General features: G+C 38.1%; 1 protein-coding gene, 2 long non-coding RNA genes and 1 pseudogene across 3 annotated transcripts; 1 reads left to right on the forward strand and 3 right to left on the reverse strand.

The window, feature by feature from the left end:
- Nucleotides 1–33,250: 33,250 nt before the first annotated feature.
- LOC148691876 (uncharacterized) lies at nt 33,251–34,747 on the reverse strand (annotated as a pseudogene).
- Nucleotides 34,748–39,278: 4,531 nt separating this feature from the next.
- Nucleotides 39,279–39,976, reverse strand: LOC148691877 (uncharacterized). The gene is made up of 2 exons (XR_015955335.1): nt 39,772–39,976; nt 39,279–39,627 (listed from the first exon to the last, which is right to left on the reverse strand). It is a non-coding gene; the product is annotated as an uncharacterized LOC148691877 (long non-coding RNA).
- Nucleotides 39,977–45,578: 5,602 nt separating this feature from the next.
- LOC137737990 (auxin-induced protein 22B) lies at nt 45,579–47,088 on the forward strand. Its single transcript, XM_068477583.2, has 3 exons — nt 45,579–45,938; nt 46,060–46,368; nt 46,447–47,088. The coding sequence occupies exons 1-3, from the start codon at nt 45,751–45,753 to the stop codon at nt 46,520–46,522; spliced, it is 573 nt and encodes a 190-aa protein (XP_068333684.2). The 5' UTR covers nt 45,579–45,750; the 3' UTR covers nt 46,523–47,088.
- A 6,276-nt stretch (nt 47,089–53,364) lies between these two features.
- Nucleotides 53,365–55,329, reverse strand: LOC148691878 (uncharacterized). The gene is made up of 4 exons (XR_015954798.1): nt 55,239–55,329; nt 55,034–55,144; nt 54,436–54,502; nt 53,365–53,553 (listed from the first exon to the last, which is right to left on the reverse strand). It is a non-coding gene; the product is annotated as an uncharacterized LOC148691878 (long non-coding RNA).
- Nucleotides 55,330–60,948: the final 5,619 nt, after the last annotated feature.

The following is a 60,948-nucleotide window of genomic DNA, read 5'->3' on the forward strand; positions in this document are numbered from 1 at the left end:
CATCTACACGGGGGCCTACTTTTCAATATAATATTCCTTCAATTTCTTAAGCACATAAACAATTGCCTAAGCAAATATATTCTACAAGGCCCTGCAATTGCACTCCATAAAGCAGCATGGCTCTTGATGCTGCAGTCCACATGGCATAGCAAGGTGCACGACACAACAAGATTATACACACGGTGCAACCTGACTTATTATTGCAAAAGTCGCAGAAATATGTTAGTCAGTAAGCACAACGGCAAAAACAATGGTGTACCGGTTCTAGGGTTACGGCAAACCTAGCTCGAATGCCAAATAGAATTTTACGGGGTAACTTTTCTGTATTCCACAATTCTGAATAAAAGGTACATACAATCCATGTTACAAAAGGAAACAAAAATAAAGGACACAATATCCTTCCTAAAACATGACTCTAATAATTACAAAATATTTACATTCCTTTTTTCCTAAATATTGACTTATTCCAATACATAATGCTGAAACAGTTAATTAACATACTAACCCCCAAAGTTTAACTCAATAGTATAATATGTAATAGGTTTTCCGAAAACCCTAGCATGCCATAAAACTTCTCATGAAACATATATTGTAAAATGTGCTAATTAGTGGTATCATGTAACAGTATCTCACGGCCAAAGCCACCAACCTACATTTGGCAAAAGCCAATATAAATGTCTCTTAGCCAAAGCGACCAACCTACGCCCGTCTGAAGCCAATATATGAGTATCATCGCCCTTAGGAACCAACATACGCCCGGCTGAAGCCAATATATGTATCATTGTCCGTAGGCAAAACAATGACCACTAGATACGCACAAGAACATTGAATATATATTCTTTCCAACATAAGTATATATATCTCAAAGACATCTTCATAGCATATAGTCATCCATCATATATACTATAAAGAAGTGTAAAAACATGTTCAAAAGTAGTATATAGTCATCCATCATATATCCTACAAAGAACATAAGTTTGATAAAATATGGTATTCCAAAATATTCTCCGTAAGCATGATAAACATCAAGTGTAAATCTAATTTACTCATAGAACGTTTCATAAAACGTAACCATTAAATCATGCTTTTCATGTATGCATTTCTACTATTAAAACCTACATTTTAGAAGGGGTCCACTCACAGATTCTTCGCCGCCAAAGAGCCATTCAAACTAGCGAAGATGGAAACGCCACAAACAATTGTCCCTAAGCACATAAAGGGTCAATTAATAAAACTATACTCAAATGATTGAATTTTGGAAAACGGATGTCAAAAATAGATCCAAGACGTCGAAATTAGCCTAGGAGGGTTCCCGAACAAAACCCAAAAAAAGTCAACAAAAGTCAACGTTGATCGGTTAAAGTCAAAGTCAATAGTCAGACCGGGTCAACTGGTTCAGGTCAAGTCAACTACGTCAGGTCAGGTCAACCGAGTCGAGGCAAGTCAACCTGGTCTGGGGTTGGGTTGGATCCGAGTTGGGCCTGAGCTTTAGGCTTGGGTCCAACGGGCCGGGTTTTAAGGCTCAAAGACCTTGGTTCCAAGGAACCGGGCAGCAAGGTTCACTGGGTCGAAGCCCATTTCACAAGGCCCGAAGGCCTAGTTTGGGTTTGGGGTTCTAATGGACCTGGGCCTAAGGTTTTGAGTTAGTAAATTGGGCCGATGGCAAGGCCCCAAAGGCCTGAGGTCCAATAGGGTGTTGGGTTGGGGTTTCAATGGGTTTGGGCTCAGATGCAATGTCTCGAAAGCCCAATTCTACACAGCCCCAAGGGCTTGTGTCCAAAAGAATTTAGGTTTAGAGTTTAGCGGGCCAAATGCCCGATGCTGGTCATGGCCCGAAGGGCCTAGGTTTGGTGGGTTTGAGTCGTTGACTTGTTTTTCATCGAGGAAGAAGGCCGAAGCCTCCTAAGCTCAAATCGACATCGATTTGTAGCCCTATACGATCTACCCCAACAAAATGAAGATAGAGACAATGGGAAAGGATTCGTACCTGTCTCGAGCCGTGAGGTGGCTAGAAAACCACACAAAGGTCGCCGGGTTTCTTCTCGAAATCTGGAAACTCGAAGAACATACATATGCATGAATCGATAGACCAAATCTCAACCCCAACTCAACACAGAGGCCAAAAACACTTCAACATTTGAAGATTAAACTAGGAATCTCACCTGGGATTCGAATTCGAAGCTCGAAGCTCTCGGCTTCCATGGCAAGTCACTGCCAGAGTTCCAATGGCCCAAGCAAAGGTGTCATCGTGATCCACAAGTCACTAGGATGTATAGAATGGTAGTTTGGAGGTAGATTTCTTATAAGGGAAAAATGTGATTATGGGTATGTATCGTTGGGGAGAGGAGAGCACTGAGCGAGCTTCGAGGGAGAGAGTGAGAGCTGAGAGAGGAAGTGAGCTACGAGAGAGAGAGAGAGAGAGAGAGAAGAATGAGAAACTGCCATGTGGCAGTGCAAGAAAGAGAGCTGGGGGAACCACAAACAGGGGTGGGCCCATTGGGCACACCAATTTAGGGTATAAAACAATAATTCAAAGAATTATCCCCCAACCAAAATGAAAGTACAACCTTGTCCCCTTAGCTCCGTAAAAACCAGGACAGGTTGTCACATATGCACTACAAGATTATGTATTATCTTTATCATCCTCCTTCAAACTCATGCTTGGTCATGAACCAAGCATGAGATTACTGCAGTGAGTTCAAAATAGAGGAGCACTGAGACCTTTGGTCAAAATATCAATCTTTGATGCATTTTGTTTCAGGATTCAGGACAAGGCCGCAGGGAGAATTATGTACAAGAGAGTTTGGAGGAAAGGACTCTACCCTATTCATTCACTCTCCATTAGTTCTATCATACACCAATTTTCTCAACCTTCATCTGCTGCTTATCTTAGACAGCTTGTTGGTTATAGCTTATGGCATAATAGGTTAGGACATCCATCCAACCATATAGCTTCCTTACTACTTAAACAAGCAAATATTACATGTAATAAAGACACAACTTCAACTATGTGTCAAAGTTGTCTCAAGGGAAAATTTACAAAGTTACCATTTTCTTCCTCTCATACCAAGTCTGTTATACCCTTTAAAGTTGTACATAGTGACATTTTGGGTCTTGCACCATGAACATCGATTGAAGGTTATAAATACTATGTTACCCTCATTCATGAATGCACTTGGTTTTGTTGGTTGTTTCTCTTATCTAACAAATTAGAATTTTATGATGTGTTCCAAGCCCTTGGGGCTTGCTTTAAACCATACAAAGACTTATGTAACTTACAAACCAAATAATGGTGCTTAGGGTATTCAAATCCAAGTGGTTGGGCCATGTAAACTTCTTCCTACATGATGTCATGCATAAATGCATTTTTAACATCAAGCTGCCTTAAAGACCAGTTAAATTGAGCAGATAATGCCAAAACTAATCTTATTGTAGCAGGTTTCACTACTGGACCAAATTTCTCTCCATAGTTCAATCCTTCTTCTTGACTGAAACCCTTTGCAACTAATTGAGCTTTGTGCCTTGCAACATACCCATCATAATTCTTTTTTTATTTTAAAAATCCATTTACACCCTACTAAGTTCTTCTGAGATGGAAGGGTTACAAGAGACCAGGTACCTTGAGAGTGAAGGGCATCAATTTCTTCCCTCATAGCATTCATCCACACAGATGATTTCATAGCATTTCTATATGTAGCTAGTTCAATAAGAGACATATCAACTTCAACAGATGTTTCTAAAGTACTTAAGAAAACTTTATGTTTGACAATACCACTCTTATTTCTGGTCTGCATGGGATGCATATTTAATGGTGCAATAGGTAACACCACTTGCAAACAGTCTGGACTAAATTCAGGATCCACAGGGAATTGAATAGTATTAGGTGTTGTTGTAGTAGTAATGGACTAAGAAGTAGGAGATGGTAAAAGTGAAGATGAAACAACAGGTTCTGGGACATGAACACCAGGACTAGAAATAGGCACACTGGAATTTAAGGGTTGAATATCAAGAGTGGGAGATGAGGAATGAGGATGAGACACATGTAATACCAATATATTGTTAGCATTAGGAACTGTTGTAAGACATGGTTGTGATGAAATAAAGCACGATTGTTGTCGTAAGACAAATGAACTACTAATTTGTTTGGACAATTTAAGTAAACTGAGATAAGGAAACTTAGTTTCATTAAAAACAACATGTCTAAAGATAAAGAATTTCCCTTTTTGCACTTCATAACAGATGTAACGCTTATATTTAGATACATACCCAAGAAAAACACGCTTGGTTGCCTTAACTTGAAGTTTGGTGAAGTTTTATGGCCTAAGTAAAGGATAACAAGAACAACCAAATACCTTGAGATGAGTAATGACAGGATAATGCCCATATAAGACTTGGAAGGGTGATTGATGTTGTAATACTGGTGTTGGCATCCTATTAATTAAGTATATGGCTGCTTGACAAGCAAAGGTCTGAAATTGAGAAGGAATGTTAGCATATTGTAACAATGTGACAGTGGTTTCAATGATATGTCTATGTTTCCTCTTAGCGAACCCATTTTGTTAAGGTGTATAGGGACAAGATTTGTGATGTACAATACCTTTGGATAGCAGAAAGGTATGAAGTTTATGACTAATGTATTCACCCCTTCCATCACTTTGTAAGATTTTCATAGAGGTAGAGAATTAAGTTGAAATAAAGGCACAAAATGTAACAAACACATCATAAAATTTTGATTTGTTAGATAAGGGAAACAACCAACAAAACCGAGGGCATTCATCAATGAGGGTAACATAATATTTATAACCATCAATCGAAGTATATGGGGCAGGACCCCAAAGGTCACTGTATACAACTTCAAAGGGTATGATAGACTTGTTATGAGAGGACGAAAATGGTAACTTTGTAAATTTTCCCTCGAGACAACTTTGACACATAGCTGAAGCTGTGTCCTTCTTACATGTAATATTTGCTTGTTTAAGTAGTAAGGAGACTATATGGTTGGATGAATGTCTTAACCTATTATGCCATAAGCTAAAACCAACAAGATGTCCAAAATAAGCAACATATGGAGGTTGAGAAGACTGGTGTATGATTGAACTAGTAGATAGTGAATGAATAAGGTAAAGTCCATTACTACAAAGTCCTTTGTACAGAATTCTCTCTGTGGCCTTGTCTTGAATCCAGAAACAAAATGCATCAAAGATTAGCCAGCAAATGTTATCCAAACAAATCCTATGAACTGACCATAAGTTGTGTGTCAATTTAGGAACATAAAGAACGGAATTCAACTTGATAGGATTGACAGAAGTTGTAAGAATAGAACTGCCAATGTGAGAAAATCTCAAACCTTCACCATTAGCAGTTTGAACAACTTCATTATTAGGATATGGTGAAGCTAAAGAGAGATAGTTAAGATCAGCTGTCATGTGATTAGTGGCTCTTGAATATGTTAACTACACTTGTGGTGACTAAGAAGTAGAAGTTGTAGATCCCAATTGTAAGTTTTGAGAGGTTGGAGAGAAGCCCGTGTTCATTGCTTGCATTGAAGAGGGCTGAGAACTAGACAACACATTAGGAACATGATAAAAGTATCCTTGTATTGAAGCACTTGCCCTTGAAGTAACTTGAGGTCCCATGGAAGAAGGCCCATTTTCATTGTAAAAGCAATACCAGGTGGTATGATTGAATTTACCACAGATTTGACATTTTTGTCTGTCAGAATATTTATTAAAACAATAAAGGGCAGTGTGACCATTAGCATTGCATAGTTGGCAAGTCTGCAATGGAGGTACTGAGGGACCCCTAAACTGATTTGGAGATGGGCCAAGGACACCAGGATTAGGTGTAGGTAAGACATGGGTTTGTGTTGGATTCATTGGCCTAGGATTGTAGTATCTCTGTGCTCCATTAAATCTACCTTTGCCTTTGTTTTTGTTGTTAAAGGACCCGAATCCTCCAGACACAACATATGGCTGACCTCCATTATGATGATATAATGGACCACCACTAGAGGTATAAGACTGATGAGGCATGTTAAACCCTTTGTTCATGACTGCAGAATTATTGGCAACCATGGCACAGAGAAAGGAAACATTAGTGTGACTGTCTACAATTGCTTCTTTAGCAAGCAAATGAGACCTAAACTCTTTGATTGTCATGACATTTTCTTTGCCTCTAACAACAGTGCGAAATGTATTATACTCTCGAGGTAGTCCATTAAAGGCCAATATAACAATATCTTCATCATCAAGAAATACATCAACAGCTGACAAATAGTCTCGGGCCTCTTTAATTTTCTGCAAATACTATGTCACAGAGCCGGAACCTTTCTTAATTGTTTGAAGATTAGACTTCATCTGAAAGATACTAGTTTTTGAAACAGTGGAACATTTTGTTCCTTAAGTCTGGTCCACATATCCTTAGAACTAGAGCTACTAATGGCACAAGACATTGCAATCAGACACAATATGGCAGTATATTTGTAACGACCCAAATTTTTTAATTCATTTTCTAAGCAAATTTCACTAAAAGATTAATCTCAGGTATTTTATTATGGCTGCATCTAACCTTTTCGTTAGACTGCCTACGTACCCTACTAAGGGATCAAGCCATTCGTAGTTCAAATTATGCTTCTAGAACAACATACTAAAATTTCATTTTGATCTAACAGTCAAATCCCCACCAATCACAACATTCGAGTGGCGGTCGACGTTTTAATTTACTAACTTGCAAATCTAATACGGAAAGATTCGTACGTCAAATTCCCAATCCGTAAGTTCCTAAGGTCCTAAAATATTATGTACTATTATTTCTCAAAGTTTGGTGACGATCCAACGGTTGAATGGTCATCAATTACGAAAAATCGTATGGCAGTACAATTATTCAAAAATTTTGAATATTCGAATCATCGTATCAAATTTCAATGAACGGACATTGGATATGGGCTCAGGACATCAAGAAAGTCCCATTGTCCAAAATCCATGAAAACAGATTCTCCACCACGCGCCGCCACATGTGCCGCCGCACGTGGTGGTTTTCGGCGACCAAAACCCCACTTTTTTGTCTATCTCCAAAGTCTACCAAAATTTACAAGAAAATAGAGCTCAACAAGATTAACAAGTTTGATACTTTCCACGAAGTCCAAAAGTGGACGGAAGAGGGTCAATTCCGCTGATAAAGTTAGTGGGTGCCTAAAGCTTCCCGGTGTCAATTCATCGCTTACAGTGGTCCTATGGGATCAAAGCTGGTTGGGATTTACTCCAGGGATGATGGGCTACAAAACCTAAGTGGTGGCATTGGGCATCACTTTGCCGATTCACCGAAAAAATGAAAAGGGTGGCCGGAACACCATTGGTTTTCATCGGTTTTTATAGCCTCACATCGCCACATACGGTGGTTAATCAAGGTGGTACTTGGTTGGATTTTGTAGAGAGGAGTGAGAGCTTCAAGATGGTGGTGGTGGCGGCGTCGAAAAATTCCACCGAAGTTGGCTGGAATCGACCTCGGAAAATGGGAGGTCGTGGAAGGTCAAATGGGGTTTTTTCTGGGCTCCCTGGGCCTCCGAACCCGGTTTCTATATATGGAAACCTGCCAATTGAGGCAGATAGACATTGGAAACCTACTACTAATAGTAAGTCCACATGTGTAAAAGGTCTCACTACTTCCGATGCTTATAACTTCTTCGTTCTAACTCGGAATTAAGAACGGTTTTCGCCTACACGCTCGTAAGGTCGTCCTCTATTCAAATATGCCAAGAAATATGATAAAATATATGAGGATATAATACATCTCGTATAATTATGTTAAATCAACGAGGGACATTTTCATCATTTCACTTTCCCATAAAAAAAATTTCCACATAATCATATATTTTAAAATTTTTAGGGTATTACAATATTCATCAGTTTCTATAACAGTTGATGAATTACCAGAATTTACACTAGAGTCACCAGAATTCGATTCAAATCGTATAGGACAAGGGGTTGATCCATCAACAAATCTCATCCCATAATACCATTACTCTCCAATAATAATTGCATTTGAAAGTGTCAATTGAGACAATTCGAATCATCAAGTTTAACATTGATAGACGTTGAAATTGTAGAAATTAAAGCAGTTATAGGTGACTAAACAAGCTGAAGTTGAGGAGCAGTTACCATTTTTGTAAAAATCAAACCAAAAACCGTGATGAGAAGAGAAGATAGCAAGACGAACAACCTTCGTGAAACCCTAGAATTCTTGAAGAAGAAACCGATCGGAGCTCGCCAGAAGTGATCGAAGCTCACCAGAATACAATTGGAGAAGAAGAAGTCAAAGACGAAGAGCAAAGAGGGAAGAGCGGAAGCCAAGTCAAGGATGGAGAGATGCAGCAACAACAATGGCGATTGATACCATGTTAACCAAGAAGAAAAAGCTTGAATGCAGAAAATCTAGAGAGAGAAGTCGAGAGAAAACTGAAGAGAGAGAGAGAGAAACTAATTCTTGTTATTTCTTTACTTAAGGACTAAGCTATTACACTACGAGGGTATTTATACAACAACCTTCCACAACTACACATTACAAGAACGATAACTAACTTTCCTAATCTCATTAGAAGTGTCACAATCCTATGCACTACAAGATTATGTATTATCTCTATCAGTATTATTATATCAATGAATAATTTATTAGTTTTATAAATAAATGAATAATTATTAATTTATAAAGAATTGTATCTTTGTTCAATTTTGTGTGTGTGTGTGTGTGATGAAGATACATGTATTTTATATAAAAACAATGATACATATATCTTCTAGGGTTTTAAACTTGCAAGATAATTTAAGAACAAGTATATCAATTGTTTTAAAAAATTAATCTCCTAGAAAATAAAGTATTTCAAGATGTTTTATGTACGTAGAACATAATCTCTTTATACGTAAGTAATCTTTTAGACTCTTAATCATTACAATTTTTTTTTTTTTTTTTGCATAAATGAATATTATCCACACTAAGGGAGAGGAGGTGACCTTAGCCTCATAATGGACTAGCAATAATGTGGTTCAAATTCATCATTCGCGAGAATCGAACCTAAGATCTTTCATCTACCAGTGAAGAGGAATACCATTAGACCGTAGTACTAAATGGTTAATCATTACAATTATCATATCTTATTCCTGCATATCGTCTCATTTGAAATGAATAAAACAACAAAATCAAACCAAATCTTCTTGGTTCGGTTTCGGTTTTAGAGGTTTAGAAACCGGAACCAAATCGAAGTGAATACAAAACACACTTAAAACAACGCTTCCTGGTCATGTGATGCTCCTGAGCATTCTTTCCTTCTTGTGGTTTTTGAAAGCTATGCTTTGGCTTTGTAGATATCGAAATCTCCACATGTCGAATGTATGTCTACCATTTTCTCCTCTTGAATATAGTTATTAGAATTTTACCACGGAACACTTATCAAATGGAAAGAAGATAATTTAAATTCAAGTTTCAACTGTTCTCTCCTTTCTGTCACTTCTTGACAATAGAAACTTCTTGTCCAAAACAAAACGATGAGTAGGATTTTGTTATTTGTCTATTTACATTTGAAAGGGTGATTGTTGCTTCTTGCATGACTCTGTTCGGTGTTATTGACTGAAGAGGCAAGAACATTTCTTCATTCGATTCCACCCCCAGTACTTCGAGATTTTCATTTTAGTAATTAGTATTCATTTTTCAAACGTTTGCTTGATGAGAAAAAGATCAGTAGTCATACAATTGATTATTGAATAATCTAACCATACCACAATTGAATTTGAATAACCGAAATCTTATTTTGTGTACTCTGGAGTTCAAAATGATTAGGTTCTCCAATATCGGTCTGGAGTTCAAATGGTTAGGTTATTGAATATTCAAACAAGGCATTATAACTGTTCAACCATACGATCGATTAATAATCAAATTATAATCGTAGTTGGAATTGTTAAACTTTGAATTGTTTTTAAATATTGAAAATTTGAAATGTTCATATAAAAAAATTAAAAATAAAAATTAACGAAAAATCCTCACAAAGTTTAGTTTTAATCAAAAGAATATAATAAAGGTGTAAGTGAATAGTATCAGAAATGACATTTCAAGGTAAAAATGTCCTTAACTTTAAAAGTAAATAATACCACAAGTGTTTCATTAAGATTTAAAAAAAAAAAAAAAAAAAAAAAAAAAACCAAACCGAATAAAACCCAACCAAAAAAAAAAAAAAGCAACTGAAAAAATCGAACCGAACCAAACCAAATAGTGATTTAGACTCTCTTTTCGGTTTCGGCCGTAAAAATTCGCGGCAGGCCTTTTGGCCACTTTATGGGGGCGTTTGTTGCGCCGGACTATCTCGGACTGGATTAGCTTCAAGGACTAAGCTGGACTGGCTTAGACTAGACTAAACTGGACTAACTTAGTGAAGCGTTTGGTGCAGTATTGGACTAAGAAGCTGGATAATAACAAATTCTAATATTATTTTATTTAATATATAAATTATTAATATTTTATTATGATCTTATCTTTTTCTCCATCTTTTCCTACCATTTCCGTCCCACTCTTTTCCTCTTCTCTCATCGTCCCACCCTCTCCCTTTTTTTTTTCCTCTCAAACCTCTCAATTCATGTCTCTTTCTCATTCCTGATCAAACTCCTTATTGATTCCAGTCTTTATTTCTCTGTCCTCCCTCCCTCTCTAGCTATGCGTTGTTCAAACGGAACCTCACGGCTCCAATTTTCCCAACAAGTTGCAGGTTTCCTGATGTGTTTTTTGGCCAACCCTCATTAAATTGGATGAAGTTAGCACCGCCAAAAAATTCATCACCATCCCTGGACCGAGATCTTAGCTTTGCATGCTCGAATTTGTCATGGATTTGAAGAAGCCCAAATAGGCCAAGACTTCCAGGCCATTTTTCGGCCACATTCGACCACCTTTTGGCCTCGATTCAAGTAAAATCGTAATCTTGTTACTCCCAGCTTCAATTTGGTATATTTTATATGAAAGTTGGTTGTGAAATGGATCTGAAAGAGAGTCGGGAAGTTAATGATTGATTTAGGTGACCGGCGATGACGAGGAGTCTGTCGGAAGTGGTCGTTGAGCATGACAAGGACGAGAAATAGAGGATAGTCTTAGCTAGTCCCATGGTTATTGGGGGGTCTCACTAAGACCTCTTAGTGAAGGGTTTTGTCCATGCTAGTCCCCTTTAGTCTCATTAATGTTAGTCTCAGCATGGAACAAACACAGTATTGGACTAATAGTTAGTCCAGTCCAGTCCAGTCCGAGTTAGTGAGGGCAAACAAACGCCCCCTATACCTTCTCGGGTCCTACGACAGGGGGACCCCATCTCCCGTATCTATTCTTAATTGTAGCTGAAGGATTTTCAGCTCCTCTCCAGAAAGCGAAATTGGATTGCAAGATTCATGGTAAGCTATTGCTCCTGAGGCTCCGCCAATAAACCATTTATTTTCTGCGAGTGAGAGTTTATTGTTTTAATGCTTCTTCTTCTGAAGTTACTAAAATAACAGTTATTTGCTTTATACAAATCGGCGTCAGGCCAGAAAATAAATGTGGAGAAGTCTGCCATGCCTTGTCCCTCAACAACGGAAGATATCCAGGCTACCTTACAGACACAATTATCAATGCCAGTTGTTTAGTGTCATGAATGGTACCTTGGTCTGCCTACTATGTCAGATGTTCTGTGCACTAAAAGATTGTTGGGAGCCAAGGTAAAGAGTTGGGAGGGACTTGGAAGGGTAAGCTTCTTTCTATAAGAGGAAAAGAAGTGCTCATTAAAGCTGTCCGACTGGCCGGCTCAGGCCCGGTCATGAGATTTTGGGAGCCCAGGTCGAGCTGCTAAAAAGAGATCCTTGTGTTCTTAGGCACTATAATACGTTGCACATTCACATTGGTTTTTTTTTTGGTAAATAATTACTAATTTGTTATTATATAATGCCTAAGATAATTCAAGAATGTGACAATGAAAAGAAAAACTAAACAAACATTTAACATAAATTTGATAACTATATCACAACGTCACTGAAATATTATTCATCTTGTTTTCTTAGCCGCAAAAATCCTAATTAAGTTACATAATCAAGGTTATTTGCTAACTCTTTTCAATTGATAATGTACATAATCCTTGGGGGAACACCTAATTGTTATTGGAAACTGAAAAGGCAAGAATTTAAAAAAATTCAAGGTTATTTGCTAACTCTTTTAAATTGATAATGTAGATAATCCTTGGGGGAACACTTAATTGTTATTGGAAATGCAAAAATTGACCTCCCCTATATACTTGGATAGGCTGATTCGGGTTCAAGTTGGACCTTTTATTTTGTATGACAAATTTAAAAATAAAATTATAGTAAAGCAAAACCATTAGGTTTCGAACTTCACACACCAAGAAACATTTTAACTCTTTAGTTCTCTTTGGAATTATATCTAATTCAGGGGAAGTATTCCGAAATATACTCACTTGATCTTAATGTACTTTTTTCCTACGATTAGGAGCATTTTTCTCTTTGAGTTTTGCTACCTGACAAGTCTTTGATGAGGCACCCATCCTGGGTTGGTCATATCTCTAATGTATATCCCGTAGATGTTTAATTTGACTTTGTACTTCCTCACAAACTTTCCTTAGACTATGAGTTTTTGTCCGGCCTTGGGTTTTATCATAGTCATTAGGTTTTTGTGAGATTTAGGTTCATATGCAAGTTCCTTTTGTCTAAGACTAGCGTGTTCCTAGAATCAGTGCCGAAGAGTCGACTTCCTCAACTCTACTAGATGTCGAATCTACTTGAGTATTTACACATTCAAGGAGGAGTATATTATGAATATAATATATTAAAATGTGATTGTGTAAATCCTAGATAAATTTGGTTGCTAGTGTTCTTTCTCTAATAGGATTCTATTTCCTTGATGGACAAAGATTCTTCTCCTCTTTACTACTATAAACAAAAGCAGTCTGTAGGGGGAAACACAACTCATACACCCTCATAACATCTCATATTTTCTCCACTCTCTCTCTATGCCACGACCCTCTCTCTCTCCTTGTTAGATAAATTGGCCACAACATAATTAAAGATTATATATCATTTTCGGTTGGCAATACTCAGTTGTTTGTTAATATAAGGTTGGCAGGAAAGTGATTTCTACAATTTCTTTTTCACTCTGCATACCTCTCTTAATTCTAGCTCTTCAATATATTTAGTTAAACAAAAGACGGATCAATATTAATTAAAAAATAAATAGAAAAATGTGTAGAAATCATCTTCAAAATAAGATTATGTGACATACACGTGTACTGGCTTTCAGCTAGGGCCCCATCCAGTTCAATATTTAGCTTTTTTTTCCTCATTCCGTTCATTTCCTTGACATAATAAAAGTATAGATAATATTGTTTAAAAAATAAAAAAAAATAAAAAAAATAATAATAAATAAAAAACTCAGGAAAAGGCCAAATCCAAGTCGATCTGTTTTGATACTTTTGCAAATTAAGCAGATATTTGTATTAAAATAACTAATGCTGCATTAGGTAATTAACTAATATTAGTGAAGGTCAAAGTGCTCGAACTGGTGTAGTTTATTAAGATGGTCCCGCCTCCTACGAAACTAAATATATGAGAATCTTCTCTGCAATAATATTATTCCAGATGTTGGCAGAACTTGGGACAGATGATACCAGTAGACCACAGTGGGGGCTGATTACGACACTCTTTGCTAAGACTTTTAGTTAAAAATATGGCCTGGCCAGTTCACCAGGCTGCCTCCAGATTCATCATTATCATCATTCTTCTTACGTGGTTTGTGTGAATAATTATAATCAAATTCAACTTTCATAAATAATAATAATTAATTATGAAATCGAACTTTTGAAAGAAAAAATAATTGTTAAAATCAAAAGAAAATTAAGCATGTGGTGTTGGAGGGTTCAGATCATTCCATGCTAATTTTGTCTACTGAAGGGAACTCTCTGAAAGGGCCACGGCATTTCATTTATGATTCTAGATGGGGGAAGATGCCGGAATGTCAAGAGATTATCACGGATACTTGAAGGAAATCGGTGGAGGGTTCATTAGTTAAGGTATGTGAAAAGCTTAAGGGGACACGGCACCTTTTGGGAGAGTGGAAGAGGATCTCGAAACCGAATTCCCAACGCCGTATTGTGGAGCTTCGTGCACAGATTAGGAAGGGGGTGGTGGATGGGGGTGTGCAGCAAGACTATATCAGGGGGAATGAGAAAGATTTGAAGGTGGCTATTAAGGATGAAGAATTATATTGGAAAGTGAAATCTCGGAATATGTGGCTCCGAGAAGGGGACAAAAATATTAAGTTTTTTCATGCTCAAACGACTCAACGGAGAAGAAGAAATCGGATCTTGGGTTTGGAGGATAGCAATGGACTATGGCAAAAGGAAACAGTATGTGTACAATAGATTGTGGTTAATTATTTTACCTCATTATTTCGGTCTGGTTGTGCTCGGCCGGAAGGGGAGGTGGCGGGTTGTGTGGGAAAAAAAGGTTGATGAGAGGCAGAATGCAGAACTTATTACGCCATTTTCTGTGGATGAAATTAGAGATGTTGTGTACCAGATTCCAGCTACTAAATCTGTGAGGTCCTGACGGTTTTACAGTTGGTTTTTTTCAGGATCATTGGGAGGTGGTGGGGGAGGATATTATCCAGATGGTGTAGGCTTTTCACCACTCAAGGAGGTTGTTACAGAAGGTTAATCATACCCATATTGTCTTGATACCGAAGGTGAAGACTCCGCGAAGGATGACAGAACTTAGGCCGATCCCATTATGTAATGTTGTGTATAAGATAATTGCTAAAGTTCTGACAAAAAGATTGAAGAATGTGATGGACCGGGTTATTAGTGGCAATCAATTGGCATTTGTACTGGGGAGGCAGATTCATGATAACATTTTGGTTGTTCATGAAATATTGCATTCTTTAAAGCAGGGTGTGGAGGGCGATAAGGGTCGAATGGCGGTCAAATTAGATATGGCAAAAGCATATGATCGAGTGGAATGGAGTTTTCTGATTGAGGTTATGAGAAACTTGGGTTTTCATCCACTATTTTGTACATGGATACGTGAATGCATCTCTACGGTGTCATATAGTGTTATGGTGAATGGTGTTCCATCGAGGTACTTCCGATCGGAGAGGGGGTTAAGGTAGGGTGACCCGTTATCACCTTTTCTTTTTCTCATATGTGCAGAAGCTCTATCAGCTTATATACGAAAAAATGAAATGGAAGGACAAATTAGTAGGGTGCGGGTGGCGCTTGGAGCAAATACCATATCTCATTTGTTTTTTTGCGGATGATTCGGTGGTGTTTTGCAAAGTAGATGAGACGGAGGCAGGGAATGCAATAAGGATATTGGAGAAGTATGGTCAGGAATCTGGTCAAATCATTAACTTGGAGAAAAGTTCTATTTTCTTTGGGAAGGGTTGTTTGATGAAGAATAAAAAGCGTATTGTGTTGAGAATGAATATTCAAGCAAGAGATGGCTTTGGAAAATATTTGGGGATCCAGCGGATTTTGGACATTAGAAAAAGGTGATTTTTGAATCTATTTGTCGTTGCTTTGAAAGTCGCATAGATGGGTGGGCGGAGCAATTTTTGTCGCAGGCGGGGAAAGAAATATTGATTAAATCGATGGCAATGGCGATGTTGAATCATGCTATGGTGTGTTTTAAGTTGCTAGTGATCAGGTGTAAAGAGATGGAGCAAGTCATTGCTCAGTTTTGGTGGAGAAGTCAAGCGAAAACCAGGGGATGTCATTGGGTGGCATGGGATAAAATGACCGAGAGTAAGAAGGTTGGAGGTTTGGGCTTTCGAGACCTTATTGGGTTTAATTTGGCTATGCATGATAAAATTAGTTGGAGGGTGTTGTGGAAGCCGGATTTGATGCTTAGTATGGTGCTTCGGGACAAATATTTTCCTAATTCATCTTTTTTTCTGGAGGTAAGTCAGCAAAAGAAATCATCGTGGGGGTGGAAAGGTATTCTTCTGGGGAGACAAATTTTGCACCATGAGGTTAGATGGAGGGTGGGCAATGGAGAGATGGTTCGGGTGGCTGAGCTATGAGTGCTTAAGCCCCATTTGTTTAAACCGGTGTTGAGGAATATGGATCCTAATGCAAGGGTGTGTGAGTTGATGACGGCGGATAGGCAGGGGTGGAATTTGGAAGCGCTTGCGATGGTGTTGAAAAATGGTAAGTTTGGAAGGACAGGGAGTGGGATTGCGAGTTCTTTGGGCTTATTGGGAGGGACATGGAAGAAGATTTGGACTCTCGATGTTCCGCAGAAACTCTGGTTCTTTATTTGGAAGGCTGGTAGGAAAGCTTTAGCGGTTAGGCATAATTTGGAACATAAGAGGATCCAAATAGTGAATAGATATGAATTATGTGGAGCAAGTGATGAAACTAAGGCTCATATTTTCTTTGATTGTGAGTTTAGTCGTATTTTTTGGTTTGGGACGTCACTGCAAATAAATATGGCAGCTATGGGGGTGAATGAATTTTTGGAGGGATGGCAACAAATTGTAAAGTGTTTGGAGAACGAAGTGGATGCTGATTTGATCTTGCAACAGGTGGTCTTTGGCTTCTAGCGAATTTGGAAGTGTAGGAATGAAATGGTTTTTAAGGGGGTACGGAAATTACCACAGGTGGCGGTGGAGCTATGGCAGTGGCATATGGAGGAATATAGGAATGCTATAGATGTTACGGTGAGGGAGGGTGGAGCAGATGAAAGTGGTATGAGGGATGGGATCAGGTTGGGTTTTGGGGAAGACATCGGGGAGGGTACAGGTGAGGGGGTGGAGTATGAGGAAAGGTTGAGAGGTGGGGAAGGAGTAGTTAAGTGGCAGAAGCCGACTTATGGGGAATTAAAAATGAACTGTGATGCAGCATGTAGGAAGGACACGGGGGAGGGAGGGGTGTGGTGGGTACTTAGGGACTATACGGGTATCCCAAAGCTCGTAGGAGGGGTAGGAGGTGGCCGGTTTGCGGATGCCACCATGGTAGAGGCGGAGGCGATTCGACAGGGACTGGAGATGATGGTGGGGAGGGAGGATGGGGAGGTTAGTACTAGACTAGTGGTGGAATCGGATTCCAAAGGCTTGATTAAGATGCTAAATAAGAAGACCCCAGTTAATGTGAATCTCGAGATTTATATCCAAGACATTTGGAGAATGACTAGTTTATTTCAATTGGTAAGGTTTTGCTTTACCCCTCGTCAATGCAATCGTGCAGCCCATTCGATAGCGGTGTATGTCGTCAAGCATAGTGGGAGATTTGGCTGGGATGAATTAGGTCCTGAGTTTCTTTTTAATATTTTAGTAGAAGATGCAAATGTAATTGTTCGTATTTAATTTCTAATAAATTTCTATCTTTTGAAAAAAAAAATTAATGAAAAAGGCTTGAAAACTTTGAGTTTTAATGATAAAGACAAAATAAAAGGAAAACTAATGAAAATAGCTTGAAAACTTTGAGTTTTAACAATAAAGACAAAATAAAGGGTAAAGTGAATAGTATTGTTGACCCTAAAAATTACAAAGCCTACGCGGCGCGCTGGCCGAGTAACTAATGACCTAACTACGTCGTTCATTTGATGCAGGGCGTGCCAACTCGTTGGCCAAGCTTGGCCGAGGAGTACAATTTGTTGATGTTGCGTTGAGCGCGTTGCTGACTTCTTGATCTTGCAATTGCGGCCAAGGAAAGAACAAGTCTTGGCCTTTGGGTTCTCGAGCCTGAAGACAAGGCTACTAGTTCTGCAAAGTTCACGAATCGTCGGCGCCGGATTCGGTCACAGTGATTATATTCGGAAGAATATAAGCATGTCGAATCGACACTAGACTATATGAACACAAGTACTCAAAGGAGATGTATGTCTTGATGGTAAATGTGGTTCTGCCGTCAGAATGCCGAACTCTGAAACTCACTTATGAGTATCCAATCATAAAACCACTCGGCGTTCAATGTGCCGAATGTCGTAACTCGTAATACCTTACTTTTTCGAGAAGGCTAATAAGATGACCTCTACCAATAAGGATTCGGAAACCCTTCTCAACCGAGACTTGGATAGGTAATCAGTCGACCTCGGCGCAATGCTGTTTATCCAAACTGAATGTGCTCCTTGGTCGGCTGATTCTACGGCATCAGTGTTGTTTATCCAAATTGAAGATGTTCGCCGGTTGCCTTCACAGTGCTATTTATCCAAACTGAAGATGTGTCGGTGGAAAAAGAAAATAAAAATCTCAAGATGTTTGAGAGGTTTGCGAATGGCAGCTATGTGTTGAATTAGATGGGTCCTCTTCTGATACAGAGTGACCTGTACTTATAGCTTTCAGTTCTCGCTTGGCACGTCTTGATAACTTTGTAGAAATTGATTGGAATTTTACCACCTCCTCCACCTAACATGCGTCATCAAAACCCCACATCCCAAATGGAAGCCATGTGCATTATTAGAGGACTCATCTTTTGCATGCCTCCTTAAACTAGGTTTCCTAGTCCAACTACTCCTTTATTACCACATGACTTTTCTTTCATCTCATCACTGAATTAATAATTATATAGGAAATAATCTTTCACACGGCATGCTTGTGATTCCATCATCAACTCATCTGACCACATCCATCACTATGCAAAAAAGACCTACCCTACCTAGGTTTTTGTCTCACCATTATCCAAGACCAACAAATCCCATGCTATGCCCAAGCTGAGTTGCTCTAATCCACACGGCACATTGCTAACAAATCCAAATTAAATCGGACTGTTCTACCTGCTTCTATGTTGGGACTATGATTTTTATCCCATTTATTTTGTATAAGAAAATTGAGATAATTTATTAAAAGATAATTATTATGATTAAAAACCATAACATTATCTCAAAACAAAATTATCTTAATTTTCTTATCCGACGGTCTAGAATTATGCTTACTCAACGGCCTCGATTGCACAGGCTGATGGTGTAAATTTGTGTCCGAACAAGTACCAAGATTGATTTTTTAGTGTAAAAATGTGGTTTTTCGTTAAAGTGAACAATATCGGGAGCTTTTCGTTAAAGTTCCCTAAAGGGTAAAATGAATAGTACCAAGATTGATTTTTTAGTGTAAAAATGTGGTTTTTCGTTAAAGTGAACAGTACCGGTAGATTTTCATTAAAGTTATCTAAAATCAAACTCTTATTTATTTGGTTTTTTCGGTTAGGTTAAAATAAAACTCTGTTGATTATCGATTCCATAGTATACGCAGGGCTTACAAACTACTTGCAAAAGTTTAAATATCAATGAAGATACTCAAATTTGTTAGTGGGTGACAAAAGAAGATCACCAATCTTCTTTAGAAGAAAGTTGGTTGATAAATACTTTAGTTCAGGTCGTTATCTTTCTTATTCCACATTGGTCCTTTAAGTTAAGCGTTAGCACATAAATACCCCCCGACCAGAGAATTGAATGGATTCAGTAGCTCAGGTCCAAGTACGTAACTTCAAGTGTTTTCGGAGAAATGTTTTTGGGTTTTAAAAAAATTTGAATTGCTTCAAGAATCACATAAAGCACTTCAAGTGCTTTTCTAGGATTGACTTATATTTTTGCTAAGAGTAAACTGTAGCAATGGTCTCTCAACTTTAACTCAATTGGAGCAATGGTCCCTCAATTAAAAATCCATTAGCCATGATCCCTCAACTCATCAAAACGTGCAGCTATAGTCCCTCAATTAAAAATCTATTACCAATGATTCCTCAACTTTAATCTAACTGGAGAAATGGTCCCTCAACTTTATCCCAATTGGAGAAATGATCCCTCAACTTTAACCCAATTGTAGCAATGGTCCTTCCAACATAACTCATTTTAACAAAATTTTGATGAAGTTGACGAAAAGGGCCATAACTACACGTGTTGATGAGTTAAGGGACAAATAGTAATGGATTTTTAATTGAGAGATCATTGCTCAAATTTAATTAAAGTTGAGGGACCATTGCTACAATTTACTCTTTTGCTAAAGATTGCTTACAAAAATATTTTGACCAAAAGCACTTTCAGTCATTTAAAAGCACTTCCAAACCAACTCAAAGTTTGTGAGAATTTTGATACATTTTTAATTAGCACTCCACATAATGTTCAATATTACATTTTCATATTAAATGACTTGTATACCCTTATATGCAATGACAATTTTGATCTTAACGTTTAAAAAATAAACTTTAAATACACCACAAATTAGTTTAAACGCGTATATCCCAAGCTACAAAACCCTAACCAATGAATAGAGAAGGACGCCTCAAACCCAAAATCCAAATTTATTACAGAAATTTTTTTACGAAGAGAAGAAAAATCTCACTAATCAATCTGCTATGATAAAGAAAAAAGGGCGAAACTATAACCAAAAAAAATAAAAATAAAAAACCCTTATCTTCCAAAACTTTCTCTTCGATGTTTTGATAGAAGACTGCTGTTAAACTAGACACCTCTGCTGCTAAGGATATAATCACGGACTAGGATTCTCTCCCCTTCTCTTTCCATCCCCTTCCACCCTCTTCTCTTACATTCTCTTATTTTATCTTTCTCTTACTATAAAAAATTAATATAAGATGCTAACATGGCTTAACCGTGACCGTTCAAATAGGAAGGGAATGAAGGGAAGGGAAAAAAAAGGGAGAGAATCCTACTCCTATGATTACTGGCTAAGCTGTGCACGTTATATAACCAAAAAAAGAAGAAGAAAAAACTCATTCAAAGTATCTCGATTTTCAATCCAATGATTCATAGAGGCCTTATATCCAATTTTCTACATACGAAATCACATTCTTCTTCAACCCAATTTCATTGTTTTGTGATTACATATCAATAAGAAATAAAAATAAAAACATAAAATATGTATTTGCACCTAAGGTTTAAAGTGTGGAGTGTATGTAGAAAATGTAGGATGTATGTAGAAAATGTGGGTTATGCAGAGTGAGGCTATTATAGAAAAGTATGTGAGGTATATTAAGATAGATTTTAATTAAAAAAGAAAATGTAGAACGTAATAAGTATATGAGGTGTATTCAACAATATGTGAAGTGTTTATAAAACAAGTTATTTCTAAATTATTCTTATTTTATTCTTCTCTATAATAAGGAATATACAGAATTAGATGATGCGGTATACAAGCTAATAATAGGAAACCTAAAACCAAAGTACAATTGTAAATTAATAACCCAAGCCCAATAGGCACAATAGGAGGCGAGTATAATATGTGAAAAATGCTGAACATTCATTTACAAAAAGTTACATGAATTTAATGATATTTAGTTTATTTTAGTGTGACAAATAATACATGCAACCATCATTTTATGAGATATACTCATTCATTGTCATAGAGTTTGACATTATGTTTTGTCTCTAACCCTATAAAATACATGACGTGTAAATGAAATTTAGGAATTGAGCAATTCAGTAAACAGCAAACCGGAAGGAGTTAAAAACGTTGAATTCATGTAGCTTTTATGATCTAAACAAGTGTGTTCTTACAAATGGATGGTCAAATTCTAGTTTGATGGTCTTCAAATGAAATGTTTAGTACTATATGTTTCCGCATTTAGATAACCGATGATGGTTTGATCTTGCAAATGAATGTTCAACATTTTTTTTTATTAGTCAACCACTATTGTTCTTGAACTTTCAATTCAAAATCTCTTTCAAGAAATGGATAATGATCATGTCAATGTTGAGGGGCTAGATAGTGTGGATGTTGACTTGAAATTAGGCGTATTTCTAGGATAGATATGTATACAAAAATGGTCCAACGTTATTAATTTATTTTTGAGTAATGCTAGGTAAACTAAATTTACAAACTAAATGATGTGTCATCAATAAAAACAATCACGCTAATCAACATTTAATTAATAATTAATTTAATTATCAACTTCTATGTTATTTAGGTTACAAGATTGTGTCTACAAATTTAGTCTCCTTAGACCATCTTCAATTTTGTCATTACCCTTTATCTTTAGATCAATCACGCTTGTCATATCATTACTTAACGGTCAATTTAACCGATTAACTAACATGTGTATGATATTCAAATGAAATAATAATTAAATGAATGAGATGAAAATATTTTAATATGTATGAGGTTGTAATTGAACACAAAATGTAATTTACCTTTTGTAATTGAGAAGGCAAAATGTAATTTACCTTTTGTATGATATTCAAATGAAATTTACCTTTTGTAATTGACTTAAGGAGGCAAAATGTAATTTACTTTTTGTTTAAAGGTACAAGTTAGGATGGTTAGCTTGTAAATATTTTAAGGCCCGTAATCCAAATATTAATTTCGATTTTAATTGGGGAAAATCCAGCAACCATTATCAGCCTTCTTCAGATTCTCCGAGTCTCAACCTAAGAACTATATACATGTGCAAGCCCATCTATTCTTCAGTAGGCTTGGCTCGAATCAGAACCTTGATAGAAGTCATTTTTCTCTATCATTTGGTTTCCCCTTTTACTTTTCAGTTTTGTGTTTAATCTTAACCAAAAATTAAAAGAAAAATATAAAAAACCCGGTATGAGTAATGGGCTACAAACTCGGGATCTCACATTTGCCACTACAAAAACTAAACGAGACTAGTCACACCCAAATATTTAAGTTCTTGCAAATACAACGACAACCGCACCATGACCATGCAGAAAAATAATCTGGCTGGTCATAAAAACTATATTCTCGTGATGGGCTACTCACAACTACGAATCAAAGTTGTTAAAAATATATACATAATATCTACAATAGCACAACCATTAACATGCAGAAACCCAAGATTTGCATGGTAAAAAAATCCTAGGGTAAGATCGTGTGGTGTAAATTTTACCAGGACAAGACTAGAGAGAACCAAATTGGGTCCAATGATGAATGATGGTGTTTCATTTTCTCAGGTTGGTTGGGGTCCACCCTCTGCAGCTATAATGACAACCATGAATGGTCCATAGAAACAGAAGACTTTCCTTTCATTCAATGTAATGTATAATTACAACAGAGTTTGTTATATATAGTATTGGGTATTCTAGCAGATTACACTTATACCCTTAACCAAACTAACCATTTACAAAACAGCATAACAAACTATAAGCAATTCTTATCAACACTTTGATGACTCAATTTTAGCTTCTTTACACACCCTCAAGCTGAACTTGGAAGCATTAAAAGGACCAAGAGAGAGCTTGGATTGAAGATATAAGAATATGTGCCGAGATAGGGACTTTGTATGAATGTCTGCCAATTAATCTTGACTACAAACATATTGAACCTTGATAAGTTGAGCAAGAACAAGTTCACGAATGTAATGATAGTCAATTTCAACGTGTTTAGTTCGGGCATGGAAAACAGGGTTAGAAGCTAAACAGATTGCAGAAATATTATCACACCAGAGATGAGGAATCTGAGGTAGGAGAAGTCCAATATCTCAAAAAACTTTACAAATCCATGTTATTTCTACAGAGGTATGAGCTAATGACCGGTACTCTGCTTCAGTAGAGGATCGTGCAACCGTGGACTGTTTCTTGGCACTCCAACTAATGAAATTAGAACCAAGGAAGACACAATAACCACTGGTGGACCTTCTGTCAAAGGTACACCCTGCCCAATTGGCATCAGAATAAGCAGTAAGAGTCAGAGTTCCTGGTTTGAACCATAAGCCATGTGTGAGAGTACCTTTTAAAAATTTGAGGATACGTTTAGCAGCTTGAAGATGGGAGTCCCGTGGAGCATGCATAAATTGACATACTTGATTAACGGCAAAAGATATGTCTGGCCGTGTCCAGGTAAGATATTGTAAGGCACCAACTAAGGATCAATACTCTGTAGGGTTGGACAAAAGAGAACCTGTATGATCAAGCTTTGTCGTGCCTAAAGGAGTGGAAGATGGTTTAGCACCATCCATCTTAGTTTTCTGAAGAAGATCAAGTAAATATTTTCCTTGATGTAAAAAGATACCTTCAAATGACCTGCGCACCTCAAGTCCCCAAAAATAGTGCAAAGAACCCAAATCTTTGACTGGAAATACATTGCTCAATTTGTTGATGAAATGTTGACAGAAAGTAGCATTAGGTCCTGTGACTAGAATATCATCAACATATACAAGGATAATAACCAAGGTTAAAGCACGTAAGACAAAAAGAGAAGCATCTGAAGATGATTGCTGAAAGCCAAAAGATCGCAACACTTGAAATAATTTGTCAAACCAAGTCTGTGGAGCCTGTTTAAGGCCATAGAGAGACTTTTTAAGCTTGCAAACATGATTAGGAAAAGAAGGATCACTGAACCTAGGAGGCTGCTGCATAAAAACATCTTTTTGTAAATCCCCATGCAAGAATGCATTACTAATATCTAACTGGTTTAAAAACCAGTGAAACTGCGCAACAAGAGATAAGAGAATGCGAATTGTAACAGGCTTGGCAACAGGGCTGAAAGTTTCCTTATAGTCGATGCCCTCTTATTGATGAAACCCTTTGGCAACAAGCCGAGCCTTATATTGATCTATAAAACCATCAGGATGTTTCTTAATCTGAAACACCCATTTACAACTAACAACATTGTGATGAGGAGATGAGGATACAAGAACCCAAGTCCCTGAAGATTACAGAGCATTAAACTTTTCCTACATGGCTGTTCTCTAGTAAGCATGCTTGGAAGCCTGCAAATAAGTAGAGGGGACAAAGTCGATAGAAGAGGGAAGAGGATGCTTAGTTGCAGAGAAGGCTTTTTGTTTGAATATCCCTTCTTTTGATCGTGTAGTCATAGGATGAATATTGTGCACAGTAGAAGAGACAGTAACAAGGGCAGCATAGGTATCAACAGAAGAAGCATATGGGTCAACAGGGGCAGCATGGGTATCAACAATCTCAGCACGTGAAGAAGTATTGATAATACATTAGATAGGAGACAGTGATAACAAGTCAACATTGATATCAGTAGATGAGACAGGTGCGACATTAGTAGAAGACTGGAAGAGTGGGGAACAGTAAACTGCAAATCGACTGAAGATATGACAATAAACCGATAAGCACTCGAGGATAATGGCTGAGAGTGATGAAATGGAAAGGTAGATCCATCAAAAACAACATGACGAGATATATATACCCTATGTGTCAATGGATCTAAGCACCTATATTCCTTATGTTAAAGACTGTAACCCAAGAACACATAGTACTTACTTTTGTAGCCATGGAAAACAACTACAACCAAATACTTTCAGTTGACTATAATCGGGTTGAGTGTGAAACAATAATTCCCAAGGTGACTGCATTAGGCCAGAGATTGGAAGACGATTAATCAAGTATATAGCAATGGAAAAAGCCTCTACCCAGAAAACATGAGGCATATTAAAAGCAACCAAGAAGGTTCGAGCAGTCTCAACAAGATGATGACGTTTCCTTTCTGCACAACCATTCTGTTCAGGTGTGTGCAGACAACTAAATTGGTGTATAATACCATAAGTTTTGAGAAAATTCTGTAATGCAGAGCTAGTAAATTCACCCCCTGAATCAGAACGAATGACTTTTATTTTATTGCCAAGAAGATTTTCTACATAACTCTTGAACTCAACAAATACATAATACACTTCAGATTTTGTCTGTAAAGGAAAGAACCAACTATATTTACTATAGTCATCCACAAGCAACAGATAGTCCCTATAACCATTCACAGACATAACAGGAGCTGGACCCCAAAGATCACAATGTACAAGAAGAAGTAGTAGAACTAATAGGACTAAACGATTGTTTGTGACTTTTTGCAAGAGCACAGTTAGAACAAAAGAAATCCACTGAAGTTCGTCCTTGAAGAGCAAGCTTATTCATTGAAAGAACACGCTTGAAAATTGATGAAGAGGGATGGCCAAGTTAACTGTGCCAAACTGGAACAGGTGTTGTGACACTTATTAAGGCAGTGGTTGAAGCAGTAGAGCTTGTAGGTGACTAGGATAAACATTGGAAGGGATAAAAACCATCCTTAACAGGTCCCCGCAAAACCGACTTCCCCGTAGAACGATCCTTTACAAAGGATCCATCAAATTAAGTGTCAAAGAACAGTAAGTATCCTTGAGAAATTGATATGGAGAGAGTAAATTGTGCTTCATTTGTGGAACATGAAGAACATTTTGCAATTTAAATGTAGCAGAGGAAGTATGTAAAAAGGAAGAACCAATGTTGCTAATTGTCAAACATTTACCATGACCAATGTAGACCTTGTCTTCACCATGATAAGGAGTATGAGATGAAATGCTAGAAATATCATTTGTAATATGTGAAGTAGCACCCGAATCAATGAGCCAAGAAGGATAGGGCTTAGATGAAAAATGTGCACATAGCAGTGAGTTTGGCTGGAGGAACTTTGCCAAAAATATCGGGATTCATTCGATCAAAACAGTCAATAGCCTCATGACTGGTTGATCCACAGATTTGACAATTAAGACCACGAGAGCCTTAAGGGTTGCCACGAAAGCCTTGAGAATTGCCACGGAAATTATGACCTTTGTAATTACCACGATGACCACGAGTAGTTGCTCTATAATTTCCATTATGATTGCTTCGGTAATGTCCACGAGGAGGTTGGGGTTGAATAGCGAATGCTTGGTGTGGTGGTGGTGTAGGCAAGAAAGGAGGCTATGATTGAGAAACAAAGGCATGAAAAGGCTCTGTGGTGCTCGAGGAGACAACTTTCTTCCTTTGAGACATGGACAGTTCTTTGGTGAGCAATAAGCCATGTAATTCATCCAGAGTTGTTGTGGAGAGATGAAAAAGAAATGAGTCAGTAAAGGATTTGAACTCATCAGGTAAACCAGCCAGTGTAGCCGCAATTAGGTCACGATCGGTTACAAAAGCACTAGCCGCCATTAAAGCATCAGAAATTTCCTTGATTTGTTGAAGATAATCATAAATTGACTGTGAACCTTTCTGAATTGATTGGAGACGAGAGCGTAACTGATGAATGTGAGCATCAAAGACTCATCCAAAGCACTGCTCAAGTTTGAGCCATAAGTCCCGAGATGATGAGACACCGACGATGAAAGGAATCACTTCTTCAGACAGAGTAGAATTCAACCAGATGAGAAGATTCTGATCTTTCTCATACCAAATCTCAAAAGCAGGATTAAGAGAGTGATCAGGAAGAAGAGGTGGTGGACAGACTTCAATACCATCAATGATGCCAATAAGCTTATACCTGCGCAGAATTGGGGCAAATAATGCACGCCAGGGGAGGTAGTTTGATCGTTTGAGTTTGATTGGTACCATACTGCTGATGTTTTGGGTCATAAAAGAAGCATACGAATTCGAAGACATCACAGAATTAGAGAAATTATGGTTTAGAGCTTGCACCAACTTAATAGGAGAAAACGAATCGAACGGTGACGCCATGACGAAATGCAAAGAAATACACCAGGCAACTACACAGAAGTTACAATCGAAGAAGAACATAGAAGAATCACAACAGAAATTGGGAAGAAAGATCAGAAATTGAGAGCAGAAGCACAGAAGATCAAGAGGATCGAGAGAGAAGAAGCCGTGAGGCAAGAAGGGCGTGATACCATATAGAAACAAAAGACTTTCCTTTCATTCAATGTAATGTATAATTACAGCAGAGTTTGTTATATATAGTATTGGGTATTCTAACATATTACACTTATACCCTTAACCAAACTAACCATTTATAAAATAGCATAACAAACTATAAGCAATTCTTATCAACACTTTGATGACTCAATTTTAGCTTCTTTATGGTCATGGGTGCGTAGACGTGGCTCAATTCAATAACCAGTTAGAGTATTGCGGATTGATTCAAATTATTTGTTGTCTATCAGTCTCAATTTGCCTCAAATCGGCCACTAAAAGCCAGGCAAACGAAAAGACCCCTCTGTTCCTAGATATCATGGCTCGGTCCCCATCCTAACCTCTCCTCTTGTGTGGTTTGCAGGTCTCACCAAGGATATACGTAACAATCATTCATTTGGTATAATAAACACATACCTTCATCTTTTTTGTTTCTCTTTCCCTTTCATTTTTTCTCCTCTGCATTCATTTCTTTTCAGAGTAATATAAGAGAGACCAAATTTCTAAACCAAATAATATGGATGTTGATGATTGGATTATTGCTTAAGTGTTGACTAACGTGTTTATTTACTATTTGTGATACATCATTTTATTTGCAAATTTTGGTTTAAAAATTTGGTTTCCCTATCATGATCCTTTTCCCATATCTTGTCTATATATTCCAAAACTAAATGTTATGACTTGTTATAAAGGCTATACATTCCTGATATGTAATTGCAGAATTGCAATTCTTTATATGGCTAAGAGAAAGAATTATAGCTGAATTCAAAATGATCATGACAACAGATGGATAAACTTTAGAAATTAATATATTGGGATATCATCGTATCAAGGTTACACATTGCCCATATAAAAAATACTCGAAACATTTGTAAACTAGGTTCCATGTTTCAGAAAATACGTAGAATAAACATGCAAAAATAATTAATTATATATTGTCCTTACTGCTTATAACAATATATATCATACAAGAATATTCCCTGGCTTTTTCACAATATTAGGTAAATTAGATGAAACAGAAACAAAACTGTAGTGGAGTGGGTGGGTAGGGTAGGATTTAGATTTAGGTTTTTCCAAGTAACACATATGGTTTGAATTATACAATGCAAGATATTCGAATGGAGGAGCCCAATGTGTGGTCCAAAGCATGAAATGATAGTACAGTCTGACACACACACACACACACACACACAGACATATATATATATATATATATATATAGAGAGAGAGAGAGAGAGAGAGAGAGAGAGAGAGAGTTAATTATACGTTGCCCACGGATTTAAGTCACAAAGATGACCGGTGAGTGACCCTCCGCGCACCCGCCCCTCAAAGTTGCGAATATATTGTGATGCCCAAAATTTGTCTAGTGCTCCTAAACTCCGACGCCTCTGGGAGGGACCACTACCCCAAAACTTGCTTGTCCGTTGTCGTTTTGTCTAGGCCCCATGGGGTACCATACAGCAATGCAACAGACAGTCTTAAACCTCTCTACTCGGTTTGGACGGGGTATATACCCTAAAGATTATAGGACTAATATACTGACCCAGATGTCTTTTGGTATAATATCAACAGGATCCACAGGCATGCACTCCACGCCATAATCAGAGGTGTCATGTTTTGAACAAAAGAAAGAGAACAAGAAAAGAGTTGCCAAGTTTACATATGATAAACGTACTTTTGCGTTTCTTTTTAAGGGCACTAATCAGAGTTGAACGCATTATATAAGTGTGTTTCTATTTGTTATATATTCACGGCTTATTTGTTTAGGTTAAAATCCAACTTTTCAATACGCATTTTTAATACTTTCTAATTGTTAAGAGTATGAATTTATATTGGGGGGAGAATGAACCGTGTATGTGCTCGTAATTCTTAACTATTATGCAGAAATCTAGAAGAACAGGCAAGAAGAAAACAGAGAAAAGGGAAGATAAGAGAGAGGAATAATACAGAAAAAGCTGAACTTTTGTTATTATCTCAACTGAATTGAATGCAATAGTCACAGCTTTATATATTGAAATGAAAAAGAAACTAACTTGCTTAATCTTTAAGCTATCTAACCGACTCTCTAACAAAACATAACTAGGCAGCCTTGGCACCTCATTACTGACTTATCCGTCAACATCCCCTCAATCTCAACTAGGGCAACCTAGTTTGAGATTGAAACAATATCTTACAAATGCTGGACTGTGAGGTCCTTTTGTCAACAAATCAGCAGTTTGATCATCATTATATAGATATTTAACATGAAGATCTCATTGGAGATCCCTTTCTCTCACAAAGTGGCGATCAATATCAAAATGTTTAATTCTTGAATGGTAAACTTGATTGGAACTTAGGGTAATAGCTAACATGTTATCACAGTCAATGATGGGAGGACTTGAAAAAATTAAAAAAAAAATAAAAAGAATGCTTTGAATGTCTTAATTGTATTCTTCTCATTCTGAGGTATATATAATCATGTACAATCCTACTACAATAAGGAAAGAATAATTACAAGCAATCTATCACGTAAACTAGGAAACACAAGATTATAGGAATCCCATTATTAAAGGAAATATTATACAAGTCAACACTCGCCCTCAAGTTGGTGTATATATGTCACACATGCCCAACTTGTCCAAAAAACTTGAAAACTTGTCACTAGAACCGCCTTTGTAAGTATATCTGCCAATTGATCCTCAATCCTAATCAGGGAAATTCAATTACCTTTCCTTCCAATTTCTCTTTAATGAAGAACCTATCAACCTCCACATGCTCATCCTATCATATTGTACCGGATTATGAGCGATATCCTTTGCAGCCTTGTTGTCACAGAATAACCTCATCGGCCGACTATGGTTGACCCCCAAATCCTGTAATAGAAACTTAAGCCACAAGAGTTCATAAATACCAAGAGTCATACTTCTATATTCTACTTCTGCATTCAACTAAGCTACTACATTCTGCTTTTTACTTCTCCATGTTACTAGATTACCTCCAACAAAAGTGAAAGTCGATCGTCAGTCATCTATTGAACCCGCCCAATCGGCGTCGCTATATCCTTCAATCCTGAAATGCTCATTTTTCTTAAACAAGATTCCTTTTCCTAGACTCCCCTTCAAATAACACAATATTCTCATAACCGCACTCATATGTTGTTCTCCCGAATCATGCATATACTAACTGACCACACTCAAGGCATAAGCAAGATCAAGTCTTATATAGGCCAAATACATCAATCTCCCAACTAACCTCTAATATCTTCCTTTATCTACCGGTACTTGATTCTGGTCAATACTCAACTTCGTTCCTTCAACCAACGGAGTTGCTACAGGTTTACATGCTGACATCCATGTCTCCTTTAACAAATCAATAATATACTTTCTTTGGGACAAAAATATTCTAGACTTGCTTCTTGATACCTAAATTCCAAGAAAGTATTTTAGAGATCCAATATCTTTCATTTCAAACTCTGTGGACAAATACTTCTTTAGCGCCGATTGTTCAACTGGGTCATTCCCTGTAACCACCATGTCATCCACATATACAATAAGTGTTGTAATCTTCTTATTTTTTGTTTCAAGAACAAAGTGTGATGCCAATTGCTTTGTCTATACCCGAATGCCTTCATTGATTTGGTGAACCTGCCGAACCATGATCTTGGTGACTGCTTTAATCCATATAGTGACTTCTTTAGCTTACACATACCTTACCCTTGTTCATGTCCGTTTCGGTACATCCCGATAGAAGCTCCATATAAATTTCTTCAGTTAAATATCCATGTAGGAATGCATTTTTGACATCGAACTATTGAAATGGCCAGTTTAGGTTTGCTGCCAGGGATAATAGAACTTAAACGGTATTGATCTTGGCTATGGGCATGAAGGTGTCCATGTAATCTATGCCATATTTCTGAGTGTACCCATTTGCCACTAGTCTTGCTTTAAAACAATCAACTGTTCCACCTACTTTAGATTTCACTATATAGACCTATTTACATCCCACATGTTTCTTCTCTGCTGGTATGTCCGATAGTTCCCAGGTAGCATTCTTTTTCAGCGATCTTAGTTCCTCATTCATCGCTTCTTTGCATCTAGGATCGGCTAAGGCTTCCTGCACACTATTAGGAATATATACAGTAGACAATTAATTTACAAATGACTTATTTGATTCAAACAGGTGACATGTAGACACATAATTGTTTAATAGGTACCTCATTCTCGAGTTATGGGTCGGTTCGCTCACTAAATATTTAGTTTTACACTTAGGGTCTGCCTCATAAATGGATTTAGGAATACCTCAATTAATCTTTTCTGGGAGACTACGGAGATGTGGTCCATCTAACGTAGAAGACGATTGGTTATGAGAATCACTGAGAGACGAGTTGGTATGTATTGTTTCTTCTATAATCGTGGGGTCCAACTGCAAGAGGATCGTGTTAACTGCCATCTCAGGCTCAGCAAGAAGCTGTTGTGTAGCAACAACCTGCTCGAAACTAGGCTGATATGCAATTGGTGTCTACCCGACGGTAAGCTGATGTGATGTGGCTTGCTACTCAGCGACAAGTTGATGTGCAGTCAACATCGATTTGGCGGCAAGCTACTGTGCAGTGGCCTGTTGTTCGGTGATGGGTGGCTGCACAGCAGCTTGATGCTCGGTTCCGTAATCGAACAAATGAACTTCATCACCTTGAAAGTCCCTTTGAAGTGAGGACTTAGAGGAACCAAAACACACCTTCGTTTCATGAAAAGTGACATCGGCAGTGATAGACATTTTCTTGGTTGGAGGGTGATAGCAACGATAGCCCTTCTAAGTAGTAGTATACCCCATAAACACACATCGAATAGCTTGAGGTTCGAGTTTGTTTTGCCATTGGGGAGAGTGCACGTGGACAAAAACCATGCATCCAAGGACTCGAGAGGGAATGTTGGGAACCGGTGGGCAACTGAGCAGGGACATAAAGGTCTGAAATGGTGTCTGAAACTCGAGAGTACGAGAGGGAAGCTGGTTAATAAGGTAGGCAGCAGACGTGAATGCCTCTCCCCTAATAATGCAAGGGAAGACGTGCCTCAAGAAAATAAGCACAAACCTTCTAACAAATGTCAATTATTCCATTCAGCCACTTCATTCTGCTGAGAAGTATATGGACATATGGTGTGATAAACAATACCGTGCATATCAAAGAAAGAGCGGAGCTTGGTATTAACATACTTGCCTTCATTATCACTTCAAACCACCTGAATGTTCATATTATATTATACCGAAACCATTTTATGAAATTTTTGAAAAGCCATACTAACATCCCTTTTTTATTTTAATAAGGTAACCTAAGTCAATCTCGTACAATCATCAATAAAAGTGACAAACCAATGAGCTCTACCAATTGAAGGGCCCCAAACATCTGAGTGCACAATCATAAAGGAACAGAACTCTTATTTAAACTTGGAGGAAAAGAAGTTTGATGGCTTTTTTCACACACATCACACTTAAACTGAGAAACATCGTTTTTCACAAACAAACTAGGAAATAACTTATGCAAATAACCAAACAAAGCATGACCAAGATGATGGTGCCACATCCATACATCTGGCACTTTATTATTCTCTGCTGAAGTCTCATTCACTGACAGTGCTTAAGTAAGCAATCTCGAGCTACTGGAATTCAACTCGAGGAAATACAGCTTACATCGTCTAATACCATAACCAATCGTCTTCCCTGTTCGGATGTCCGTAAATACACAAAAATAAGGCCAAAAAACCACCAAACAGTGTAAGGTATGGGTTATTTAGGCAACCGAAAATAAATTATAATTTAAGAAGGGAACCACAAGGACATTATCAAGTCTTATGGTATCAGAAAGGAAAACAGTGCCTTCCCTAAGAGGGCGGCATCACCATTAGCAACATTAACCTTGGCATGGGTGGAATTTTTTAGTGAGGAAACCTGTCTAGAATCACAAGTCATATGTTCAGTAGCTCCATAATCAATTATCCATGTATTATTCATAATAGAAGTGGAAACATTAAGTGCCTTACCATCGGTACATGTTGCGGCAATTAGAGGTGATGTTTTGCTTGCTACATCTTCCAAATCATCATTGGTTTCTGAAACAGAAGCTTGAGGTTTGTTGAAGTGAGGGTCATATGTCTTATCCCAATTATCGGGATACCCAATCAACTCGAAATACCAGCTCTTGAAGTGTCCCGTCATACCATAGTGTGGACATTTACCTTGAGGGCGATCACGACTTGTTTGGCCGGTTTGTGGCTGCCCAGACTTACTCTCAAATCCACCTCGGTCGGTTCGGTTGGTGGAAGCTCGAGCCTTGGCTGCCATTGCAACCGGTTCTGAGCTTTGGACCTCCATCTTCATGACTTCCTTGCAATCCGCCTCATAATGAACGTACACATAAGTAGTTTGGAGTCCAAGCGGTGGGTCTTTACGTAATATTCCTCTATGAACCTGATCAAACACATAATCAAGTCCACTAAGAAACAAATCCAACCGTTGTCGCTCAGTTGTCTTATGAAATATCAAGACATCTTTTTCACACACCATGGCCACTTTGTTAAAGTGATCCAATTTTTGAAAAATCTTTGTCAATTCTCCAAAGTAGCTAGCGAACGACCACCCATTCTGTCTGAGACGTGAAGCTTTCTGGTTCAATGAATAAATCCTAGCCTCATCATTCTCATCAAAATAGGCAGTATTAAGAGCATCCCAGATCTCTTTAGAAGTTGACAATTGAATATATCATTTCATGATTTCCGGCTTCATTGCCGACAAAAGCCAACTTTTGATTCTCTTATCTTCATAGAACCAATCATCATATTTAGGATCATCTTCTGCAGGTGCTTTGATAAACCCAAGAAGATATCCCATCTTCTTTCTTCCAGCAATATAAATTTGAATAAGAGGAGCCCATAAATCGTAGTTCTTCTCATCCAAAACCATCCCAATGTTGAAGCTTGAATTATCCAGCTGAACCACAGCTGAGACAGTAGTGGGAACTAGTTAGTTGTTCTCGGTATACATCTTTCATGAAGGGTGATAGGCCTGTGCAGTGACAAAGACACTCGATTAGCAACGACACACGTTGCTCGCTGCAGTTCTGGGTAAAAACAGGACACAACAACGAATTCTAGTTGCTCACTGTTCGTCGAAGGTGCAACAGTGGTGCTTGTCATGGCACAGTAACACAAACCCAGTTAGGGTTGGAAACTTTTCTTTCCTTTTGTTACAACTTGGCTCTGGTGCCAAGAAGAGAATGCTTTGAACATGTTAATTGTATTCTTCTCATTCTGAGGTATATATAATCATGGACAATCCTATTACAATAACGAAAGAATAATTACAAGCAATCTATCACCTAAACTAGGAAATCCAAGATTATAGGAATCCCAGAATTAAAGGAAATATTATACAAGTTAACAAAATACCTCAACCTTTCAAAACTAACCACACACAAACAACATCGGCTGCAAAATAATGCTTTATACTTTGCCTTTGTTGAGTATCTAGAAACATAATTTTGTTTTTGATATGGGATTGTTGCCAAGGTATACCACATAACCAGTTACTAACCTTATGGTAATTAAGTCTGCAACCTAGTCTAAATAAAAAAATGTAGTCAATTGGATTGTTATATTTGTTAAGTAAGTAATTCCACAATGCAATTCCTTGAAGATATCTCAGTATCTTTTTAACACGCTGAAAATGCACATCAGTTGAATTTGTCACGAATTGACAAACTAAATTCACAACAAAAACTATATATATTTGGCCTTGTGAATGTCCAATATTGAAGTGAACCAACAAGACTTATGTAAAAAGTCAGATCCATAAATGCTTGCCCTCAGTGACCAAAAGCTGATTATGAGGCTTGCGTAGAGTAGTACAAGTTTACAAGAATCTGTTCCAGATTTATTAATGAGATTCTTCACATATTTTGATTGATTCACAAAGATATCCCTTTTTTTTTATATAATGTATATGCAACCCAAGAAAATAGGTGAGTATACCTATGTCTTTTAGATAGAAAGCTACAACCAGATCTTGAATAACCTGTTAAACTTTAGTAGCATTTGACCAAGTAAGGACTATGTTACCACATAGAGCAACAACACAATTACATCTAGACCATCCTTTTTCACAAACAAACTAGTATCGATGCAAAAGCATGAAATCCCATTGTTGGTCAATTTCTCGTAAATCTGGAACTTTATGCTATTAGGGTCTGTTTTAACCTATATAATGACTTAATCAACTTGCAAACATAATTTGGGTGTGAAGGATCAATAAAGTTCTGAGGCCTCTTCCTACTATGTAAAAGTGCATTCTTTATATCTAATTACCTCAGTTCTCCTTTGTTAATAGCTGCTAAAAATAATATAAGCCTCACAGTTGTGTGTCTCACCACGGTACTAAAGATTTAAGAGTAATCCAAACCTTGTTTTTGAGAGAATCCTTAAGCTATAAGTTTGGCTTGGTATCTGGAAACATTACCATCATGGTTCTTCTTAATCTTGTAAACCTATTTGCTCCCAATTATGGATCTATCAGCTGGACGAGGCATCGAAATCAAGTCATTTAAGGTTTTAAGGCATCAAATTCTTATTACATTGCTATTTGTCATTGAGGAATAAAAGCTATTTTTCTGAAAATAGTTGGTTCTGCAGAATCATCTATCAAATTCTTCCTCCAGTAAACAGATCTTCATCTGTCAACATGAGTGTTGAAATGAAGCCACAAAACCTTTATAGCATTCTTTGTCAATAGTCTTCCTCTTCAATCTTGTTACATAAAATGAACAAATGAGGTATTCAAAACATTTTGTGCAATATCTGAAATAGTATCTGAAGTAAAAATTGAGATAGGAAGCAATACCTTTAAATGTGTACCATTGGGACATGTAGCAGTGGTGATGTACCAGAAAGAGGAGTATGAGGAGTATTTCCATGTGAAGAGCTTAGTTCTTGTGAAACAGATGCTGATGATCTTCAATATTAAGTGAGGATGGTAAAATGGATTCTTGACTGCAAGATTGAAATTATGGATCTATTAGTTGAGAAACCCCTCATATTGCTACTGATTTTACAATGGAATCCTCAACTTTCTTCATTGATCACAATTACAAATGTTGGAGTTTTATTTCATTCATGTTTCTACTTAAGGTTTGGTCTCATAGTCATTGTGGGTTTGCAAAACCTAATTGAGATTTAGGGCTTGTATTAAATTACTAGTGTTGAATTATATAACATGAGACTAAAGGGGCACAAAGGGATTAAACCCTAATGTTGACGTGGGGATTAAGTCAAAGGCTTTACGGGTGGGCTTTAGGGTTTATTTATGATGGGGCTCTAAGGTCAATGCCAACATAGATACAAGGGATCCCTATACACCTAACATAAGAACAAAGTTTCGTACTCCCCCTTGAGTCGTTGCATTTAGGGTAAGTAGTGTGCAAAAGATTTTCTTGAGGTTTAGTTAACCATGAAGGATTTACAAGGTGGCTGCAATTTTATTCAACGTCTATAAATTCTCCGGATGAGTGTCATTATTGTGGTTTTAGTTGTTTATGATTGCCAAGATCTAACATAAGCGTCATACAATACGGTATGCTTCACCTTAAGGAATATATGAGCACACATAACTAAGAGAATATAAGAAATGTTGAGAAAATATTGGGCTCTAAGCATTCGAAGTAGCATGATAACAAGAAGAAAATCAAACAACCACCTTATAGAATCCATATGAAAAAGTAACATAGTATATTGAATAATTTATAATTGATAAGATAACAAATTTCACGCCTAAACATTCTATATATGCCTCTTAGCCCTAGATGTTATATATAAGAGTCCAAATAGGAATTTCCACTTTTTAACTTGATCTTCAATGCATTATGCCATCAAATTTACATATCATTATTAAACTCATGATTGAAAACTAAGAAGCTTCGGAAGAAATAGAAACATTTAAGCAGTTTTTTTTTTCCCAGGCAATTTGCAGCTGATATGTTGGTTGTAGCAATTACAGCTCATAAGGTATGAAGTAGGGTTAGGCTTTGACAGATATAGTCAAGTAAAAACATAGCATGCATGACACATATATATCAATGTTTCATATCCAAATCTCATGCAATGTGTCATCATCACCACATGTCTGATTGCTTGGATGCCAAACATTTATTAGAATCTTTGTGCGCCATGTATGAAATCCATAGTCATCCAATGTCACCCTATACAATTGGCCAAAGACAACATTGTCGACCTGGAAATCTCCCTTTCCATATAACTATATCTGCCATGCAATTTCCTGACAAGTCATATCATGTCTAACCTAAAGTTTGAATCGGTCCAATCTATCAAAAATAGAGAATGTATATACCTAACTTTATTACATTTGATTATTAAGTAGTTCTGCATCATTTTCTTTCTTAATTTCTTGTGTTTTTGAAATAGCAATGGCCAAGATTACAAGCAGATTAAATACTGATCAATCTAAATCACTGAATGTCATGTTCATCACTTGTATGCCACAACTTTCAGCTAAGCACATGAATATATGTTGCTTGGTTGTGTTGATAAAGTAATATTGTTTATATATGCCAGGTGTATTGAATATATGCTAGGTCATTAAAACTGCCACTTCAGCAGTAGCTTATGATATAAACCATTGTATGTTGAACCGACTATATAGAGTATTATTTCCTTGTATTAGATAAGATTGGGTTGTATTAACTGTTTTGAGATGTCAGAAATACATCTTTCTTCTCCTCTAAACTTTTATGTGTTCTTCAATTCTGAAATTCCTTCATGAAGGTTAAACGTATATTACGATTTTTGCAAGGGACTCTCAATTGTGGTCTTACATATACATCAGGAACTTCCATGGCATTGTCTGCATTCAATGACTCAGACTGGGCTGCCAATCTCAACACTAGAAGGTCTATCACAGGATATGTTGTTTATTTGGGAGACAATCTTATATCTTAGCAATCAAGAAAGCAAGCTTCTGTTTCAAGGAGTTCTACCGAGGCAAAGTATAGGGCTCTTGCACATACCGTTGCTGATGTAGCATGGATTAGGTTGATTCTTCGTGATGTCCATCAGTTCCTGTCTTCACCTCCCTTAATTCATTGTGATAATCAATCTGCAATAGCACTTAGCTTGAATCCAATTCAGCATTCTCGGATCAAACATTTGGAAACTAACTTCCATTTCGTTCGAGAAAGGGTACAAAAGGAAGACTTGGTGATTCAATATGTTTCAACAAAAAACCAGGTTGCTGATGTTCTCACAAAAGGTCTTCATGGTCCTGATTTTCTTCACCATTGTTTCAAATCTTAAGCTGACCTATCCCAGCTAAGATTGAGGAGGAGTATTGGCTATATATGCCAGGTGTATTGAGTATATGCTAGGTCATTAAAACCGCCACATCAACAGTAGCTTAAGATATAAGCCATTGTATGTTGAACCGATTATATAGAGTATTATTTCCTTGTATTAGGGCTAGTTTGGGATTGCTATACTTTTTTTCAAAACTGCTTCTGCTGTGCTATGAGAATCAATAGCTGTAAAAAAAAAAGCAGGTAAGTGTTGGTAAACTATAATGCTAAAAGTGCTTTTAGCAAAAAAAAGTAGTGTCAGAGTGTTTGGTAAACTTTTATATAAAATTGCTGTGACTGTGTAAAATGACTAATAAGGACATTAATCATTCATAGAAGAATGTCTAATTTATCAGCAAATCATACAGAAAACTCATCAATCATTCATAGAAAAATCACAGATTGCAAAAACACATACTAAAATACATATCTTTTATATCCAATTTTTCAAAATAATAGAGAGAAAGATGACTTGGCTTGCTCGTTCAATTGATGTCGGTGTCACCAAAATCGTCCTCGAAGCAGGTGAAGAAATCAACATCATCTAGCTTGCTTTCACCAGTCAGGGTCTCGCGGAATGCCTAGAGCGGGTTGATGAGATGTCCATGGCCATGGTGGGGCCCTGGTCTTCCATGTCGTTAAAGAAGTCCATCATCGTTAGCCTCGTCACTACGAAACCTAGATGACCAAGAAATCCAGATTACCCAGAATCGCAGATCACCCAAATGACCCAGAAATCTAAATCTTCCAATTCTACCTTCCAATTATTCAATTTCAATATTCCAACTATCCAAAAATAGAGATTGAGAAAAGGAAATATACCTTTTTTTTGGTGAAGAGTGCTCGAACAAGATGAGAGGGAGAGATCAAGCTCAAACGGAGAGAGAGAAAGAGAGAGAGAGCTGGAGAGTGGGAGTAGGCGAGAGACAACAGCGAATGAGAGTTTTAGGATAAAGATGCAAAATGGTAGGTTTGGAAATTTGAAAGTTTCATTTAACGAAAACTGTTCATCCGTGTTTTGGCGATAAAAAGCCGATCTTGTAAAGCTCAATTTTGCTGCTTCTACTTTTCAGCTTTTTTTTTATCCAAAATTGTGAAAAAAGCTATTTTAAAATGTTTACCAAACACATTTTAAAGCTTAACTTTTTTTTGGTACCCACTTTTTTTTTAGAATTTAAGCTAAAGCCTAACTGGTACTTAGATAAGATTGGGTTGTAATAAGATATCAGAAATACATCTTTCTTCTCCTCTAAACTTCTCAGTGTTCTTCAATTCTGAAATTCCTGCATGAAGGTTAAGAAGTAACAATGACAAAATTCCCGACAAGGCCAGAAAGGTGAAATAGCTTAACGTTCGTACTATGCTCGTCCTTTTACTTGACTGCAATGCTTCAAAGTAACAAAAAAAGGAAAACACTGGAATCTAAAATAATAATTTTACACCAAAAAAAAATATATATATATATATATATATTCAACATTGTTTGTTAAGTTTTGATATTCCTTTGCTTATATATTATGTGATAATAGATACTTATGGCAGTAGAAAACATATTCGGGGTGTACACAAATGCCTCAAACTAAAATCTAGTCAATTTACCATCAAAACTCATACTTTAGTGAGAATGTATCATCCCATTAGTTTTATTTACAAATTTAGTCAAAACGTATAATTTGTAATGTACGTGAACTATTTTTTAAGAATAGTTTTTCCACTCAGAAACCCATTCTAAAGCTCGTGGGACATATTTTCTTCTTACTTGAAGACAAGATGTAATCAACGAAATTCTAGCCGCAAGTCGTGTATAAGGATTTAGAGTGGTGAACATGGGCATGGAAGTTTTTCCGTGCACAAACGTGGTCTGATGAAACTTTTAACAAGCCTTAACAGAGGGTACGTCCACCTTAAAAGTGAAGCCTGGTGGTAAATTTGCAAGAATTCTAATTTAAGTTGCGTTTGGGGAGGTTTTGAAGCATATCTGTTTTGCCATTTTGTTATGACTGGAGAAAGTTATATTGTTGATGTTCTTGATTAGCCCCCTTTCAAGTTTTTATTTATTTATTTATTTTTAACTTCAACAATACGAAGGGAATAAAATGAATATCAAAGAAAAACGCTTTCTAGAGCATCAAAAAAGGATTAAGGGTATCAAAATACAAAATAATAATTACAGACGTTGCAATATAGTGTTGTAAGAGACGGAGGATCCACAAACCAAGACATCCGATGCACCAAAGTCATGTGAAAGATGAAAACTATCAAAGCTGCCGCGGATAGGAAACACAAATGCTTCTATCCGGTCAATATATATATAAAGACATTGCAACTCTAAATTACCTCATGATCCCAAAAGCATCGAAATAAAAAAAAATGAATTTACCCTAAAAGCATCAAAAGGTTTGCTAATTTCCAAGTCTATATCCTAAAGGCTAATGCTAGCATTAAAAATTAAAAAACGTTGCCAAACGAATTTACTGCTTGGAAATCGATCAAGTAATTTGGCTAGTAATATGTTGTTTTGAGATTAATTTGCTAATGTGGATAAGAACACGATAAATTGATATTTGAGTTTGTTCTTGACAATAATTGATCATCGTTTTAATGCGCACGAGTGCGGCAGGAAAGGGATGGACCAAAATGCATTTTAACGAGTAGGTTGCGATATACATTGAACAAGCATAATACTGTGAGCAAGATGATGGTCCAGACTCCATATCGATTGAAAGCGTGGGACTCACCCTTTAAGGACATGCCCTTCAAAAATTCATTACTTAATTGATCAACCTTTATTTTTTATCCCCCAAAATATAAAGTAAATAATAATTAGGGTAAAGTACAAAACAATACCTTAACTATTGGTGTCACGACACTTTCATACCTCATTTTTTTAAAATTGACAATGTCATACCTCTTCTTACGAATTTGTGCCAATGTTATACCTTCCGTTAGCTTGATGTGAATTTCTCAGTTAAATGCTGACGTGACTTGATTTAGAACAAAAAAAAATTATTTAATATTTTTTAAATATTAAAACAAAAGTTAAAAAAAAAAAAAGTAACCCTCACTTCGTCCCTTCCCCCCCCCCCCTTCTCTCTCTTCTCCCTCATCTTCATCTTCCTGCTTAATCTTCAACCAAAAATAAAATAAAATTTGAAAACCCATCAACCCCCCCCCAACCCGATGAAGAAGAAGAGAAAGAAAAAAAAAAAGCAACCCAGAAAGAAGAAGAATAGGAAGAAGAAGAAAGAAAAAAGAAAAAAAAAACAAACCAAATGCAGTTCTTTGTCACCCCCCCCCCCCCCAAAAAAAACACCCAACCCCCTGCCAACCCCAAATCCACCACTCCCACCCCATCACGAAGGTTTCCCGGTTCCACCTCAACAGGATCTAGGTTTTTTCCTAGGTGTTTTTTTTTTTTTTGGGTTGCAGGTAGTGGGTGCGGGTTTAGGGAAGACGGGAGGGGGGGGATGTGACATCCCACATCGTCCAGGGGAGTGATCCTTATATGTATATTCCCATCCTTACCTAGCACGAGGCCTTTTGGGAACTCACTGGCTTCGGGTTCCGTAGGAACTCCGAAGTTAAGCGAGAAAGGGGCTAGAGCAATCCCATGATGGGTGACCCACTGGGAAGTTGCTCGTGAGTTCCCAAAAACAAAACCTTGAGGGAATGGTAAGCCCAAAACGGACAATATCATGCTACGGTAGTGGAGTCGGGGCCGGGAAGTGGTCCCACCCGGGTCGGGATGTGACATTTGGTATCAGAGCCAATCCCTGGCCGGAAATGTGCCGACGAGGACGTCGGGCCCTTAAGGGGGGTGGATTGTGACATCCCACATCGCCCAGGGGAGTGATCCTTATATGTATATTCCCATCCTTACCTAGCATGAGGCCTTTTGGGAGCTCACTGGCTTCGGGTTCCGTAGGAACTCCGAAGTTAAGCGAGAAAGGGGCTAGAGCAATCCCATGATGGGTGACCCACTGGGAAGTTGCTCGTGAGTTCCCAAAAACAAAAACGTGAGGGAATGGTAAGCCCAAAGCGGACAATATCGTGCTACGGTAGTGGAGTCGGGGCCGGGAAGTGGTCCCACCCGGGCCGGGATGTGATAGGGGAAGAAAGGAAGGGGGGTCGGGGAAAATCGCGAGTTGGGGGGGGAAGATAAATTGGTTTTTTTTTTTTCCTTCTTCTTTTTCTGGGTTGCAGAAAGGGCGCTGGAAAGGGGAAGAAGATGAAGATGGGGGAGAAGAGAGAGAAGGGGGGTAGGGAAAGGGGACGTGAGGGTTTTTTTATTATTATTTTTTATATATTTATACTTTTCTTTATTTTTTTAATATTTAAAAATTTTTAAATAAATTTTTTTTTAGTTTTTAATAATATTTTATTAATTTTTAATATAAAATGGGTCCCAGATCAAGCCACGTCAGCATTTAACAGAAAAATTCACGCTAAGCTAACGGAAGGTATAACATTGGCATAAATTCATAAGATGAGGTATGATATTGTCAATTTTAAAAGATAAGGTATGAAAGTGTTGTGACATCAATAATTGAGATAGTTTTTTATTATTTACCCTAATAATTAAATAGAAACCTTGCTTTGCTATTGCCGCATTCAACATGTCAATAATTCATGATGATAATACTTGTGTTAAAATTTTCCTAACTCCATAATTCTCTTATATTTATATTATTTTTAATTTTATTTATAGATTTAAATTCAGATTAGGAAAAAGTCCACTCATCTTGTATTCGATTTCAAATGCTTATCAATGAAGGGTCATCTTTTTCTTGCTAATTATTAGTGTTTTAAAAGACTCGCCTCAGGGCGTGCCTAGGTGGCCTTGAAGGCAAGGCTGCACCATTTTCGCCTTTGTTTTAAGGGAGTCGTCAAAATACACGCCTAAGCTTCTTGGGTCGCGCCTAAGACGTGTTTGAGACATCGATTGGGCATCCCTTTTTCTTTTTTAAGTTTGAAAAATCTGGAAATTTTTTAGAGTTGCAGAGCTGTTTTGAGTTGCAAGCCATGAACACCAGCAAATGAGATAAAGAAGATGAAGAAGACGACTAGGTTTTTTAGGCTGAGTTGGTGTTTTTATTTAGTTTTTTAATGCTTAAACTGACCATACTTTACCACATTTATTACCCCCATTATCTTCATTTTTTAAAACTAATCCCACTTTAAAGGCATTTATTACCGCACTCTCTATTTTCTCTTCATTTTTTTAATTTCTAATATTTATTTTCTCATATACTAGATATATATTAGATAAGCATTGTTTTGGTTTTGTTTTTATTATTTTCCTGAATATTCTCATGATTGGCTGTAGAAAAGAAAACATTTTTTTATTTGGATTATTATTTTCTTAATGTTATATTATTATTTTTTTAAAATTTCTTTATATTCTTTTCCTTATTTCTCTTTTTTTAAGACTACCTATCCCACCCAAATATTATCCAAAACTCTCGTATAGATAGGCACTTGCTTAAGTAGATGTTTGAAATTGATTAATTTGATTGCTTGATTACACTTGGTTATGTGAGTTAAACTTGTTTGTGATTGTTATATTTTTATATGTAGAACATATGTATTAAAAATTAGGTCTCGTGAGGCTTCACCTCACGCCTTAAAGTTTTTGCCTAGGCGGGGCTATCCATCAAACACCTCGCCCATGCTTTCGCCTTTTAAAACATTGCAAGTGGTCTTTATCTGCAATTTTCAGTCAAACAATAATATACACATCAAGATTAAATTGCACGTCACTTGGTCAGTCGGGTTCCTGTTTTGGAATTTGGAGTTAAGCAGCAAGCCTTGCCTGGTCAAGAAAAAGAAAAATTATTTCTCTAAACAAACTAGATATTGAATACAATGAAACTGTAGGGAAGAAAAAACAAATGAAGACAGAGGGACTTAAACCAAGCAGAATAATCTTTTCCAGCAATAAATATTGAGAATAATAAAGTTTACACAAAATTAGGTTTTCATCTTCTTCATATTAGGAGGGGTAAGGTGAATAAATTCGCATGTAGACGAATTTATTAGAAAATTAGGTTTGCATCTTCTTCATATTAGGAGGGGTAAGGTGAATAAATTCGCATGTAGACGAATTTATTAGAACGGTGTGTTTTCTCTCTGCATTGTAGTTTGAATTTTTCGCAATAAATTATATTAGTTAAATGTAGAGTATCGTTTGTATGTAAATACATAAGCTTAAATTTTATTAGAAAAATAAAAGTGCCGAAGTTTAATCTCACATGGTGATGCAAATGCTCATACCAAACATCCATGTGATCCCATTTCACATGGGAATGCTCCTCAACTCTCCCCTTACAATTAAAGGTGCAGATTACATTTCCACAGTCCCCCAAAACGCATCTTGACCGTCCTTGTGAGTCCACAGTTTTGCACAGGGGTTGGCTGAGTTTGTCCAACTCTTGTCCCCCAAACGCAGAGGCAAAATGCCTCAAAGGTGCTGCTACCGCTACCGACAGCTTAGCTTTCCTTTGTCCATAATTCATGTAAATTAAAGAGAGAGCATATAAAAAATTAAACAAATTTAAGGCATTACCACAACTCCCACTCCTTCCTTTAATCATGTCTATAAAATACAACACACACTTGCATTCGCACCTCCCCACAAAGCAAACACATTTCTAACTTCTCCACAACAAAAAAAGGAAGAAAAAAAGAAAGAGAAAGAAGAACTTGGTTCTTTCGGGTTTTTGCTAGAGCAGATTATTGGGTGTTGTTTCTTGAGGTTCAATAATTCGGTATAGTATTCGTGTCGAAGATTCTTGGTTAAAAATGGAAAGCAAGGCACATGAGAAAGATCTCAACCTCAAGGCAACAGAGCTGACACTTGGGTTGCCAGGGAGAGATGAAATTATTGAGCTTCCTAATCAAAACAAGAAGAGAGGACTGCCAGTTGACTCAAAAAATGAAGAAGGAAGCACTGATGCTAAAAACGCTCAAAAGGAAACCCCTCCTGCAAAGTAAGTCATTTTATTAATTAATCATGTTTAACTGAATTTATCTCGTAAGAAATATGTTGAATGAGCTATAGATTTGAGTTGTTTGTTGTACTCAGAAAGTTTTGATGTGTTGGTTTGACAGGGCACAAATAGTGGGGTGGCCACCAATCAGATCTTATAGGAAGAACAGCCTCCAAGCAAATAAAAATGCAGAGGGTGACACTGCTACTGGGCTTTATGTGAAGGTGAGCATGGATGGAGCACCTTACCTCAGAAAGATTGATCTTAAGGTTTACAAATGCTACCCAGAACTCCTCAAGGCCTTGGAAGTCATGTTTAAGTTTACTATAGGTCAATACTCAGAGAGGGAAGGCTACAAAGGATCAGAATACGCACCTACTTATAAGGACAAAGATGGTGATTGGATGCTGGTTGGAGATGTTCCATGGGAGTAAGTTCCCTCTCTCTCTCTCTCTCTCTCTCTCTCTCTCTCTCTCTCTCACACATAAGTCTTCTGTTGTTATTACAGTATGTTCATGTCATCCTGCAAGAAGTTGAGAATCATGAAAGGATCAGAGGCCAGAGGCTTGGGGTGTGATGTATGAAAAAGACATGTCAACCCAAAAGAGCAAGGGAGAAGGAAAGATATATCCTCTCTCTCTCTCTCTCTCTCGATCTCATGATATGCATGGAGAGAAAATTTTATCTCACAGCTTGGGTTATCGACGAAGATATTCAGATCTTAGTCTCCTTAATGACCGACATATCTTCTCTGGAGTTGATTGGGATTGTAGACAGAAGCAGAAGATAATCTAGCTGGTGAAGTAATTACAGATTCATTCCTTAAGTTTGGCACCAAGATTTGTTTGCGGTTTGCGCATCCGTGATTGATGCTGTATCGTATTGTTTCTTATGATTCAGTCAGACCAAAACTGCATAAAGAGATTTTGGTTCTAAAGAGATTGTATAGAAAGGAAGAGGCACGTTTAATGTTTTGGCTATGAGTTTGTACTATTGATATTTGATATGGATCAATATATATGTAGTATAAAGCTTATGTATTTTGAGTACATATGTGTGTACAAATTTCAGACTGCATGCAGATTTTGTACCCCTTTCTGTTGTAATACAAGTTTGAGAAAGCTTTAATTCGATGTTCAATATTTTTTTCTGTTCGATTTCATAATTTCATTCCACTCCTTAAACATGATCAAATTGACAACTGCGTACAAACATTTCACCTTACGAGTAACAGATTTGGATGTTCAGGATAGGGTGCCGCAAAAATCTTTCAAGGGTTATTGATGCATCTTATCTTATCCTATCTAGTGATCATATTTTTATCACAAGCCACCACACATTTCAATCTGCTAAGAATTTATGACACCTGTAATTAGAATAAGAAGTTTGTTTAGGCAGTAATTAAGCTAGTGCTGTACTAGCATAAGTAGTTTTCTTTGTAATGAGTTCTTCGTTAAGAAATAATATTGAATCTTCTGTTTTCCCTCGTCTCTCTTCGATATTCTCTCTCTTTCTGCAATCTCTATCTTCAATGGATCTCTCTCTTGCTTAACATATAGGATAACAAAGATGCAAAAGCAACAAGCTCAAAAAGAACAGTTTGAATAACCACAAAAATTGCCTTCTTTGTTTGGTCAACAAAAGATGCTGAAATTCAGATTTCATGTTTTTCTTGGGCTTACGGATTAATTGGTAAAGAGTCACCTATACCTAAGATTTCAAGCTTGATTCTCCCTCCTTAATATCACTTTTATGAATGGAAATAAGAACATTAATTTATTCTTTCAACCTAACATAAGGCAAAGTTACTAATGACTCCTTTGGATGTGCTTTTAAATTAACTAAAAGAGCTTTTAGAGAAAATATTTTTGGATTCCAAAAGCACTTTTAAGTGCTTTCTACAAGAAGTATCAGTTATGTACTTCTTTCAGGAAGCACTTTAAGTGATTTTCCAAAATTCATTAGCATTTTTACTAATGATTGTTTCTAAAAATATTTTCACTAAAAGCACTTTTAGTCATTTTAAAAGCGCATTCAAACAAGTTATAAGGCCATCTCCAACCGAGGGCTGGCCAGAGGGCTCGTTTTAGCCCTCTGGCCCTCCAAGATATTAATATTTTAATGAACAATACAGGGCCATATTTGCCTTCATCTCCAACTGAGGGCCATAGGGCTCATTTTAGCTCTATCACAAAAAACCATCTCCAACCGAGGGTCACAAGGCCATAAGGCCAAACATACTTTATTATTTAAAAACTACAACTTAAATTCAAATCAAATGGCTAAGTGACGTTAGCTAACCGTTGGTAGCTGACATCAGCTAGCCGTTAGATTTGAATTCTTTTTTGCTATAAATAGGGTGGATATTGGGCTATAATTCACACAACTTTGAATTCAATCTATTTTAATTCAATCTCTTTCAATTCAATTTTTTCAATTAAGTTTGCAATGAATTCCAACTTTGGATCCTCTTCGGATTCCAACTAGGGATCCTCATCCAATTCCAAATTGGAAGCAAAATGGGCGCAAATGAGATGAGAAGATGAGGAGTCTAATGAAGAAGTTTAAGTAAGGCGCAACAAATAAAACAGAGCAGCAGCCATGGCTGTGGCCATGGTGTGTTAGCCAACTAAGGAACAACCTCAATGGGATGGCTCTATTGTTGGTCGCTCTTATAGACCACGAAACAAATCGATGGCGCATGCCAATTTGATGAAATTATAGGAAAAATATATAATGTGAAGTACGAAAAAAAAAATTTAATGTTGTATAATGGCTTAGGAAGTTATAGGAAAAAAATATAATTTAAAAAATATATATATATGAAACAAATTTTGTGAAATAGAAGTTATAGGAAAAAAAATAGAATTTAAAATAAAATGAAACAAATTTTGTGACATACAAGTTATAGGAAAAAATGGGATTTAAAAAAAATATATATGAAACAAATTTTGTAAAATAAAAGTTATAGGAAAAAAAATAGAATTTAAAAAAATAAGAAATATAGAAGCTATAGGAAAAATTTTGTAAATAAAAAATAATAACAAAACTGTAAAAAAAAAAAAAATTCAAATGCAACAGCTAGCTAATGTCAGCTAGCCGTTGCATTTGAATTTTAGCTTAAGCATTCCTGTCGACATTAGCTAGCCGTTGCATTTGAATTTTAGCTTAAGCATTCCTGTCGGTTATAACCGACATGATTAATGTTTTTTTCTGGCCAACCCTCGGTTAGCTGCAACCATCCTTCCACTCCTTTGGTCCTTTCAGATTCCATGGAGCCCTCTCAGATTCGACGAGCCCTCTGGCCTAGCTCTCGATTGAAGACAGTTTTTGGACTATTTTTGACCCTCTGGCCCACTAAACTCTTCTGTTGAAGATGGTCTAAGATATTGGAAATAGAGCCTCCCAAAGTGCACATGTCTCATGATGTTGCAAGTGTGGAAAATGGATTACTTTTCGCCTAGCTTTTTAAGATATGGCTGTCTGCAAATCTAACCATAATTTCCAAAACATGTCAGCAAAGTCGGTGATTGAGTAAATTCATTAAAATTTGTTTCTTTTTGTCTAGAAATCTTAACAGGAAAAGATAATTTTTTTTAAACTTTGTAAGCATTGTATTAACTAATATTTGTATCAGTACATGGTTATTAGCAGAAGATGCATCTGACTGCTATGTATTATTTGTTTTTACTAGATGCAATTTAATAACAAAGTCACCTTTATAGAAGCATTACAATTTAATTATATTTTAGATATTATAATATATTTCAAAAAATTTAACCTTCTCTTTTTATTCTAATCGCTGCATATTCCATGTGATTTTTTTCATTAAAACATGTCATTCGTAACTTCAATTTATCGATCTTACTAAATTTGATATAAGTCGTATTCTCTTAAAAAAAAATTAGATATAAGTCTGATAAATATTACAAGCCTACAAAGATCACTCATATTCTGTGAGTGCAGTAAGATAACGAAAATTACACTGGGAAAATGATTTCCATTGACTCATGTTGACTGGGGAAATGCCACATCATATGCCATGTCATCAAGAAAACAGTTAATAATTAGTTAGAGTGGTAACGAGCAAGCTTACGGTGTAAGAAAGTTAGTTAGAGGAATTAGTTGCGTATAAAAAGGCTGCGAGTAGCTCATTGTGTACAACTTACATCGATCAATACAAAGCCTTCGTTGTTTCTTTCTAAATTTCTCTGAATTCTTGTTGTTGTTCATCTTTCTTAGTTTTTTGGCATATCAATTCGACACTGTTAAGATGGTATCAATCCCCCGGACGATCCTCAGTGTTATCTCTTCCGCTGAAGATTAAAGAACTGGAGATTTCATTGCAGTTCTTAGAGGCTTGCTGATCAGTTTTCTGCGATTCTTGGCTCGTTGGATCTTGTATCAGGTCGTTTATTTTCTTCCTTTACTTTCTGCACATCAAGTGTTTGTGTTTATGCAGCCGTGTAGATATAAGAATTGGGGTGTTTCTTTTGGTTTTTTCGTATCTAGGTTTCTTTCTGTACATGATTAAGGCCGATGCCAAGAGTTGTTGATGGTAGAAGAACTGTATGTGTTTCTGTGAATCAAGAAGGCCGATGCCAAATGTATGAGCTTGTTGTCTTGAGAAGTTGATAATTGTTGGAGTTAAAAGGATTAGTAATTGAAGTTGATAATTATCAGTTTTAGTTAGTTTTAAGAGGGTATGATTTCTTGGAGTTCTTTAGTGGTGAATCTCCTTGCCCACCAAAGTTTGTGATTGATACTGAGTCTGGAGTGACTAAAGAAATAACAGAGGCTTATAAATCTTTGGTTCAGAAGGATATGGCACTATTGAGTTTGTTGATTGCTACTCTATCAGATGATGTTATGGAATATGTAATAAGGTGTAAGACATCAAATGAGGCTTGGACAAATTTACAAGACAGATATGCTTCTGTGTCAAGGGCTAGAATCAATCAACTCAAAATCGAATTTCATACAATTCAAAAGGGAAGTGACTGTATTGACAAGGATTTGCTCAAGTTAAATGCTATTCGTGATTAACTTTTGTCTGCAGGGGAGAAAGTTAATTATAATGATTTGGTTATAACTGCCCTATCTGGATTACCTTTTGTCTGCAGGGGAGAAAGTCAAAATCGAATTATAATGAGCTTGATATGATTAAAACTATTGTTTTAGCAAGAGAGACTTCTATTCCTCGGAAAGATTTTAGAGCATAGTTGATTGGTGTTGAATCTGCTATAGAAGCAAGAATCACTACTTTGGCAAGTGGCATGGCTGCAATGTATGTTCAAGAAGACCATTCAAAAGGTGGCAATCAGAATTCAGGGTATTCACAAGGAGAAAGCTCAAATGCAAGATCAAGATCTGGTGATAATTAGGGGTATCAAGGGAATAATAGGTTTCAGAACATAAATGGGTATAATTCTTCCCAGTTCTACAATAGGAACGGTTATGGTTCTACAATGGGAAAAAAGGGTCACAGTGCTTTGGAATGCAGACATAGGAATAACTATTCTTATCAAGGTGCACTTTCACCTCCTTCTCTCACTGCTTATTCAGCTCAAGCTCCAACACAGGTCTCTGCAGCTAAATTTGGACAACATGCACAAGGAACTATATGAGATATCTGTGAATGTGTTTTCAAGAAGATTTGTTGCTGGTTCAAATAAGGCAATTGCATTACTTGGAAAAGCGGTGACAGTTTCAGTTTGGCACAAGGGACTTTGGCTCCCATCTGAGGAAGTATTCTCTGCTATTCTCAGAAATTTTAGACATTCTGTTAGTGAGGATCTTTCACCTTCAGTTTGTTCTTCATGTTTGTCTAGAAAAATGTGTAGGCAACTATCGATTTACCCTTTTTTATCAGATCGATTTACCCTTTTTTTAGAATTCTTCGTTTAAATTTGCAGGGTTTAGGATAATTTTTCTTTTAAAGTTATGGGTTCTTTTGATAAGATTTTTTTTATCTGAATTATTCATTTAATTTCTGAGATCTTTTATCAAATCTCCAAATTGACTCATAATGATTAGGCTTGAAACAAATGCTGTAAATTAGTTTTGGTGGAGGAGTTGTTCCGCAACCTGAGGAAGAACAGAGCAATGTTTTTGAAATAAGGTCTGACTGAAACTTTTCTATAAAATTTCGCAATTTTTTAGTTTTAAGCCATTCAAATTCGTTTGTTAAGTAGGTTACCTATTGAGTTTTAAGCCATTCAAATTCACATATGCCTACATTAATCTATTAAGTAGTTTACCTATTGATTTTTTTATTTTTTATTTTTTTTTTTTGGGATTTTATGTACAGAGTGCTGTGTTGGAACTAGCAATGCAAGGGCGAGATCTGATCGGTTGCACTTGAACAAGGTTTGTTTCTCGAATCACATTCATTAGTTAGATTATTAATGTGCTTCGATAGGGGTTTTCAATATGATTTTGTAATTTCCCTCCACGTCCTTGTCCTTGTCCAGAGGCACTGAAACCACCACTAGACGAACTCGAACTGGCACCACCCCTTTTGAAGTTCTGAGTTTGGCGAGGCCCAAGCGACACTTGACTTTTCCCTTTGTCATCTTTCTTTTCATCACTATCACTCGACATATTCTCTGAGTCCTCTACCCTCAACAGTATCTCATAGAACTCATGGTAGGACTCACAGTGAGTAGTAGTGGCCATAGAACGCCATCTCTTTCTAGTGCCCAAGCGAAAACGACGAAGCATCTCGGCCGGATTACCAGCGACATCAGGATAGTAACGAGACAAATCAGTGAACTTACGATAATACTCGTTAGCCGTCATCTTTCGCTGTTTCAACTCAGTGAATTCCTGTTTCTTACGGTCAATATACTCAGGTGGTACAAATCTCCTTTGAAACACATCCTTGAAAACATTCCAATCAGTCCTCTGAGCTGGAGTCAACCTACGAAGTTCTTGTTCCCACCAAGCTGCAGACTCCATCTCCAGAAACCAAGAGGTTGTCTCAACCCACCTTTCCATCGGAAGGTTCCCCTGGTTATGTAACACGCGGAAAGTCTTCTCTATGTGTTCCAACCAACGTTCTGCGCCTTCGTGACCCTCACTACCTTTAAACTTCTCCAACTTCAGATTATACATAGTTTCCAGAGGAGTCCTCTGGGGAGGGCGCATCACTGTTTGAAGGGCTGTAGCAATCACTTCCCCCAACTGAGTAAGATCAGGAAAACTAGACTCATCCGAGCGACGTGGTTCCCGACGAGGCGGCATGATTCTGACAGAAGACACCAACTATTAGAATACTCACAAAGACACAGGACTACCAAAACTAGGCTCTGATACCAAGCTGACACACCCCGACCGAGATCAGGGCGTGCTGGCCGTCACTCGAAGGTGACGTAGCCATGTGCGCGTGCGGAAGCTAATTAAGAAGGTAATATATAAGTACTAATAATTAAAAACCTAATAACATACAAAGTACTAGTGTATGTGAGACACAATTCAGAGCAAGCCTACAACAGTCCAAAAGGAAAGATACGACATATGTACACCCGAAGGTGACCCTACAATGGTGAATGTCTGTCAGAAATGCCGGGACGCCCTCTGGGATAAACCACCGAACTCGCTAGACCACTAGAACCTGGAGGGGCGCAAAAACAAAAGCGTGAGTGGGCAAAAACAAAGTTCTTTGAAAACTCTTTAGCAAAATACATTTTAACCCCTCGCCGTAAAACCTGTATACTTCCCAGAAAATGAACATATATACGTATGTATAGATATGTCAATCATGCTCCACCATATGCCATTCATGCTCACAATATGCCATTCATGCTTTGCAATATGCCATTCATGCTTGAGAATATGCCATTACAGAATATCATAATCAAATATAAATGCTCAAGCGTAATTCACATCGAATATATATAATATGGCAGCCGGGAGTCACCTAACGTGACCTGTACGGCTGAATCTAGAGCTCCACTCTCAACTCAATAACTGAATCTGCACACGAGTCGGAACCACCTAACGTGGTCTGTACGACAAGCTGGGTGTATTATATATATGTATGCTCTAGTGCTACGATCACGTGAAGCTGTGCGATAATCGCGGGTCACCTACAAGTCGGAACCACCTAATGTGGTCTGTACGACAGGCTTGCACCTATCTTGGATCCAAGGCGAGCATGCGGTGCTGGTGAACATACACGTGAAGGCTGTGCCCTGGCCCTGGGCGGGAGCACTAACACCGGGGGTGCAGATTATGAGCTCTCTAAACCTCTCAAACTACCATTGCATAATAAACAGGAATGCATAACCACATGAATACCGCTTACCTGGCACTTACCTGTGCGTCCACAGCACCAAATACACATTTATATATATATGTATGCCACTACTAATACATGCGATGATGCGTAAACAACATTCATATTATGCATGGCATAAAACAAATAACCTTTTCTATTTAATTTCTGGGAATTAATATGTATATAGGTATATACGGAAAACAAAAGCCCACTCACTGGTAATTAGAAGGGTCGTAGCCCCCCTGCCTCGAGTGTGTACGCTCGTCTTCGGAAAACGAATCACCTATACGCGACAAAGTTACGAAAACATTAATTTAAAAGCACCTAAGCAACTTCTCGTAATAACTTCTCATACATTGCTCAAATTGGACAATTGAATATACCAACGTGACCTACACAACCTCAGGATCACGCCCATATTTTTAGAAAAAATTTTGGACCACGCACGCGCCCCCACGCGCCGGCCAAGGCACGGACCTACGCGCCCCCCACGCGCGGCCACGTGCCAGGCACACTGACGGTGTCAACAGACGCCGTCAGGAATATTCCGTTAACTGACGGAATATTCCGTCAAATCTAACCGGATTCCGTCACTGCCGTTAGGAATATTCCGTTAGACTTAACGGAATATTCCCCTTTCTTCTCCGGCGAACCTCCGGCGCCGGCGACGGCGCCGGAAAACTGGGAATTTTTCAAACTTTGTTTTCTCCTTCGTTTTTCAACCAAATTTCACGTTCTTTATACCAAAATGAAGCTTAGGACTAGTAGAATCACGTTGGACTACTTTTAAGGCCTAAAAATCAAGGAATCTCACCTGCAACAACGATCCAAGTTCGGCCAACTTTGCACAGGACGATCCCGACGTCCAAACTCACCCAACGAACCACTCCGAGGCTCCTTGGGACCTCACAAACACATCTACAAGCTTAGAAATTCCAAAAACAAGCTAGTTTAGGTTTGCATGAACAGTGTACAAATCGGCCATTGTTGAAACGACGTGAAAACGTTCGAATTCTTACCTGGAATTGGTATGGTTGTGCTCCTCACAACCTCACGAGTTCAATGGTATAATTGGTTTCTTGTTTGGTGAAGATTTGAGTTGGTTTGTATGTATGGTCCGTGTGTTTGTATGAAGAAGAAGAAGAAGATGGCTCGGGGAGGAAGAGAGAGAGAGAGAGAGAAGACTGAGAGACAGAGTGAGGGAATGAGGGAGGGAATCCCGGGAGAAAAGAAAATGTATGATTGTGTGTGGTCCCACCACCCACACAACACAAATATACACGTAAACGAATAGATTAGGGGTAAAATTGTAATTTCAATGTACGTTTCGTTAGTTTCGGGACGGGATGTTACAACCTACCCTCCTTAATAGAATTTCGTCCCGAAATTCAAAACAACCACAAATAACCCCTAGTGATCGAAAAACAATCTAGGATACAAATCCCTCATCCTATTTTCTGTCTCCCATGTCGCTTCTTCAACCGAGTGATTCCTCCACAAGACTTTCACCAAATTCACCGTTTTGTTCCTCAGAACCTTTTCTTTCCAATCCAAGATCATTAACGGTTCCTCGTCGTACGTCAAATCTGGATTTATCTCTAACGGTTGAGGAGGTATCACATGCGACGAATCCGCAACATAATGTCGGAGCATAGACACGTGAAACACGTTATGCACTTTAGCCAACTCCGGAGGCAACTCCAACCTGTAAGCTACCTCACCAACTCTTTCTGTGACTATGTACGGTCCGATGTACCTGGAACTCAACTTCCCCTTCTTTCCAAACCGCATAACACCTCTCCACGGTGAAAGCTTCAGAAATACCCAATCTCCGACCTCATACGTTCTGTCCGTAGCATGTCGATCTGCTAAACTTTTCTGCCTGTCCTGAGCTGCTTTCAGGTTAGACCTAATTACCTGAACATTTTGAGTAGTCTCCTCGACAATCTCCGGACCTACCAAGACTCTTTCGCCAACTTCCGACCAACATAACGGAGTGCGACAAGATCTACCATACAAAGCCTCAAATGGCGCCATGCCAATGCTCGAATGGAAACTGTTGTTGTAAGCAAATTCCATCAAATCTAATCGCTGGTGCCAAGCATCACTGAACTGTAACACCGATGCTCGCAGCATATCTTCCAAGGTCTGAATAGTTCTCTCGGATTGTCCGTCCGTCTGTGGATGATATGCCGTACTGTAAAGTAGTCTCGTACCCAAAGCTTCCTGAAAAGCTACCCAAAACTTCGATGTGAATCGTGGATCACGATCTGAGACGATACTTACAGGGACACCATGGTATTTCACAACCTTTGAGATAAACAATTCCGCTAACCGGCTCAAAGAATACTTCTCTCTTACGGGAATGAAATGCGCCGACTTAGTGAGCCGATCAACGATCACCCAAATGCCATCAGAGCCATTATGTGTACGCGGCAACTTGTACACAAAATCCATAGTGATATTTTCCCATTTCCACTCTGGAACGGGAAGCGGTTGTAACAATCCAAACGGCTTCTTTCTTTCTGCTTTAACCTGCTGACAAACAGCGCAACTGCTCACATATTCAGCTATCTCCCTTTTCATACCCGGCCAATAGTAAAATGGTCGAATGGTATGATACATTTTAGTTGCCCCTGGGTGCATGGCATAAGCCGAGATATGTGCTTCATCAAGAATTTCCTTCTTCAAATCCGCATTACTAGGCACGAACATTCTACCCTCTAACATCAACATGCCATCAGAATCACGAACTCTGAGATCTCGCCTCCTTCCTTGATCTCGAGCTCGAATTAGTTCTTGAATCTGTTCATCAGCTACCTGAGCTTCAAGCACCCGATCAACCAAGATTGGCCTAACTTGAAAATTAGCAAGTAACGCCACTTCTCGATCTTCTGCTTCTAACCTTACTCCCGTAGCACGCAAGTCCACCAAAAGAGGAATACGACTAGCGTACAACGCATTGATACGGCCATGTGACTTCCTGCTAAGTGCATCGGCTACTACGTTCGCACGACCTGGGTGATAATCAATCGTGCAATCGTAATCGCTGAGCAACTCTAACCACCTCCGTTGACGAAGATTAAGTTCCTTCTGGGTGAAGAGATACTGAAGACTCTTGTGATCTGTGAAGATCCTACACTTCTCTCCGTAAAGATAGTGTCTCCACAACTTCAACGCAAAGATGATAGCAGTCAACTCCAAATCATGTGTAGGGTAATTCATCTCATGGGTTTTCAACTGCCGCGAAGCATAAGCAATCACCCTACCATGCTGCATCAATACACATCCCAGACCATTCAAGGAAGCATCGCTATAAACTTCGAAATCACCACTATCGTCCGGGAGTGCCAAAACAGGTGCATTAGTAAGACAATGCTTCAACTGCTGGAAACTTTGCTCACACTTATCATTCCACTCAAACTTAACGTCTTTCCTTGTTAACCTCGTCAGTGGCAAGGCAATCACCGAAAAATCCTTAACGAATCTCCGATAATATCCCGCCAAACCAATAAAACTTCTCACCTCAGTGACGGTTCGTGGTTGTTCCCAACTCTCCACGGCTGCAACCTTCTGAGGATCAACCAGAATACCTTGAGCAGAAATGACGTACCCCAAAAACGCGACTTGATCTAACCAGAACTGGCACTTGCTAAACTTAGCATACAATTGGTGTTCCCTCAACCTCTTCAACACCAAAGTAAGATGTCTAACATGCTCTGCTTTGGACTTAGAATACACCAGAATATCGTCAATGAAGACAATAACAAATCTATCCAGGTAAGGCTGGAATACCCGGTTCATTAAATCCATAAAAGCTGCTGGTGCATTTGTCAACCCAAACGGCATAACCAGAAACTCGTAATGACCGTAACGAGTCCTGAACGCCGTCTTAGGAACATCATCCCTACTAATCTTCAGCTGATAGTACCCAGACCTCAAGTCTATCTTAGAAAATACACAAGCACCTCTCAGTTGATCAAACAAATCGTCAATACGAGGCAATGGATAACGGTTTTTAATCGTCACCCGATTCAATTGCCTGTAGTCAATACATAGCCTCAAAGTTCCATCTTTCTTTTTCACAAACAACACTGGAGCGCCCCAAGGTGAAGTACTAGGCTGAATAAATCCCTTATCCACTAATTCCTGTAACTGTACTTTCAATTCCCTTAACTCAGCAGGAGCCATACGATAAGGAGTTAATGAAATAGGATTAGTACCTGGAAGTAACTCAATAGTGAAATCCACATCTCGATCTGGGGGTAAACCAGGTAAATCTTCAGGAAAAACATCAGGGAAATGTCTAACCACTCTCACATCCTCAATTCTGCTAGGAACGGTCTCCTCTAGCACCACATGAGCTAGATACCCCTGACAACCTTTAGTCAACAACTTCTTCGCTCGCAAAGCCGAAATAACACCATGTCTTACTCCACTCTGCTCACCCACAAAAGTAACCTCAGGTAATCCAGGACGGTGAAACGTAACTACTTTCCCGTAACAATCAATGTTGGCACGATAGAAGTGCAACCAATCGTTGCCCAAAATCACATCAAAATCGACAATATCTAACGGGATAAGATCAGCGGCCATAACAACACCCTCTACTATCACTGGACATCCTGGGTACATACAATCTACAACACATCTCTCTCCTCTAGGCATAGCGAACTCTAAATCGTACCCTAGAGGTGTGGGGCGAGGTTGCGTTACTTGAGCAAATGTATGAGAAATAACGGAATGTGTAGCTCCACAATCAATTAAGACTCTAGCAAAATAACCAATAATGTTTAACGTACCCATAATCAAGTCCGGGTTGTTCTGAGCATCCTGCAGGGAAATATTGTGAATACGCCCCTGGCCCTGCTGTCGTCCGCCACGACCTCTGCTCGCTTGAACACCGCGACCTTGAGCTCCACGCCCCTGACTGGGCTGACCCATCTGTCTCGAAGACCCTGCACTACTAGTGGCAATCTCACTCTGTTGATACTGTCCTCCTTGGTACCACTGAGAACCACCTACTGGAGCTGGAGGATACGGCATGTAGTTGCTGGGATACGGGGGATAACCACCTTGTGAATACGGGTCCTGGGGGTACTGATACGGTCCCGGAGCATAGGGAACAACATCACCCTGATAGTGATAGGCACCACATCTACCTGCTGGACCATAATTACTCGGACCTTGGATTTGTCGAATCGGTGCAGGTGGCGGCATAAAGGTCTGCTGCGACTTCTGCTGCTGACTCTGGGGACAATTCACCGCTCTATGTCCCACCTGTCCACACGTGAAACAACTACCACTAATCTGCCTGCACTCGCCGAAGTGTCGGTTATTACACCTACGGCAAAATGGAATTCGGTTTCGGCCACCATCACCTTGTCTCTGGCCTCGAGCACCTCCATAAAACCTACCTCCACGTCCTTGTCCAGAGGCACTGAAACCACCACTAGACGAACTCGAACTGGCACCACCCCTTTTGAAGTTCTGAGTTTGGCGAGGCCCAAGCGACACTTGACTTTTCCCTTTGTCATCTTTCTTTTCATCAGTCACTCGACATATTCTCTGAGTCCTCTACCCTCAACAGTATCTCATAGAACTCATGGTAGGACTCACAGTGAGTAGTAGTGGCCATAGAACGCCATCTCTTTCTAGTGCCCAAGCGAAAACGACGAAGCATCTCGGCCGGATTACCAGCGACATCAGGATAGTAACGAGACAAATCAGTGAACTTACGATAATACTCGTTAGCCGTCATCTTTCGCTGTTTCAACTCAGTGAATTCCTGTTTCTTACGGTCAATATACTCAGGTGGTACAAATCTCCTTTGAAACACATCCTTGAAAACATTCCAATCGGTCCTCTGAGCTGGAGTCAACCTACGAAGTTCTTGTTCCCACCAAGCTGCAGACTCCATCTCCAGAAACCAAGAGGTTGTCTCAACCCACCTTTCCATCGGAAGGTTCCCCTGGTTATGTAACACGCGGAAAGTCTTCTCTATGTGTTCCAACCAACGTTCTGCGCCTTCGTGACCCTCACTACCTTTAAACTTCTCCAACTTCAGATTATACATAGTTTCCAGAGGAGTCCTCTGGGGAGGGCGCATCACTGTTTGAAGGGCTGTAGCAATCACTTCCCCCAACTGAGTAAGATCAGGAAAACTAGACTCATCCGAGCGACGTGGTTCCCGACGAGGCGGCATGATTCTGACAGAAGACACCAACTATTAGAATACTCACAAAGACACAGGACTACCAAAACTAGGCTCTGATACCAAGCTGACACACCCCGACCGAGATCAGGGCGTGCTGGCCGTCACTCGAAGGTGACGTAGCCATGTGCGCGTGCGGAAGCTAATTAAGAAGGTAATATATAAGTACTAATAATTAAAAACCTAATAACATACAAAGTACTAGTGTATGTGAGACACAATTCAGAGCAAGCCTACAACAGTCCAAAAGGAAAGATACGACATATGTACACCCGAAGGTGACCCTACAATGGTGAATGTCTGTCAGAAATGCCGGGACGCCCTCTGGGATAAACCACCGAACTCGCTAGACCACTAGAACCTGGAGGGGCGCAAAAACAAAAGCGTGAGTGGGCAAAAACAAAGTTCTTTGAAAACTCTTTAGCAAAATACATTTTAACCCCTCGCCGTAAAACCTGTATACTTCCCAGAAAATGAACATATATACGTATGTATAGATATGTCAATCATGCTCC

The sequence above is a fragment of the Pyrus communis genome, chromosome 13 (assembly GCF_041283825.1).
Source record: "Pyrus communis isolate YQ-2024b chromosome 13, ASM4128382v1, whole genome shotgun sequence".
NCBI lineage: Eukaryota > Viridiplantae > Streptophyta > Magnoliopsida > Rosales > Rosaceae > Pyrus > Pyrus communis.

Excerpts from the sequence above, each read along its gene's own strand:
- LOC137737990 (XM_068477583.2), top strand. The coding sequence starts at position 45,751 with ATGGAAAGCAAGGCACATGAGAAAGATCTCAACCTCAAGGCAACAGAG. Across the intron at positions 45,939-46,059 it reads AAGGAAACCCCTCCTGCAAA|GGCACAAATAGTGGGGTGGC; the intron begins GTAAGTCATTTT and ends TTGGTTTGACAG. Across the intron at positions 46,369-46,446 it reads GTTGGAGATGTTCCATGGGA|TATGTTCATGTCATCCTGCA; the intron begins GTAAGTTCCCTC and ends TTGTTATTACAG.